The sequence below is a fragment of the Lolium perenne genome, chromosome 3, assembly GCF_019359855.2.
Source record: "Lolium perenne isolate Kyuss_39 chromosome 3, Kyuss_2.0, whole genome shotgun sequence".
NCBI classification, from domain to species: domain Eukaryota; kingdom Viridiplantae; phylum Streptophyta; class Magnoliopsida; order Poales; family Poaceae; genus Lolium; species Lolium perenne.
This window is the reverse complement of record NC_067246.2, coordinates 86,328,817-86,393,399: the sequence shown is the minus strand read 5'-3', so window position 1 is coordinate 86,393,399 and position 64,583 is coordinate 86,328,817. Positions and strand designations below refer to the sequence as shown.

At 45.4% G+C, this 64,583-nt stretch overlaps 1 protein-coding gene and 4 long non-coding RNA genes across 5 annotated transcripts; 4 read left to right on the top strand and 1 right to left on the bottom strand.

Moving 5' to 3' along the window:
• Positions 1 to 30,855: 30,855 nt before the first annotated feature.
• On the top strand, positions 30,856 to 33,045 carry LOC127341723 (uncharacterized). Its single transcript, XR_007875782.1, has 2 exons — positions 30,856 to 32,136; positions 32,470 to 33,045. It is a non-coding gene; the product is annotated as an uncharacterized lncRNA (long non-coding RNA).
• Positions 33,046 to 41,189: 8,144 nt separating this feature from the next.
• Positions 41,190 to 42,594, top strand: LOC139838445 (uncharacterized). Its single transcript, XR_011755064.1, has 3 exons — positions 41,190 to 41,682; positions 42,062 to 42,234; positions 42,339 to 42,594. It is a non-coding gene; the product is annotated as an uncharacterized lncRNA (long non-coding RNA).
• A 63-nt stretch (positions 42,595 to 42,657) lies between these two features.
• On the top strand, positions 42,658 to 44,819 carry LOC127341724 (uncharacterized). Its single transcript, XR_007875783.2, has 3 exons — positions 42,658 to 43,796; positions 43,889 to 44,004; positions 44,366 to 44,819. It is a non-coding gene; the product is annotated as an uncharacterized lncRNA (long non-coding RNA).
• A 2,028-nt stretch (positions 44,820 to 46,847) lies between these two features.
• On the top strand, positions 46,848 to 49,300 carry LOC127341725 (uncharacterized). The gene is made up of 3 exons (XR_011754042.1): positions 46,848 to 47,014; positions 47,680 to 47,855; positions 49,132 to 49,300. It is a non-coding gene; the product is annotated as an uncharacterized lncRNA (long non-coding RNA).
• Positions 49,301 to 51,906: 2,606 nt separating this feature from the next.
• On the bottom strand, positions 51,907 to 55,011 carry LOC127341726 (uncharacterized). Its single transcript, XM_051367656.2, has 3 exons — positions 53,028 to 55,011; positions 52,747 to 52,945; positions 51,907 to 52,536 (listed from the first exon to the last, which is right to left on the bottom strand). The coding sequence occupies exons 1-3, from the start codon at positions 54,927 to 54,929 to the stop codon at positions 52,292 to 52,294; spliced, it is 2,346 nt and encodes a 781-aa protein (XP_051223616.1). The 5' UTR covers positions 54,930 to 55,011; the 3' UTR covers positions 51,907 to 52,291.
• Positions 55,012 to 64,583: the final 9,572 nt, after the last annotated feature.

The following is a 64,583-nucleotide window of genomic DNA, read 5'->3' as shown; positions in this document are numbered from 1 at the left end:
TCCAGAAGACCGAAGAGGATACGAAGTGGGGCCACGAGGTGGCGCCACGCTAAGGCGGCGCGGCCAAGGAGGGGCCCGCGCCGCCCTAGTGTGTTGGCCCCTCGTGACGCCTCCAACCCTACCCTTCCGCCTACTTAAAGCCTTCGTCGCGAAACCCCGATCGAGAGCCACGATACGAAAAACCTTCCAGAGACGCCGCCGCCGCCAATCCCATCTCGGGGGATTCAGGAGATCGCCTCCGGCACCCTGCCGGAGAGGGGAATCATCTCCCGGAGGACTCTTCATCACCATGATCGCCTCCGGATTGATGTGTGAGTAGTTCACCCCTGGACTATAGGTCCATAGCAGTAGCTAGATGGTTGTCTTCTCCTCATTGTGCCATCATGTTAGATCTTGTGATCTGCCTATCATGATCAAGATCATCTATTTGTAATGCTACATGTTGTTTTTGTTGGGATCCGATGAATATGGAATACTATGTTATGTTGATTATCAATCTATCATATATGTGTTGTTTATGATCTTGCATGCTCTCCGTTGCTAGTAGAGGCTCTGGCCAAGTTGATACTTGTAACTCCAAGAGGGAGTATTTATGCTCGATAGTGGGTTCATGCCTCCACTTAATCTGGGACAGCGACAGAAAGTTCTAAGGTTGTGGATGTGCTGTTGCCACTAGGGATAAAACATCAATGCTTTGTCTAAGGATATTTGTGTTGATTACATTACGCACCATACTTAATGCAATTGTCTGTTGTTTGCAACTTAATACTGGAAGGGGTGAGGATGCTAACCTGAAGGTGGACTTTTTAGGCATAGATGCATGCTGGATAGCGGTCTATGTACTTTGTCGTAATGCCCAATTAAATTTCACACTACTCATCATGATATGTATGTGCATTGTTATGCCCTCTTTATTTGTCAATTGCCCAACTGTAATTTGTTCACCCAACATGCTATTTCTTATTGGAGAGACACCACTAGTGAACTGTGGACCCCGGTCCATTCTTTTACATCTGAATACAATCTACTGCAAACATTGTTCTTTACTGTTCTTCTCATACAAACATCATTTTCCACACCATACATTTAATCCTTTGTTACAGCAAGCCGGTGAGATTGACAACCTCGCTGTTAAGTTGGGGCAAAGTATTTGGATTGTGTTGTGCAGGTTCCACGTTGGCGCCGGAATCCCTGGTGTTGCGCCGCACTACACTCCGGCACCAACAACCTTCACGTGCTCCTTGACTCCTACTGGTTCGATAAACCTTGGTTTCTTACTGATGGAAAACTTGCTGTTGTACGCATCACACCTTCCTCTTGGGGTTCCCAACGGGCGTGTGCTTTACGCGTCATCAAGACAGCTTTCTGGCGCCGTTGCCGGGGAGATCAAGACACGCTGTAAGGGGAGTCTCCCACTTCCAATCTCTTTACTTTGTTTTTGTCTTGCTTTATTTTATTTACTGTCTTGTTTGCATTCTCCATATTAAAAACACAAAAAAAAATCATTACTTGCTTTATTTTATTTACTGTCTTGTTTGCATTCTCCATATTAAAAACACAAAAAAATTTAGTTACTTGCTTTTACTTTATTTAGTTTGCTTTATTTACTATTGCTAAAATGAGTAATCCTGAAGTTGAAGTTCGTTCGTTTAAGCAACAAGGGGGAGAATGTTTAAAAGATGCTTGGTATAGGATTAGTGATGCTCATAATAGGTGCACTAAGAAACACTCCACTATTATCCTACTTAGGAATTTTTATGTTGGTATCTCTAGCTGGAATAGGTATGTTCTTGATACTCTTGCGGGAGGTAATTTCCTAGGCACTCCTGCTTTAGAAGCTAGTTGCATTATTGAGAGTCTATTTGGAATACCACCTGTTAATGAAGCTAAAATTAAAATCTCTCTTGAAGATGTCATGAAAAAGTTGGAGACCATAGAGCAAAATCTTCCAAGTATTAATACTAAATTGGAAATATTACTTAATAGCATTGATAAACTTGATAACTCTCTAGGTGGAATTAATGAGAGAATTGCCATCTTAGAAGCTTGTGCTACTCATGATAATCAAACCCATAGGATTAGTGAACTTGAAAAAGCTATGGGAACCTTGGGTTCAACTTTTTCTTCTCTTAGGTTTAAGGAGAAAGTTTATGTGGGTAAGGAGCAAAAGTTCATGTATGTCTCTAAGGTGCCTAAGCCAAAAAACTATTATAGGCCTAAAATTGACAAAGCCCTTAGTACCACTATAGATAATGGAATATATAAGATACCTATTGTGACAAGTTGTGAAAATTATGATGTTGATGCTTCATCTCTTGATAATACTTGATTCACACTTTCTGCGCCTAGCTGAAAGGCGTTAAAGAAAAGCGCTTATGGGAGACAACCCATTATTTTACTACAGTACTTTTGTTTTATATTTGAGTCTTGGAAGTTGTTACTACTGTAGTAACCTCGCCTTATCTTTATTTTATTGCATTGTTGTGTCAAGTAAAGTCTTTGATAGTAAAGATAATACTAGATTTGGATTACTGCGCAGAAATAGATTTCTTGCTATCACGAATTTGAGTAGAATTCTCTGTAGGTAACTCAGAAAAATCTGCCAATTTACGTGCGTGATCCACAGATATGTACGCAACTTTCATTCAATTTGAGCATTTTCATCTGAGCAAGTTAAATGCCCCAGAAAAATTCGTCTTTACGGACTGTTCTGTTTTGACAGATTCTGCCTTTTATTTCACATTGCCTGTTTTGCTATGTTTGATGGATTTCTTTGTTCCATTAACTTTCAGTAGCTTTGTGCAATGTCCAGAAGTGTTACGAATGATTATGTCACCTCTGAACATGTGAATTTTTGATTATGCAGTAACCCTCTAATGAGTTTGTTTTGAGTTTGGTGTGGAGGAAGTTTTCAAGGATCAAGAGAGGAGGATGATACAACATGATCAAGAAGAGTGAAAACTCTAAGCTTGGGGATGCCCCCGTGGTTCATCCCTGCATATTTCAAGAAGACCCAAGCATCTAAGCTTGGGGATGCCCAAGGCATCCCCTTCTTCATCGACAACTTATCAGGTCACCTCTAGTGAAACTATATTTTTATTCTGTCACATCTTATGTGCTTTACTTGGAGCGTCTGTTTGTTTTTATTTTTGTTTTTGTTTGAATAAAACCAGATCCTAGCATTCTTTATGTGGGAGAGAGACATGCTCCGCTGTTGCATATGAACACATATGTTCTTAGCTTTATTCTTAATGTTCATGGCGAAGGTTGAAACTGCTTCGTTCATTGTTATATGGTTGGAAACAGAAAATGCTACATGTGGTAATTGGTATAATGTCTTGAATAATTTGATACTTGGCAATTTTTGTGCTCAAATAGATCATGTTTAAGCTCTTGCATCATGTACTTTGCACCTACTAATGAAGAACTACCGTAGAGCTTGTTAACATTTGGTTTGCATGATTGGTCTATCTAAAGTCTAGATATTTTCTGGTGAGGGTTTGAACAACAAGGAAGACAGTGTAGAGTCTTATAATGCTTGCAATATGTTCATATGTAAGTTTTGATGTACCGGTTCATACTTGTGTTTGCTTCACATAACCTTGCTAGCCTAAGCCTTGTATTGAGAGGGAATACTTCTCGTGCATCCAAAATCCTTGAGCCAAAAACTATGCCATTTGTGTCCACCATACCTACCTACTACATGGTATTTTTCTGCCATTCCAAGTAAATACTTCATGTGCTACCTTTAAACAATTCAAAAGTTACTATCTCTTATTTGTGTCAATGTTTTATAGCTCATGAGGAAGTATGTGGTGTTTTATCTTTCAATCTTGTTGGGCAGCTTTCACCAATGGACTAGTGGCTTCATCCGCTTATCCAATAATTTTGCAAAAAGAGCCGGCAACGGGGTTCCCAGCCCCAATTAATTAACCTTCATTAATAATTCTATTCACATGTTTTGCTCTGATTCATCAGTAAGCAACTTAATTTTGCAAATAGACACTCCTCCATGGTATGTGAAATGTTGGAAGGCACCCGAGGATTCGGTTAGCCATGGCTTGAGAAAGCAAAGGTGGGGAGGAGTGTCATCTCTAAATAAAACTAAAATAAATAGACACTCCTTCATGGTATGTGATTGTTGGAAGGCACCCGAGGATTCGGTTAGCCATGGCTTGTGAAAGCAAAGGTTGGAAGGAGTGTCACCCAAAAATAAAAATAAACTACACTAAAGTACATGTGTAAACAAAAGAGAAGAGGGATGATCTACCTTGCTGGTAGAGATAACGTCCTTCATGGGAGCCGCTCTTTGAAAGTCTGTCTGGCAAGGGGGTTAGAGTGCCCACTACCATTCGTTGACAACAACAAACACCTCTCAAAACTTTACTTTTATGCTCTCTATATGATTTCAAAACTTGAAAAGCTCTAGCACATTATTTTATCCCTGCTTCCCTCTGCGAAGGGCCTTTCTTTTACTTTTATGTTGAGTCAGTTTACCTACTTCTTTCTATCTTAGAAGCAAACACTTGTGTCAACCGTGTGCATTGATTCTTACATACTTGCTTATTTGCATTCATCATATTACTTTGTGTTGAAAATTATCCATGAGATAAACATGTTGAAGTTGAAAGCAACTGCTGAAACTTATATCTTCCTTTCTGTTGCTTCAAAACTTTCTACTAAGAATCTATTGATTTATGAGTTAACTCATATGCAAGTCTTATTGATGCTTGTCTTGAAAGTACTATTCATGAAAAGTCTTTGCTATATGATTCAGTTGTTTAATCATTGTCTTTACCATTGCTTCGAATCACTACATTCATCTCATATGCTTTACAATAGTATTGATCAAGATTATGATAGCATGTCACTTCAGAAATTATCTTTGTTATCGTTTACCTACTCGAGGGCGAGTAGGAACTAAGCTTGGGGATGCTTGATACGTCTCAAACGTATCTATAATTTCTTATGTTCCATGCTACTTTTATGATGATACTCACATGTTTTATACACACTTTATGTCATTATTATGCATTTTCCGGCACTAACCTATTGACAAGATGACGAAGAGCTAGTTGTTGTTTTCTGCTGTTTTTGGTTTCAGAAATCCTACAAAGGAAATATTCTCAGAATTGGACGAAATCAACGCCCAGGGTCTTATTTTTCCACGAAGCTTCCAGAAGACCGAAGAGGATACGAAGTGGGGCCACGAGGTGGCGCCACGCTAAGGCAGCGCGGCCAAGGAGGGGCCCGCGCCGCCCTAGTGTGTTGGCCCCTCGTGACGCCTCCAACCCTACCCTTCCGCCTACTTAAAGCCTTCGTCGCGAAAACCCCAGTACTGAGAGCCACGATACGAAAAACCTTCCAGAGATGCCGCCGCCGCCAATCCCATCTCGGGGGATTCAGGAGATCGCCTCCGGCACCCTGCCGGAGAGGGGAATCATCTCCCGGAGGACTCTTCATCACCATGATCGCCTCCGGATTGATGTGTGAGTAGTTCACCCCTGGACTATGGGTCCATAGCAGTAGCTAGATGGTTGTCTTCTCCTCATTGTGCCATCATGTTAGATCTTGTGATCTGCCTATCATGATCAAGATCATCTATTTGTAATGCTACATGTTGTGTTTGTTGGGATCCGATGAATATGGAATACTATGTTATGTTGATTATCAATCTATCATATATGTGTTGTTTATGATCTTGCATGCTCTCCGTTGCTAGTAGAGGCTCTGGCCAAGTTGATACTTGTAACTCCAAGAGGGAGTATTTATGCTCGATAGTGGGTTCATGCCTCCACTTAATCTGGGACAGCGACAGAAAGTTCTAAGGTTGTGGATGTGCTGTTGCCACTAGGGATAAAACATCAATGCTTTGTCTAAGGATATTTGTGTTGATTACATTACGCACCATACTTAATGCAATTGTCTGTTGTTTGCAACTTAATACTGGAAGGGGTGCGGATGCTAACCTGATGGTGGACTTTTTAGGCATAGATGCATGCTGGATAGCGGTCTATGTACTTTGTCGTAATGCCCAATTGAATTTCACACTACTCATCATGATATGTATGTGCATTGTTATGCCCTCTTTATTTGTCAATTGCCCAACTGTAATTTGTTCACCCAACATGCTATTTCTTATTGGAGAGACACCACTAGTGAACTGTGGACCCCGGTCCATTCTTTTACATCTGAATACAATCTACTGCAAACATTGTTCTTTACTGTTCTTCTCATACAAACATCATTTTCCACACCATACATTTAATCCTTTGTTACAGCAAGCCGGTGAGATTGACAACCTCGCTGTTAAGTTGGGGCAAAGTATTTGAATTGTGTTGTGCAGGTTCCACGTTGGCGCCGGAATCCCTAGTGTTGCGCCGCACTACACTCCGCCACCAACAACCTTCACGTGCTCCTTGACTCTTACTGGTTCGATAAACCTTGGTTTCTTACTGAGGGAAAACTTGCTACTGTACGCATCACACCTTCCTCTTGGGGTTCCCAACGGGCGTGTGCTTTACGCGTCATCAGTAACTGAAAGGATCATATGCCGCACCTAAAGGGGAGGGTTAATAGATGCTAACCAATTTTTTGTTCTTTTTCAATCCTAGACCCTCAGGTCCTTAGCGAAATTTTGGGGGCCGGAAATTTTCAAAATGTCCGGACCAGAATTTCCGGACCCCCTTGAATTTTCGCCCCTTCAACAGAAATGTCCGGGAAATTTTCCGGGGGGGCATCCAGGGGCTCTGGACCTTTAAGTCCTTAGTGAAAATTTGGGGGCCGGAAAAGAATTTCCGGCCCGGAATTTCCGGACTGGAAATTCCAGCCTTCTTTCTTTCTTCCTCCTTTTCATCCATGACTTTTCCCTTTTAATACTCCTCACTTCAAACTAGAAAGTAGATCATATCTGCACACTAAGCCATATTAGATCATCACATATGTCATCAAACACACAAAACATAATTATGAAGAAATTTTCTTTCAATCTCCCCCTTTTTGGTGTTTGATGAAAACACACGGATTTGCAATAAACTTACTAGTACCAGACAACATGTTGACACTAAGATAGAGACACTCCCCCTAGATGTGTGCATATAAGTAGTTTGCATTTGAATACAAATGCACCACACATAGGTTCGAGTGACCTCGACATATAGGCTAGGTAACATGACACAGTAATAAGAGCAAGATACATAATCACATATATATAGTTGAGACTTGAGATAGAGATCATACCCATATGGTGGTATAGAATACCGAATATCATAAATTACACACCATATAATAATGCATAGTCTCAATATATAAAATACTGAAATTCATGTCTCACGCAATGAACCATACTCCAAGCACACATAACATAGTTCAACACAAATGAAAGTCAAATGTTCAACAAATAAAAGGGACACAAGCTCTCAAAGAGTGGTAAAAGGCATATGCTTGTGTCCTCCCATGCAAATCCCGACATATCCTACAAAGAACAACTTCTCCCCCTTTGACATCGAAAAGCCAAAAAGGGAGAAGAGCGATGCTAAGCGCCCCAAGAGAATCACTCCGAGCCCGAGCCTGTCTCATACTCGTCCTCGATGTCGTCGGTGGCCGGTGTAGTGCGAGGGACGCTCCTCCTCCTAATACTCTGCTCGATCTCTGACCAGTGAACCTGAGAAGAGTGCCAGCTGCTGTAGAAGGGGTGGACAGGAGGCTCAGGAGGAGGGCCTTGCTCACCACTGAGCTTATGCAGAATGACCGCCTGAGTATGCTGGATATCGGCACGCTGACGGCTAGCCTGGAAGTTCTCCTTGTGTATCTCGATGTTCATGCAGAGGACATTCCTTTGGAACCAATTCAGCTTCTTGACCTCCTTCTGGAGAAGAGGTGCAACAGCTGAACGAGCAGGCGCGGTGCCACTAGCATGGGCATCTCCCATAAAGGACCTAGCCGAAGGAGCAGGAGGGACGGCAGTCTTTCTCTTATGATAGGTCTTCTTTAACTTATGTTCCTCTCAAGGTACCTGCTCAAATCCTCAGTCGCAACTGTGTCCTATCAATGAGTAGCTGAATATAAGGAGCATATAGCATGGTAGTCTGACTCACAATTGCATCGTGTATCTCATGAAAGATATAATCCATAACATCAACAGTGTAGTCCTTTTCCTCCTCATCTTCAGCACACTCGCCAGCAAGAGCAAGAAGGCTCACCAATGCTGCACGAATGGCATCACGGTTCCATCCACTTGGAGCAATGTTGTCCCGAAAGAAACGAAGTAGCTGATCATACAGTGGAAGGAGATCGGTAATAGTGCCAACTTTACCATGCGCAAAATAGAGGTCACTGAGTGAGTCCTTGTCAGGTGGAGTAGGACCATGGAGACGAATGCCAGCACGGAAGGGATATCCAAGAAGCTTAGCGAACCTGTGAAAGTTGGCTTCACGGGGAGTAGTGCCAGTCATCCACATCATGGTGTGTGCCTCATCCTTTTTGAAGGCAAGAGTGGAGTAAAACTGCTGAATGAGTGGAACGATGTAGTCATGTTGTAGTCGCATCAGCTTATGCAGCCCCATCTGTTCAGTCACCCACACAACATCTACAAAGTGATCCTTCTCACCAAGAGTGTCCAGGGCAAGAGGGTGCATCGGTCTCACTTTGTCCATCTTCTGATAAATGTCTTTGTAGATGAACAGCTGCTCGGTGCACCAGAAACAATTGTCCTCAATATCCAAATCCCTCTCTATGTCCTCATACCAGTTCTTCTTCCAAATAGCTGCATACTCAATGGAGTGCATATCCTTGTAGTTTATATGCATGTCCTTTCCTTTCCGACCCATGGTGGCGGACTTCCTCGGAGCAGACTTTTCTTAGAAAACCCTCATGTACACTTATTCACAGATGGAGGAAATATGAAGTCTTTGGCATTGATAGCATGTGATTGAAGATTAGAGAGGGTTTAGGAGAGAAATATGACGTCCAACGAAGTCTTCCGTGGTCCCAGTGAAAATCTATGTAGGCCTAACCCATGTTACCCACTAGACGAAGGGAGTAAGCTTAATTAATCAGGAAATTAGTAATGAATTAACACTGCATACTACTAATGTTTGTGATTTGAACGATACTACTCCCTCCGATTCATATTACTTCATGCTAATATAGGGAGTATTAGAATTTTGTAGTGAAGAGAAACACACTGGTGGGTTGCACGGACCAGAGTACGAATCATGTAGAAATTGGCCGTTGATGGAACATGGGGCTGCGAACTTTTTGCAGCTGTGCACCGTGTGCATGTAACATGGCCAAGAATTGGACTATAACTCGTGAATAAATTACAATATGAGCCACTGGACGCAACGACTTTTATGTGGCCCCACCGATTGTACCTCCATCCTCAAAACAAATTGATTGTAGCTCCATGTATGAGCCGGCATTAAACAGAAAAATCAATGTGAAATAAAAGTGTTGTGGATCAGATCAAAAGTATGACTCAATTTCACTATGACAAATTGCATGCTCTTTCCTTTAGCGAAAGTGGCGTTGATATTAAAATGTACATCCACCGAAAACTATATGTGCATTATGTTTACGCATGAAAATCTGAGAGCCTCCATAATAGGTCATTCCTTTGTCGCTGTGATAGGATCTCCGTCTCGTACTTTCACGGTTGTCGTGTTTGGATTTGAATCTAGCACGGGGACGGGTTGTGATGTCTGCTTCTGCGCCAGGGTCTACTTCTTCCATTGCACGGCAATCAAACCCATCACACGGCAAAAGAGTCAACTAATATGAAACGGAGGGAGTAACAAAAGTTGCATCTCTCCCATCACCCAGCAAACCCAGTCATATTGAGCACATGTTCTCCTATTTTGTACATGCACATAGCTTATTGAAGGTACAAAAATTAAAGAGGAGTGAGATGTTGATTTACATCTTCCTAAAATATTTTCATTCCACTTCATAATTTAAATTAAAAAAACTCTCATGTACACTTATTTCTGGATGGAGGAAATATGCAGGCTTTGGCATCCTAATTTAATCAGATAGCATGTGATTGGATATTAGAGAGGGCTTAGGAGAGAGTATGGCGTCCAATGAAAGGCTGCCTTGGTCCCAATGAAAATATGTGTAGGCCTAACCCACGAGACGAAGGGAGTAAGCTTAATTAAGCAAGCAATTAATAATTAATTAACACTGCACACTGCTACTGTTTGTGATCTGAACGATACTACTCCCTCTGATTTATATTATTTGATGCCAATATAGATATATCTAGACACATTTTAGTTGTAGATAAATCCATTTTAGTCAAGTAATATGGATCACAGGGAGTATTAGAATTTTGTAGTGATGAGAAACACACTGCTGGGCTGCACCGACCAGAGCACGAATCATGTAGAAGTTGGCCGTTGACGCAACATGGACTGCGATTTTTTTCCAGCTGCGCACAGTATGCATGTAACATGTCCAAGAATTGAACTATTCCTCGTGAATAAATTACAATCTAGGTCGCCGCACGCAATGACTTTTATGCGGCCCAACCGCCTAGCGCTGTAATAATAGATTGTACCTTCATCCTCAAAAAAATTATTGTATCTCCATGTATGAGCCGACATCACACAACAAAAGCAATGTGAAATAAAAGTGTTGTGGATCAGATCAAAAGTATGACTTAATTTTACTATGACAAATTGCATGCTCTTTCCTTCAGCGAAAGTGGCGTTGATGTTAAAATGCACATCCGCCGAAAATTGTATGTGCATTATGTTTACGCACGGAGATCTGAGAGCCTCCATTGTAGGTTATTCATTCGTCGTCGGTCGCCGTGATAGGATCTTCGTCTCGCACTTTCATGATTGGCGTGGTTGGATCTGACTCTAGCACGGGGACGGTTGTGATGCCTGCTCTGTGCCAGGGTCTACTTCTTCCCCAACCTCAGTGTTGTGTGTGGATCCTCTAACTGTAAGCAGCCTCCTGCTTTTGTGGTTGTAGATTATGGTGGTTCAGTGATGTGCAAATGCTTATGGATCTTCTTGTGGTACTTCATTAATGTGCAAATGCTTACGAATGTTTATGTGGTAGTTCATTCATGTGCTAATGCTTAGCTATGTTCGTCTGGTACTTGTCATGTAGGCGATCATACCACTAGGCTCCTCTGATCTTTCTACTCCATCTGTCAATGCTTATGAATCCATGTTTGCACCCGGACGTGCCATGTTTTGGCAACCAAAGATGTCCGAGTTTGTGCCAAACCGCTTGGTTGAGCTTGTAAATGCAGGCATCTGCTTTAACCTAGGATTCAAAGAGGCAGTTATGAAAAATGTAGCTGATGATATTATTACATTCATTGACATACATGTGAGCACTCTTCAGGTCTATAACCACATCAGAAAGTGGAGGACCAAGTAAAACGTCATAAGCAAGATCAAATCCGATCGCAGTCTCCAGTGGAGCGAACATGTTTGTTGCTTCTATCTTAGAGATGAAGAGAGGCTTCAAGAGTACCTGAAGGTAGGAGTTCCTTTCTTGATCTTCCAGTAGCTCATTGTCATCTGCCAGGACACCTGCTCCTTGTGAGTTGCAGTGCTACCCGAGGCATCGTGAGTACGTCAACACCCTGATCACGAACTATGCTTAGATGAAACAATCTTCACACCCCGATTTGTCTGCAAGGAGTAGTTATACAACCTCACTTGCTAGTCAGGGCAGTGCAGACAACAAATAAGAGTATGACGAGTACCGTGCCGACAACAAAGAAGAGTATGCCATCGGAGAGGAGGACCTGGCTGCGCAAGTAGTTTGTTGCTTAGTGCTTCTGCTTCATTCTTCATCATCCTCTCGACGATGGTCATGATCTGCTGAAGAGATCATAAATATTTTAGGAGGTGGTCTCATATCCCTCCATTTGAGTGGCGAGGTTACCCAGTAGTGCTAACTGGATAACAACACATTCAACAACATTTAGTTCATCAGTGCTGGTAATACACAACAAGTAGTTACCCTATTGGGCGATGCATCACGAGTAAAGCAACTATATTTCGTGATGCATCACAGGTTCATCACATAAGGGATTAGTATATACCATCTCGAACAAGTTCATCATTACATACTGGGGATCAGGTTGCTCATGTCTACAATCAAACAAGGTGTGAGTTGTACCACCAGAGAAGAAAGATGTATGTGTAGGCACTTAAATAATGGGGTTGTCTTTCCTCTTCGCTGCAGAAAATGCCTTCACGGACAACCAAACGACTCGGTTGAAATAACCAAGTGGAGACCAGGCTACCAAACATGCCTTAGGTGAAGGATGCATATTCTCAAAGCATGCCGGCTGATAGGATTTGCATGCGTGACGTGTGATATGGAGTAGTTAATTCGAGCTAGGTTCTTTTGAGTAATGCTACACTTACGGGGAATATTTACGGAATACAGACCTACGGGGTGAGGTGGATGCACAGAATTGGTTCAGATTTTTTCCTCCCCTTGTTTTCAGGATCTTAAACCACCCAGCACACCACCACGTTAGCCCGTAGATAACAGCCCGTAAGATGTTTCCGTAGGTGTAGGATTATCGGGTTCTTTTGGTGCCGGTCGTACGGAGCGCCTGCTTCCAATGCAACGGCCTCCAACTGGTCCGATAGGTAGCAACTATCGGCGTCCGATCCGTAGCGTTCCCCGAATGAAAATGTACATAGGCTGGAATGGAAAGGGTAAGCTTAATTATTACTACGAGTTCCATCCTAAAGTTTAAGACTTAAAAGTTAAACTATGTTAAATTTAACTATGATTTGACCAAAAATCGTTAACATGCAAAATATAAAATAAATACTACAAGATAGATAATACAATATATATTCGTATTTTTTTTAAACGAGGCAAAAGCTTTGCCTATCTATTAATTAAGAAGAAAGGTGTCCAGTTAATTAGCGGAAAACCAGGCGAAAACCGATACTCGGGTGAAATCCAAACCAACACGGGCACACAAGGGCCCACGGATATATATTCATATGGTATCTATAAAATATGATATTTGTTGATAGATTATTCTAAAATTTTGGTCATACTTACTTGGTTTGACTTCTAAAAAATATAGACCTTGAGGTAGTGCTACCGTTTGTGATCTGAACAATACTATAAGAATTTTATAATGATAAGAAACACACTGCTGGGCTGCACCGACCAGCAGTCGAATCATATAGAAGTTGGCTGCACCGACCAGCAACCGAATCATCATCTAGAAGTTGGTTGTTGACGCAACATGGGGCTGCGAATTTTTTGCAGCTCTGCACGCTGTGCATGTAACATGGCCAAGAATTGGACTATTCCTCGTAAAATAATAACAATATGGGCTGCTTATTAAATAATATGTGCTTATTTAGCGGGCTTCTGTCATTCTCATTGGTTTCTTAAGTAAGATGTTTGCATAATGTGAAATACAAGTGTTGTGAAACAGATTAAGGGTATGACCCATTTTCTGCATGTTTTTTTTCCTTTGGCCAACGTGGCGTTAATGTTAAAATGCACATACACCGAAGTATGGCAGTGTATGGATGTTTGTATTGAGGCGGCATTGGATATTGAGGGATTCACGGCCGAATACCTCAATTTGAGTTGTTTGGATGTACTATACATTGGGGCCAGATATTCTGACTGAATATTGACCAGGCAGCTTGCTGTGGAGAGAGGTCGATCCCGAAAGACGAGCCCTAGAGGTAGACATCGCTTGGCATTCGAGAACTCTCACACGAGTCTCTTCCCCAACCCGACCGCCCCGACCTAGCGACGGCCTCCCTTTCGAATCGTGCAGCGCCTGCCGGTATATCTCGCCGACCGGCCCTTCCCTCGGCGTCCCCTGGTGACCACCCGCATTCTCCGCCCTTCCCTCGACCTCGCCCTCTGTTTGCCCTGCCTAATTGACCCACCCTCACAGGTCTCTCTGCAGGGCGTGAGTACCAGCGAGCAGGATGGGGAAAGCTCGATCCAAACCATCTGCGTCACGCGCAAGTAAATCTGATCCCCTTCCTGCCCCTATAGCTACCAAGGCCGGCCTTTGAGTCTGCCCTCCCGTCCCCAGTTCTCTGTGAAGTTCCTCTCACTATAGCTGCCAAGGCCGACCTTTGAGTCCGCCCTCCCGTCCTGTAATATCCCAGGTTTAGAGACGATCGAGGGGTAGATTTTAGAAAGGGATGTGCATTGCATTGTAATTTACGGGGAAATTTCGCGCTTTTAAAACAAAACTGCATCGAAGAGGGACAGGTTTCTCTCTCGACACCTTACAGGGTTAGGGTTTCGAGAGTGCGATGAACTTGTTCCTACTTATCTAAATTAGGGTTTTGAGAAGAGAGAAGTGATATTACATTGAAATCTTAAGTTGCATGATTGAATTATAAGTGAAGTTGTTTGAATGAATTCAAACCAAATTTGAATTTGAATTTCAAATTCAAACATCAAATGATTATCAAATAATTCAAACTAGAGATAATTTAACACACAATTATCATTAAGCAAGAACATAAATAATACAACAATTACATTGAGCTCAATAAGGAAAACTTGAGCTTTATTGATCATCACACACATAATACATTGTCTTTACAATATCCAGATTTGAATTATGGAATTACAACAAATTACAAGAATTGAATAAATAGAAAAAGAAAAAGGAAAATTACAAGTTATCTAAATAACCTAAACTACATTGTGAATTTCATGAAATCTTTGATCCTGATGATCTTGAATTCATCCTGATCAACACTTGATCCCTGCAAACAACACAACAACCAGATCATTAAGCCAAGTGGCAAAGCCACTTGGCAGGTTAGCAAACAAATGAAATGGAGGGGATATGATCAAGCTGCCGAGCTGATCTCTTCACCAGCACAAGTCCCAAGCTGGACTTGCACACACACACAACCAGGCAGCACACAAGGCTGTGTGCATGTGTAACACACACACACAGTTAGTCACCATGGAAAGAGGTAGTGCTGTCGACCAACAAGAGCAAGCCAGCAGCATATAAAAGCTTTTCACAGCCAAACCCTAGTCATTTGATTCAATCATCGGCAGAACTGAACTGGTAAGCCACCAAGAACACCAAGAACACCAAGAACAGCTAGAACAGATAGAACAGCCTCACTATTCAATCTATTCCAGCACACCACTGAATTAAATCAAGTTTCATCAAGTCACCAGGAGGAGCAGGGCAAGCAAAGCAACCATAAGACCAACACAGAGGCAAACCTCTACACCAACATCACATTCTAGGAGCTGGAGTGAGGTATACCAAGCATCATGGACAAACCAGATGGTTTTGTTCATATATAAGCATATGCATCAATCGCACATAATCAAAAGGGTGTGATACCCAAGTTGTGTCATCATCTGGCTATTAAGCCATATGGTGCAAGCAAGAGCAGAAAGGCCACTGGTCAATCATCAAAAGGGAACAACAGATATGACAATCATTGCATAACTGAAGAAATCCAGCAAGAGATGAGAGCACAAGTTAGCCTAGTTACACACACTTAGCAGCTACAGCTAGTTGACCATCAGACCTAGACAAAATATTGTCTATTTGATTTCAACATCAAGAGCCACTGGCAATCCAATAAATGGATCACCCAGAAAGCATTTGGTGAGCAACAGCAAGCCAACAAATAGGGGAGCTACCCTAGGGCAGCATATGACTACTGCCAGGGTCACCTCAAACCCTAGAACAGCCAAACCACCAAGCCAAATACAAATATCATCACCCTGGTTGGGTTCAAAGAATTGCTAGGGTTCCCAACCACTGTTGGCATCCATCTAGCCAAGCCAATCACTTGTGATGATCATCACTGTATCACAGCTCACATCAATTATCCACTCAATCAATATAGGCAACACAGATAATTGATATTAACAAGTAAATCATGAAACAGACATTTGCTAATGATCCAGAGGATCACTGCAAGCATCAGCTGATGCTTGAGCAAGCACCAGCACTGATCTGTGCCACACACATACACATAGATAGGTAACCGCAATGCACAGGCAACAGATAAGCAAACCAAGTACCAGCTGTTGATGATCACATGATCATCAGAGCCTGCTATAGCATGCTAGAGCATCACTAAGCAACAGAGCATGGACCAGATAATTAATTGGCCACAGGTAAACAACAACTGCTTCACAGATAACAAATGGATAAACTGTAATTGTATCCAGAAGCACATCAAATACATGATGTACCACTGGATCAAGCCTGACATGAATAGCACACTCATATAATTAAACCATCACCACAACCAGAGCCACTAAGCAATCAAATGGATTTAATTGTAGCAAGACAGTAACCATTAAGCAGTCCCTGAGCATTACAAGATGCTCATGAGCAAGCCTATAGGAACACAATTGAGCATCTGGCGAGCTTAGTAACAATAACAGAGCCATAGAAGGGAATTTAAACAAGAAATGGATAGCACAGAAGGAAGGCAAGCTCTGGCATGGCCATGGCGACCATGATCAAGGCTAGTGAGGCAGAGCCGCATGAACAGCACAGCAGCATAAGCATCAGCGCAGCAGCAAAGCAGCGTACGCACACACAGCGAGTTAGGCGCAGCAGAGCTACTGGAGGAAGAAGAAGAGCAGGCCAGAGTGAGAGAGAGGAGGGGATCGGAAGTGGCGTACCTGGGGCGAGCAGACAACTGCCGCAGCCATGGCGGCCACGGCGGCGCGCGTCGAAAGCACGACGGCACCTGGCCAGGCCAGGCCAGGCTCCGCCTAGCGCCGCAGCGCCCCGCACCACGGCGGCGAAGGGCTCAACGGCGCCATCCCACCAGAGACGCCGAAGAGCACCGCAGCACAGAGAGGGCGACCGCGATGGGGATCGGCGAAGGGAGCGGCTAGGAACAGATCGACGCCGATGATCTGGTGCGCCGTCAAGTGGCGGTGCTGATGCGCCCCATCTCGCCGGCGGCGATGGCCGGAAGCGGCCGGGAAATATCGGAGAAGACGGCGGCGACCACGGCGTCGCCAGAGCTTTAGGGTTAGGGTTCGGACACGAGCGCGAGAGAGAGAGAGAGTGAGCGGGTTGGGCCGGACCAGGTGGGTCGGCCACACCTAACCCGTTGGGCCACCTGACAGGTGGGGCCCAAGGGTAATATGGTCTTTTCACAATTTAATAAAAACCTGAAACTTTGAAATTAAATAAGAAATTGATAAGAGCTCTAAAAAAATAATTAAAAATATGTAATTGGATCAGCATAAAATTCTCTATCTAAATAAAATATCAAAGAGAATTTTTGAAGACAAAATAAGAATAGGTCTTAATTTGATGATTTAAATAATGATTTAAATCACACATATTATTTTCAATAACGAAAATAAGTCCATAAATACAATTAGAGTTTAAAAACACCTTGACAGCATTTCAAGGTTGTATTTTACCCTAAACAGAGTATCCCTAAATTATTCTTAGTATTAACCTCTCACATGAAATAATAACGACATCGGAAGGGGGGAATCAAACCCTAAAACTGGAATCATGCATAATTGCTTCTTTAACCATTGCCCTTATCGGACAATGATGCTATTTTTCAGAACCAGAGGACAAGGGTCAGTCCACACCATCCAACTGCAAAACTTTGCAGTGTTCAGGCAAGTTCATCACTTGCTCATGTCATTTGAGTATTTCTATCAAATTACTTGCAAAGTATTATGGTTATCACTATTGCATAAAAATCAAAACCACTACTTTCATAACTATGAATATGACTATGTGGTGGGCAATGGAACCATGGATTGTGTTGATATGGTGGAGGTTCCATTGCAAGGGTTTATATCCATCTAGGATTAAACAACAAATGTCGCCAGTGATTCTTGTGCCGTAATACCCGTGTTAACCATAAGATCCGGAGTGGGACGGAGTAGTCAAAAGTGTTTCCACCTCTCGTTCATCAACGGATGCGCTTTACCGTAGACACTTGTATCTGTCAGGGCAAGCGGTTGGCTGGGGAAGCCTTAAGTCCCCACGGCATAGTCCGTAGACACTTGTCGCTCGAAGTGCAAGCGGTTGGCTGGAGAAGCCTTAAGTCCCCACGGTATTGCGGTCTATGATGGGTTGCAGCTACCGGCGAAGGAGTTTGGTTAACGAGTCCCAAACTGTTGTCGTGGTCGGGGTCACCCGTGAGTGGGAATAATGCGACCGGCGAGGACCCAGGGTCGGGGCATGCAACAAAGGGTGGGTGTTCGAGGTAGCGGAGGAACATGATTGGCTAGACCTTATACCGGGCCTCACACCGAAGGAAGTGTGGACGGGAAAGCTGCCCGGTTGGCACCAAGGTTAAGATCTCTTATGGGTAAAGCAACACACCTCTGCAGAGTGTAAAGAACTGTGACCTGTCACTCCCTGTTCCGGGATAAGGAACTGCGAACGCGGCCGAAAAGGAGCTCCATGAAGTTCTAGTAAACCGGTGAAGGCTGACGGACATAGCTCTTTGGAATAAAAGCAATCTCTTGAAGAAATGTTTATCAAAACTTGCATTGGTATTAGACTTTCTGGTCTAATATCGTAGCTAGAGCATTAAACACCTCTTATCTATAATGAACTTATTGAGTACGCTCGTACTCATACCACTCTTAAATCCCATGCTTAGATTGTCTGAATCGTCTGGAGGAGGACTACGACAACAATGAAGGAGCCGAGATCATCGGCTATGAAGAACCAGACCTCTCTGGAGGTGTCGAGGGCGTAGACTACCTCATCGTCTACGGAACCGGGGAGGCTTCCGGAGGAGATCAAGCCTGAACATCCAGTAGTAGTAGTAACCGAGCAGCCCGAACTCTTAGTATTTAGCTGCTCGAGAAAATAAACGTATAACTTAATGAGACTCTTATATTGTAAGCTAAGTTGGGTTCGCCTCGAACCCAGGAGTATTCCTCTTAGGACCCAAGAGGAGCTCCGAGACGACATGTGTATGATATTTGTAATAATAAATGAATGAGTTATGGACCTGCTATGTTCTGTTGTACTACTCTGAGGGATGTAATATTTGCGGAATGGTACTTCGTGAATGTTATATCAACGACTGGCATACTACAACATGCAGTGGTATGCAGGGTCACCACAGTTGGTATCAGAGCAAAAGCTTTGACCTTAGGTTGGAACCTAGTAAATGGGACCAAACGTTAGGAGTCAAATAAGGATTAGTAAAGAATTCTCTAAAAATATGGTGTATATTCAATTGAGAATACAACAATCATATCTTTTAGTGCGATAATTCTTTATTATCTCTATTATGATGCATTATTACTAATCTTATAATCTTTCTATTTCTACAGCCAACATGGCAAGTTCACGTCCCGGACAAAACGTGAAAGTGATGGATTCCACACTGAGTGAATACGAAGGAGGACTTGCAGATATTCTACGAGCCATGTTACTTGAATTTGGGTGTGATCCCCAGATCCAAGTAAAGAAATACATGTACTACGATGGTACGGTATTGGCCAAGTGTAGGGTAGGACTGTGACTTCCCGAATCTCTGGGAATGAGCGTAGTCATGCCAGCAGGGGAAGCCCGAACTATCAACACAGCCTACCATATAGCTGTTATGAGAGCCATAACCGACATTCGGGAGCATAAGACGAAAGAGCTTATGGGTTCCGAATTCACCCACATTCCTCATAATCAGGAGGAAGAGGATCCCATGCTTAACCACTACAAATATGCAAAACACAAACCAATAGCAGCTGCAAAATACATGGACAATAGCCGCAACTTTATATCATTGCTCTTTCAGTTGAACCATCATCTGACGGGAGCAATTGATACGATGCTAGAGGAGTTTACTGAACCCAAGGAGGAGATTAGGGGGAAAGAACCTATGGAGAATGTGGTGCACACACCAGTTTACTCAGCTGGTGACTACATTAGTATTGATCCTCTTGAGCGTGAACCTACACCTGTTACACCTGGGAACTACTTGGGTAGTTCCTATGGGGGATATGAGGACGGAGAGGAATCCGGAAACAATCAGCGTTCCGAGACTCCTATAGAAAATTCCACAGGTTGGCGTTGGGGATCTGATACAGGAACTCATAGTACTTCAGTATATTATGACGGGGAGATGAATGATGACGCCACAACCCAGAACCAGAGTTATCCTAGTAATGAAGGAGTTGATGGAGGGTATCCTACACAGGTTGAGTCGGGTACGAGTGTTGGAAACACCTATGGTGAAGCTACAGGGGAGTACACCCGATGGGTGGACTATGACGCACTTAACGATCAGTTTGTGAACACTGACTTCTCCCTAGGATCATCATCTGATTCGGATTACCAGCCGATGGGGAGACCTTATGTTCCAGGGCCTATCAGGAGGACGACACGTTCGACCGGATGGAAGCCTGGGATGTACCGGGAGTGAAGATCGACTAGAGTCCACCAAGGGAGGCGAGGCTATAATACACAAGTACCACGTGTATTATAGTATGTAATATTTGTAGAAATTTGTACATATACTTTAATAAGTGAGTTTGCATACTCACATCGACTTGAGTTTTGTAATAAGACCACTTAAGTATGTATATACATGGTATATGTTTTGTAAGATTTGGATTTGCTTCTTGATTTCCATTGCGTGACTAGTTCTGTGCACAAAGTTGAGCTCAGAAAACTTGCGCATGGAGTAATTATGAGTATCATCTTGTGTTACAGAACTAGGGGGTTATGTCGGGAGCGATAGGTGAGGAGACCGAAGCGCAGCGCATGGAGCGCGAAGCAAAACAAAAGGAAGAGGCTGAGGAAGCAGCCAGAAATCAATTTCCACCACCACCACCACCCATGACGCAGCAGAATTTTGTCCAGTACATGCAATTGGTGGAGGAAAGACAACGTGTAACGTTGGAGCAGCAGAACAAATTCTTCCAAGAATTGCTGCAGCAGAACAGGGTGGAGAGACCCGAGAATCCGAGAGTCACCTTAGCAGACTTCCAGAACACCAAGCCTATATCTTTCGCATACGCGCCCGAGCCAATGGACGCGGAAGATTGGCTTATGGACACTGAGCGAAAGCTCAATACTGTTGGTTGTAATGACCAGGAGAAGGTTCGTTACGCTACACACCTGCTGTGTGGACCTGCCGCATCATGGTGGGACAATATAGTAGCCGTTTATCCGGCTGGAAAGGTTTTTACCTGGGAGGAATTTGCAAGGAAGTTCAGGGAATCCAATGTCCCTGAAAGTATTGTGGAACTGAAGCGTCGAGAATTTGAAAGTCTCGAGCAGAAGGACAAGGCAATCCTGACTTATGTCAGGGAATTCTCAAAGCTGTCCCGGTATGCGGTTGAAGAAGTCAACACCGAGGACAATAAGAAGAAAAGGTTTCTGAGGGGGTTAAGTACCCAGTTCAAGGTTCAGCTCCGTATGATGAGAGCAACGGAGTTTCAAGAGTTGGTGGATGCTGCCATCACTTTGGAAGATGATTTCAAACAACTGCAGGAGGAAAAGAGGAAGAAGGCCAAGTTTGAGCCTAAGAGGTTTGTTAGTAACAAGCCCAATACCAGCTTGAGTTTCAAGCCCAGGTACAGCAACAACAACAACAACAACAACTACTACTACTACAATAGTAGGAGGAACCAAGCTTTTCAGACTGCCAATCCAATGGTTTGTCGAAGCTGTGGACTTCCAGGGCATTTCTCTAGGGATTGCAAGAAGCCAAAGATTATATGGTTTGGTTGTCGTCAGGAGGGGCACATGCTGAAGGACTGCCCCAAGAAAAATAATGGAGGAGGTCAGTCAGGAGGAGGAGGAAATCGTGGAGGAAACACCGGAGGGAACTGGAAGAATAAGAAGCCCTTCGGCAAGCTGAACTGCACTAGTCTGGAGGAGGTGGTCAACTCCGATCAGGCGGTGATAGGTACGCTCCAGATACTCACTCATCCTGGCAAAGTACTTTTTGATGCGGGTGCAACTACATCATTCATTTCTCAATAATTCATCATCAAACATGGGATTAGTTGCACTAAGTTAGATACACCCATAACCATACTTTCTGCGGGGGGAACGATAGTAGTAACCCACACCAAACAAAAACAAGTCACTATGATCAATAAGTGCGCATTTGACGCGGACCTGTTCATTTTACCGATGAAGGACATTGATGTCATTCTTGGTATGAACTGGTTAGAAGCTAATGGAGCATTGATCGACTGTGTGAACAAGACAGTATCCTTGAAAAGCCCCGATGGAAGTAGAATGATCTACCAAGGCGACAAACATACACAGATTGAAGTGGAGCTACAGTTGAACAGCATGAGGGAGGTGAAGTTAGAGGATATACCTGTAGTGAATGAATTCCAGGATGTGTTTCCTGCGGAATTACCTGGTATGCCACCAGATAGGGAGATAGAATTCACTATCGACCTAATTCCAGGAACAGCCCCGATTGCTAAAGCACCATACAAGATGGGGCCCAAGGAGTTGAAAGAACTTAAGGAGCAATTGGATGATTTGGAGCAGAAAGGATTCATACAGGAAAGTGTTTCACCATGGGGATCACCTGTGATCTTCGTGGATAAAAGAGATGGAGGAAGAAGGATGTGCGGAGACTACAGAAATCTGAACAACGTCACAATCAAGAATAAGTATCCACTTCCAAGAATACAAGATCTATTCGATCAAGTTAGAGGCGCGTGAGTCTTTTCCAAAATTGATCTAAGATCCGGTTATCACCAGATAAAGATCAAGAAGGAAGACGTTCCGAAAACTGCTTTTGTCTCAAGGTATGGACATCATGAATACCTTGTAGTGCCTTTTGGATTAACCAATGCCCCAGCAATATTCATGAATCTCATGAATAAGATTTTCATGCCATATCTAGACAAGTTTGTCATCGTATTCATCGATGATATCTTGATCTATTCCAAGAACAAGGCCGAACATGCTGAACATTTGAGGTTAGTGTTGCAAACACTAAGAGAACATCAACTCTATGCCAAATTCAGCAAGTGTGAATTTTGGCTAGATCAAGTGGAATTTCTTGGTCATGTGATTAGTAAAGATGGAATAGCTGTTAACCCGAGCAAGGTAGCAGCAGTTCTAGAATGGGAAGCACCCAAGACTGTCAAGGAAATCCGAGGATTCCTAGGAATGGCAGGATATTATCGGAGATTCATTGAAGGATTTTCCAAGATAGCAGGACCTATGACAAAGCTATTAAGAAAGAACACACCATTCGTGTGGTCAGAGGAGTGTGAGAAGAGTTTTCAAACTCTGAAAGAGAAACTCACCACAGCACCGGTATTAGCAGTTCCTGAAGTTGGCAAGGATTACACCGTGTATTGTGACGCATCCAAGCATGGATTGGGTTGCGTACTCATGCAAGATCGGAAAGTGATATCTTAGGGATCGAGACAACTCAGACCTCATGAAGTAAACTATCCAACACATGACTTACAATTAGCAGCAGTTGTATTTGCACTCAAAACCTGGAGACATTTTCTCTATGGAGCCAAGTGTGAGCTCTATACAGATCATAAGAGTCTCAAATACTTCTTCACTCAGAAGGAACTCAACATGAGGCAGAAAAGATGGCTTGAACTGATCAAGGATTATGATTTGACCATCAATTACACTCCTGGAAAAGCCAATGTGGTAGCAGATGCCTTAAGCAGGAAGAGCACTGGCGGAGTAGAACAAGAAATATCACCGGAGTTGAGGAAGGAAATAAGTCAAGCCCAAATACAACTTTGGGAGAAGGAAGCTCATGAAGGACTATCGACTTTACAAGTAGCCGATGAGCTAAATGTCAACCTGAAGAATGAGATAATGATGGGTCAGCTGGATGATCCATTCATCGTGGAGGAGATGAGAAGGATAGATGAAGGAAGACCATCAGAATTTCACCGAGGAGAATCAGGATCACTATGGTTTCAAAAGAGAATTTGTGTTCCGGATATTGCTGAAATCAAGGAAGTAATACTCCAGGAAGCCCATCAAACACCATACTCCATTCATCCGGGTAGTACAAAGATGTACATGGATCTAAAGGAGTTATTCTGGTGGAACAATATGAAGAGAGAAATAGCACAATATGTGGCGGAATGCCATACCTGCCAAAGAGTGAAGGCTGAACACCAGAGTCCGGCAGGAAAGTTACAACCTTTACCTATTCCAGAGTGGAAATGGGAGGAAATAGGGATGGATTTCATCACCGGACTACCCATGACTAATAAAAAGAAGGACATGATATGGGTAATCGTGGACCGGTTGACGAAGAGTGCACACTTCTTAGCGGTAAATCAGCAGGATAAAGGAGAGAAACTCATCGATCTTTACATCAAAGAGATCGTGAGTAAGCCTGGAGTGCCCAAGAAGATCGTGTCGGATCGAGGATCCGTGTTCACGTCAGCATTCTGGAAGCAACTACACGAAGCTTTAGGATCCAAGTTGGACTTTAGTACCGCTTATCATCCCCAGACAGGTGGACAAACCGAGAGAACTAACCAGATCTTAGAGGATATGCTTAGGGCTTGTGCCCTAGATTTCGGAGGATCATGGGAGGAGCACTTACCACTAGCAGAGTTTTCATACAATAATAGCTATCAAAGCAGCATCAAGATGGCACCGTTCAAAGCTCTGTATGGAAGAAAGTGTAGATCACCGATATGCTGGTATGAAGCCAGAGCAAGCAAAGAGTTCAACCCTGATTATGTCAAGGAAAAGCAACAAATAATTGACATTATCAGAGATCGGCTCAAGATAGCCCAGAGCCGACAGAAGAGTTATGCCGATCAAAAGAGGAGAACATGGGAGCCACGAGTTGGAGACATGGTATACCTTAAGGTGAGCCCGATGAAAGGACTTCAGAGGTTTGGAGTGAAAGGAAAGCTAAGCCCTAGGTACATCGGACCTTTCAAGATTTTGAGTCAAAACCGAGGGTTAGCCTTCGAATTGGAACTACCGGGAAGGTTATCCCAGGTTCACAACGTATTTCATGTGTCGCAACTCAGAAACTGTTTGAAGACCCCAGATGAACCAGTATCACATGAAGAGCTTGAGTTACAACCAGATTTGACATACATCGAGAAGCCAGCGAAGATTCTCGAGGAGAACTGGAAACAACTCAGGAATCGAGCGATAAAGTACTGCAAGATACAATGGAAGCACCATCCCGAGAGGGAAGCCACCTGGGAAAAGGAGGAAGACCTGAGGAAAACATAACCCGAACTCTTCAGGTATTACAACCACAACTTTGGGACGAAGTTTTCTTTAAGGGGGGAAGGCTGTAATATCCCAGGTTTAGAGACGATCGAGGGGTAGATTTTAGAAAGGGATGTGCATTGCATTGTAATTTACGGGGAAATTTCGCGCTTTTAAAACAAAACTGCATCGAAGGGGGGCAGGTTTCTCTCTCGACACCTTACAGGGTTAGGGTTTCGAGAGTGCGATGAACTTGTTCCTACTTATCTAAATTAGGGTTTTGAGAAGAGAGAAGTGATATTACATTGAAATCTTAAGTTGCATGATTGAATTATAAGTGAAGTTGTTTGAATGAATTCAAACCAAATTTGAATTTGAATTTCAAATTCAAACATCAAATGATTATCAAATAATTCAAACTAGAGATAATTTAACACACAATTATCATTAAGCAAGAACATAAATAATACAACAATTACATTGAGCTCAATAAGGAAAACTTGAGCTTTATTGATCATCACACACATAATACATTGTCTTTACAATATCCAGATTTGAATTATGGAATTACAACAAATTACAAGAATTGAATAAATAGAAAAAGAAAAAGGAAAATTACAAGTTATCTAAATAACCTAAACTACATTGTGAATTTCATGAAATCTTTGATCCTGATGATCTTGAATTCATCCTGATCAACACTTGATCCCTGCAAACAGCACAACAACCAGATCATTAAGCCAAGTGGCAAAGCCACTTGGTAGGTTAGCAAACAAATGAAATGGAGGGGATATGATCAAGCTGCCGAGCTGATCTCTTCACCAGCACAAGTCCCAAGCTGGACTTGCACACACACACAACCAGGCAGCACACAAGGCTGTGTGCATGTGTAACACACACACACAGTGAGTCACCATGGAAAGAGGTAGTGCTGTCGACCAACAAGAGCAAGCCAGCAGCATATAAAAGCTTTTCACAGCCAAACCCTAGTCATTTGATTCAATCATCGGCAGAACTGAATTGCTAAGCCACCAAGAACACCAAGAACACCAAGAACAGCTAGAACGGATAGAACAGCCTCACTGTTCAATCTATTCCAGCACACCACTGAATTAAATCAAGTTTCATCAAGTCACTAGGAGGAGCAGGGCAAGCAAAGCAACCATAAGACCAACACAGAGGCAAACCTCTACACCAACATCACATTCTAGGAGCTGGAGTGAGGTATACCAAGCATCATGGACAAACCAGATGGTTTTGTTCATATATAAGCATATGCATCAATCGCACATAATCAAAAGGGTGTGATACCCAAGTTGTGTCATCATCTGGCTATTAAGCCATATGGTGCAAGCAAGAGCAGAAAGGCCACTGGTCAATCATCAAAAGGGAACAAGAGATATGACAATCATTGCATAACTGAAGAAATCCAGCAAGAGATGAGAGCACAAGTTAGCCTAGTTACACACACTTAGCACCTACAGCTAGTTGACCATCAGACCTAGACAAAATATTGTCTATTTGATTTCAACATCAAGAGCCACTGGCAATCCAATAAATGGATCACCCAGAAAGCATTTGGTGAGCAACAACAAGCCAACAAATAGGGGAGCTACCCTAGGGCAGCATATGACTACTGCCAGGGTCACCTCAAACCCTAGAACAGCCAAACCACCAAGCCAAATACAAATATCATCACCCTGGTTGGGTTCAAAGAATTGCTAGGGTTCCCAACCACTGTTGGCATCCATCTAGCCAAGCCAATCACTTGTGATGATCATCACTGTATCACAGCTCACATCAATTATCCACTCAATCAATATAGGCAACACAGATAATTGATATTAACAAGTAAATCATGAAACAGACATTTGCTAATGATCCAGAGGATCACTGCAAGCATCAGCTGATGCTTGAGCAAGCACCAGCACTGATCTGTGCCACACACATACACATAGATAGGTAACCGCAATGCACAGGCAACAGATAAGCAAACCAAGTACCAGCTGTTGATGATCACATGATCATCAGAGCCTGCTATAGCATGCTAGAGCATGCTAGAGCATCACTAAGCAACAGAGCATGGACCAGATAATTAATTGGCCACAGGTAAACAACAACTGCTTCACAGATAACAAATGGATGAACTGTAATTGTATCCAGAAGCACATCAAATACATGATGTACCACTGGATCAAGCCTGACATGAATAGCACACTCATATAATTAAACCATCACCACAACCAGAGCCACTAAGCAATCAAATGGATTTAATTGTAGCAAGACAGTAACCATTAAGCAGTCCCTGAGCATTACAAGATGCTCATGAGCAAGCCTATAGGAACACAATTGAGCATCTGGCGAGCTTAGTAACAATAATAGAGCCATAGAAGGGAATTTAAACAAGAAATGGATAGCACAGAAGGAAGGCAAGCTCTGGCATGGCCATGGCGACCATGATCAAGGCTAGTGAGGCAGAGCCGCATGAACAGCACAGCAGCACAAGCATCAGCGCAGCAGCAAAGCAGCGTACGCACACACAGCGAGTTAGGCGCAGCAGAAGCTCTTTGGAGGAAGAAGAAGAGCAAAGCGAGTGAGAGAGAGGAGGGGATCGGAAGTGGCGTACCTGGGGCGAGCAGACAACTGCCGCAGCCATGGCGGCCACGGCGGCGCGCATCGAAAGCACGACGGCACCTGGCCAGGCCAGGCCAGGCTCCGCCTAGCGCCGCAGCGCCCCGCACCACGGCGGCGAAGGGCTCAACGGCGCCATCCCACCAGAGACGCCGAAGAGCACCGCAGCACAGAGAGGGCGACCGCGATGGGGATCAGCGAAGGGAGCGGCTAGGACCAGATCGACGCCGATGATCTGGTGCGCCGTCAAGTGGCGGTGCTAATGCGCCCCATCTCGCCGGCGGCGATGGCCGGAAGCGGCCGGGAAATATCGGAGAAGACGGCGGCGACCACGGCATCGCTAGAGCTTTAGGGTTAGGGTTCGGACACGAGCGCGAGAGAGAGAGAGAGTGAGCGGGTTGGGCCGGACCAGGTGGGTCGGCCACACCTAACCCGTTGGGCCACCTGACAGGTGGGGCCCAAGGGTAATATGGTCTTTTCACAATTTAATAAAAACCTGAAACTTTGAAATTAAATAAGAAATTGATAAGAGCTCTAAAAACATAATTAAAAATATGTAAATGGATCAGCATAAAATTCTCTATCTAAATAAAATATCAAAGAGAATTTTTGAAGACAAATAAGAATAGGTCTTAATTTGATAATTTAAATAATGATTTAAATCACACATATTATTTTCAATAACGAAAATAAGTCCATAAATACAATTAGAGTTTAAAAACACCTTGACAGCATTTCAAGGTTGTATTTTACCCTAAACAGGGTATCCCTAAATTATTCTTAGTATTAACCTGTCACATGAAATAATAACGACATCGGAAGGGGGGAATCAAACCCTAAAACTGGAATCATGCATAATTGCTTCTTTAACCATTGCCCTTATCGGACAATGATGCTATTTTTCGTAACCGCAGGACAAGGGTCAGTCCACACCATCCAACTGCAAAACTTTGCAGTGTTCAGGCAAGTTCATCACTTGCTCATGTCATTTGAGTATTTCTATCAAATTACTTGCAAAGTATTATGGTTATCACTATTGCATAAAAATCAAAACCACTACTTTCATAACTATGAATATGACTATGTGGTGGGCAATGGAACCATGGATTGTGTTGATATGGTGGAGGTTCCATTGCAAGGGTTTATATCCATCTAGGATTAAACAACAAATGTCGCCAGTGATTCTTGTGCCGTAATACCCGTGTTAACCATAAGATCCGGAGTGGGACGGAGTAGTCAAAAGTGTTTCCACCTCTCGTTCATCAACGGATGCGCTTTACCGTAGACACTTGTATCTGTCAGGGCAAGCGGTTGGCTGGGGAAGCCTTAAGTCCCCACGGCATAGTCCGTAGACACTTGTCGCTCGAAGTGCAAGCGGTTGGCTGGGGAAGCCTTAAGTCCCCACGGTATTGCGGTCTATGATGGGTTGCAGCTACCGGCGAAGGAGTTTGGTTAACGAGTCCCAAACTGTTGTCGTGGTCGGGGTCCACCCGTGAGTGGGAATAATGGGACCGGCGAGGAACCAGGGTCGGGGCATGCAACAAAGGGTGGGTGTTCGAGGTAGCGGAGGAACATGATTGGCTAGATCTTATACCGGGCCTCACACCGAAGGAAGTGTGGACGGGAAAGCTGCCCGGTTGGCACCAAGGTTAAGATCTCTTATGAGTAAAGTAACACACCTCTACAGAGTGTAAAGAACTGTGACCTGTCACTCCCTGTTCCGGGATAAGGAACTGCGAACGCGGCCGGAAAGGTGCTCCATGAAGTTCTAGTAAACCGGTGAAGGCTGACGGACATAGCTCTTTGGAATAAAAGCAATCTCTTGAAGAAATGTTTATCAAAACTTGCATTGGTATTAGACTTTCTGGTCTAATATCGTAGCTAGAGCATTAAACACCTCTTATCTATAATGAACTTGTTGAGTACGCTCGTACTCATACCACTCTTAAATCCCATGCTTAGATTGTCTGAATCGTCTGGAGGAGGACTACGACAACAATGAAGGAGCCGAGATCATCGGCTATGAAGAACTGCACCTCTCTCGGAGGTGTCGAGGGCGTAGACTACCTCATCGTCTACGGAACCGGGAGGCTTCCTGAGGAGATCAAGCTCGAACATCCAAAGAGTAGTAGTAACCGAGCAGCCCGAACTCTTAGTATTTAGCTGCTCGAGAAAATAAATGTATAACTTAATGAGACTCTTATATTGTAAGCTAAGTTGGGTTCGCCTCGAACCCAGGAGTATTCCTCTTAGGACCCAAGAGGAGCTCCGAGACGACATGTGTATGATATTTGTAATAATAAATGAATGAGTTATGGACCTGCTATGTTCTGTTGTACTACTCTGAGGGATGTAATATTTGCGGAATGGTACTTCGTGAATGTTATATCAACGACTGGCATACTACAACATGCAGTGGTACGCAGGGTCACCACACGTCCCCAGTTCTCTGTGAAGTTCCTCTCACTTTCAATCTTATTGACGCAGCGGTCGCGGGCTGTAGGCCGGGAGTAGGAAGAAAAGACGTTTGCAACCTGATCTAAGAAAGTACTTGTTGAATTTAATTCATTCAATTTTCCATGTTTGTTTAAAGTTAAAAGATGATGTGACAATTTATATATATTTTTTGCCTTTTATTAATTGTTATGTCATATAACCATTCCAATATATTCAAGACTTTCACACGAAATCGTTTGCAAACATGTATCAGGATCATACTCTCATACAAATACAATACATCAGTTTGACCATCCGAACAGGTTTTGGCATTCAGATAGGATATCAATTCTAGGTACCAAATATCTAGACATCCAAACAGAAATATCGGTATTGATCTCAATGTTAATATCCCATGATGTTGATATTACACCGAATGCAATGCCAAGCCTGTCAATACAAACATCCAGACAGAACCTATGTGATTGAGGTCTTTTGTGGTACCCTCAAATAAATATTACCCATCCATTTCCATCGATCCAATGGTTCATAAGCTTTTATACTGGTGTCAAAAGTCCGACCAATAGGAATTCAACTGGTGACCCCGCGATCACACGTTTACAAAAGAGGCCTGGCCCAATAGAGCCTATCGTGGCATCATCTCGTTCCTGACTGGTGTGTCGCCATCTGCTCAAAAAAAAAAAAGACTGTTGTTTCGCCAAAAATAAAAAAATAAAAAAAATTTCTTCATTGTATCATATCCACCGCTTGCTCCACTCCCGATCCCCATCCCGCCGCCCCCGTCGCCGGTCGATTCCGGCCGGCTCCGGCGAGACCCCGCGCCGCCGATTACTACCGACCCGAAGCCACCCTCTGCTCCTCCCGCGATTCCAAGACGTGGAGCTAGCCGCCTATCTGCTACCCCACAACGAACCTTAGACCCGTGGATCCCGGCTGGTCGGCGCCGCCTCGGACGCCTTTCGCTTGGCTGCAGCACCACGCTGTGCGGTGGCCGTTGACGCTGCCCCAACGCTGGCGCTTTTCCGCCGGTCCTACTCTTGCTAGGGTTAGGACGGGGGCGTCGCCTCCGCCGGGATGAACACCGCCTCCATGACAACCGAGGCTACAAGGTTCCCCTTCCTTGGAGTCGTGGAATCTGCTCCACATTCCTTGGAGTTTTCTGTTCCATCAAGCTACAGTTTCAGAGTTTTTCCCATTTCCAGAATCATGGTTTCTCATATATGTCTATCTACTTTGAAGCAAAAGCTACTTGCCGTGTGTGTTGCTGTGTTGTACCAGTTTGCTTCTTTGTAGTTCATTTTCTTTTCTATTTCGTTGGTTGGGGCTATATTCCAGTAAGAATGCAGAGAACTGTAGTAACGTTGTTATAATCTGATACTATGATTATGTTCCTTAGGTTTGAGGAAATTCGAGTGACTATGAACAGTAGGAATTTCTTTTGTCCGAATTTTTGGTATGTGCTCATATATCAATATACTCCATCCGTCCCAGTTCACAGGGCTTACGTATATCCCTAGGTTTACCTATTTAACCAACATAATATCAATTGTATAGTACAAAAACTATGTCATTAGAAAGTACAATATCTAAGCTTTCTAATGATATATATTTTATAATATATATTTTGTATTATGTTGATAAAATTTACGACCTAAAAATACGTGCAAGCCCTATGAACTGGGGCGGAGGTAGTATATTTGATGTCGAGCTTCTGTAGTTAGAGTGTTAGTCTATGGATGGCAGTCTTGCTGGTGGAAGGCAGCGTGGGGATCGGAACTGCCAGCCTTGCCCATAGGATCAAAGCCGCCGGCAACCATCCTCCACGCCTGTGGGATCGGCCGCCACTGCTTCTTCTCCACCGACCCATTGGCGTTACTGTGAGAACTAGTCTTATTGGTCTGCACTTTTGTGACATGAACATTTGGAGATATGTGTATACTAGTTCCACCGCAGATTCAGCTGTCAGTCCAGTGTCAACTTCAGTTAACAGGTTATGGTTTAGTTTTAGGTGTCAAATTCAGTTTCGTCGATTAGCAGTTCAACCATCTTCTGAATATGTGGCGAACCATTTGAAATTGTTGGCAGCTATTTGAGTAGGTGTTCTGAGTAGCTGTTTTATACTGACACTTAAACATTTATTTGATGATGCTAACAAGCACACATCTCTGAATTTACATAAAGTACTTACTTTCAAGTTTAAACTGATGTAGGTAGTGAGGTTAAACTTCACAACGCATCGGCATGTCCGGTGAGAGGCACTCCCCCCGTGCAGATCTTCCAGCACAGTGAGCCATTTGGCGTCCAGAGGAGGGGCACATGCTGCTCTCCCGTACCCATTGCACGCGCTGGAGACCAGGTATCGTGGGTGTGCGCTAATGGCGACAGATTGACGGCAATGGTGCTGGCGACGAAATAGAGAGCGGTGACCACCCGTTTAGCTGTCCTGAGATTGGTGGAATGGATGGCAGTCTCAAAGACAGCGCAGTTTGGAGATTCCGTTTTTACTGTGTGACTTGTATTCAGTTATGATTGGATTTACCAAATGGATTTCTGAGATGTTAATTTGTTTCTCTTACTAGTCATAGTTTTCTAGTTCAAAGTAACTATTTCTTAGCATTTGGTCAGATTCCTTCCAACTAAGAAATAATGTACTGTAATGCTGTTAGTTCTAAGTACCAGCTTCAAGTTTCTTATATAATGTACCGTAATGCTGTAAGTTCCAAGTAGCAGCTTCAAGTTTCTTATGAAGCCCAGGAATGTGAATAAGTTGATATTTCTCTCAAGTATGTAACTTTCTTCAGATAATACTTGTACTTGGAGTCCTCCTTCAAGTTCAGACTAGAAGGTGCTTGACATTTATCGTGCTAGTACTTATAAACAGACCAGAAAGTACTGTGATAAAAAAAACTTTATCTACCTGAGGTTAAATGCTCTGGTGCTAAGCGGGTGTACACCAAAAGTTTACATAATAGAACACCAGAAAAAACAGGAACCGAAGAAACGACCTAAACTACCCAAGCGCCAAATAAACAAGGCTCAGAACGTAAGTCTTGGAAGGAAAAGAAGTACTACTACAAACATGATGAACCAGAAAAACTGCCTAAGCTCCTTCACCTTGAAATGACCAGCGCTGGCAGTCTTCCGCTACTGTGCCTCTTTCTATATCTGTTGGACAGATCTGTTTGAAAATTTCTCTCAAGCCAGATGGACCAAGCCGCTAGTATGATGAGCGAGTTCAGATCTCGTCTATTTTCCTTTCGCGTATTCTGCCTTGCTTGCAACCACCATTCACCTAGGGTCTGATTCATCGAAGGAATTACTTGCAGATAATTAAGAAGAAAACAGATCATGAGATAGATATTCTTTGCAACTGGTCTCTGGCTGTAGTGCAGCATTTTTTTTTTTGAACGAGGGCAAAAGCTTTGCCCATTCATTGATTAAGAAGGAGTTTACAAGAAAGTAAAAAGGTTCAAAAAATATTACAATTACTCTCGCGGCATCAATTGACTCAAATTCTTAGCACCGGCTAGAACCCAAAGCTTTGCCTCTTTTGTGATCCTCTCGAAGATGATTTGCGATGTGGCACGCTTATTCTTGAAGACGCTATCATTCCTCTCATTCCAAATCTCCCAAATAATGAGCATGGCAAGCGATGTCATCCCCTTGCGGTTTTGGCCCGATGATATCAAAGTCCACCATTCCGTGAAGGTTAGGCCCACCCAAGCGTTTGTATTAATAGAATGGATATCAAATCTCTCTTTAGCCTTGTCCCAAAGACGTAAGGAGACGCGGCAATGGAGAAGAAGGTGGTCGACGGATTCAAGGCATTGGTTGCAAAGTGGACAAGCTCCACAATTTGGCCAACCCCGCTTGGCCAAACGATCGGAGGTCCAAATTCTATTTTGGTGGACAAGCCAAATGAACAACTTAATCTTGGGAGGAGCCCACATCTTCCACATAGACTTGTATAAGCTTGAGTAGGTGAGTCCCATGAATTGTAAATTGTAGGCGGACTTGGTGGTGTAGTGACCACTCTCGGTGAGCTTCCATGAGATGTCATCATCAACGTTTTCATTGAGGTTGAAGTTTTGAATGAGAGTCCAAAGCTCAATGAATTGGGCAAGGTGCTCAAAAGTAAAGTCTTCCCCAAGCGCAACTTTCTTCACCCAAGCATTGTCATGAAGAGCTTGTGCCACCTTCCATTTTTTCTCTTTGAAGAGGCGAAAATAGCGGTGCGACCTCAATAGGCTTTTCCCCCTCAAGCCAAGGAGCAAACCAAAACGATGTTTTGGACCCATTGCCAACCGTGATTGTGGTGGCGGCGTAGAAGAGCTCCATATCTTGGTCGGAGCATGGGTTACCGGAGCCAATCCAAATTTTGTTGGGGTCTTTCCATTCCAACCAAGGCCACCGAAGACATAGAGCCGTTGCGAATTTTCCGGTATGTAGGATGTCAAGTCCACCAAACTTCTTTGGGCGACAAACAATCTCCCAATTTACTTTGCATTTTGCACCCGTAGTGTGCTCTTTCGCCGACCAAAGGAAGGCTCTTTCAATTTTGTTGATGAAGGAGATAGTTTCCATCGGGATGGATAGAGGTGTCAAGTGGTAGGCTTGGGAGGCGATGACGGATTTGATCAAAGCGGAACGGCCGGCCATATATATGTACTTTCCATTCCAAGTAGGTAGCTTGCCGGCGCACTTATCCTCAAGGTGTTGGACATCCTTCCTCTTAAGGCATTTAACCGTAAGGGGCAACCCAAGGTATCTCATTGGGAAGGACTCTCTCTTGGCCGGGATGTCATCGAGGTTGAGATCTCCGCAACGTATTGGAACAACGGAGCTTTTGTGGAAGTTTGTACAAAGACCGGTAACTTTCCTGAAGTCATGGAGGATATGGGCAAGGTTTTGAACATCTTCTTTTAAAGGCGCAACAAAAATAGCCGCATCATCCGCATATAGTGATGTGCGGAGGATGTGGCCTCTACCCCGGAGTTTGTGAAGAATGTCGTGGCTAGTTGCTTTTTCCAAAATTTGGGCTAAGGTGTCTATGGCAAGGACAAAGAGTAGTGGCGAGAGGGGGTCTCCTTGCCTTAGACCGCGGCCAAGCCTAAAAGGAGGGCCGGCCACCCCATTTAGAAGTACCCTAGAGGTGGCGGTGTTGAGTAGAGCAACAATCCAATTCCGGAAGCGAGCCGGGAAGCCCCTTTTTGCAAGAAGATCAATAAGGTACCCCCATCGGATGGAGTCAAAAGCTTTCCGAATGTCAAGCTTGAAGAGAAGGGCCGGGGTCTTGTTCTTGTGTAGTCTTGTGGCAAGGTTCTTGACACAGAGAAAGTTGTCATGTATGCTTCTTTTCTTGATAAAGGCACTTTGAGCATTGGAAACAAGCTCATCCATCAAAGGCCCCAAACGGTTTGCCATCATCTTCGAGATGATCTTGGCAATGGCATGGATCAAGCTAATAGGTCGATAGTCGGCAATCTCTTCGGCCCCCTCTTTCTTCGGGAGAAGTGCTATGTTTGCGGAGTTTAGCCAATGAAAATTTTCGGCATGTAGGTTCCCAAAAAGATGGATGACGTTCATCACATCCACTCGAATTGTGCTCCAACATCTCTTGAAGAAGTTGGCGTTAAAGCCATCCGGCCCCGGGGCCTTGTCACCGGGCATATGTTTGATAGCCTCCTTGACCTCATCCTCGGTGAAATTTTCCCCAAGAGAGTGAAGGTCCGGAGAAGCGAAATTAAGCTCTTCCCAATTGAAGTCATGGGTACTAGGTTCTCCTCTACCCGCGATGGCCTTGAAATGATCATAGACGATTTTTTCCTTGTTGTCGTGCTCCGTCACCCACCCATTGTTTTTCTTGAGCCGGTGTATGTGATTTTTCCTTCTCCTAGCATTGACCCGTAAATGAAAAAACTTGGTGTTGGCGTCTCCCTCTTTGATGTTTGCCACACGAGCACATTGCTTTTTTAAAGCCCTTTCCACGACGGCAAGCGCGATGACCTTCCTCTTCAACTTGGCGCGGAGATCAACCTCTTCCGGAAAGAGTTGTCGATGATCTTGGGCCACATCAAGTTGGAGGATAACTAGGAGAGCCGCATGCAACATGACCTTAGTGTTGGAATATATGCCCTTCCCCCACTTGTGAAGACATTTCCCGGTTTCCTTCAACTTGTGATAAAGAATTTGACACGGTTCGGTGTGAGAAGTTGTTCTCGTCCAAGCTTCTTTAACCACGTCATCGAAGCCCGGAAGCTTGAGCCAAAAGTTCTAGAATCTAAAAGACTTTGTCCTTTTCGGTGCACTAGCATCCGCAAGAAGGAGTGGACAGTGGTACGAGAGCGAGGAGGAAAGCGCATAGAGGACATGGGTCCCGAAGCGAAGGTCCCATTCCGCATTACAGTAGAAAGCATCAAGCTTACATAGAGTGGGGCTCGCTCTTTAATTTGACCAAGTGAAGCGTCGGTTTTGTAGATGGACCTCAGTTAGCTCACAAGTTTGGAGCGCATCTCGAAAACGCACCAAACGGCTCCTGTCGACATTCCCTTTATTCTTGTCGCGAGCTCTTCTAATTTGGTTGAAATCCCCAAGGACAAGCCAACGGACCCCGGAGATAGGCTTAAGGGCGACTAGCTCGGCGAAGAATTGGTCCTTAAGCGCACGGTCCGTTGGCCCATAGACGGTGGTGAGCTTGAAGGAACCGTTTTGCGCGGCATTGATCAAAGAAACATCCGCGGACAAAGAGAACTCGGAGATGGTGACATTTGTGATCTCCGTCATGGAATCATCCCAAAGGAGAAGGATTCCCCCTCGAGTACCATCCGCCGGTTTGTAGGCGAAACTCTTTAGCCGGTAGCCACCAATGTAAGTGGCGTCGAAAGCCGAGATGGAATGTAACTTCATTTCTTGCAAGCATGCAATATGGCAAGAGGAGTTGGCGATGGTCTCGTGCACAGTGTCTTTGCGGTCCATCAGCGAGTCAGGCGCCAACAAGGCCAGAGCTGAGATGGCGGCGTCCGTGGTCGGCACCCGCGACGAGAGGAGGATGGCCTGCTGGCCCGGCTGAGCAGATGGCAGCAGCAGCGTCTGCCCGCATCTGTCAGGTGTTGGGGAAGAGGGGATGACCGAGGTTGGAGAAGCGGGAGGGTTCGGCATGGTCGGTGGAGTACGGGCCGCCCTGGACCTGCGTCGTGCCGCGCGTGGCAAGGCCGAGCGCCGCCAAGCTCTGCCGTTCCTGCGTGGCCCAGTACCAAGGACGGCGTCAAGCGCGTCCCCGGAAGTGGCACCGTAGCCACAGTCCCTGGGCATCCCAAGCTCAGGCGAAGCAGGCGCAGGGCTGCGCCTGTCCTCCGATGGGAGGGAGGGCGTGGTGACCAGCGCAAGGGCGAGGCTGGGCGCGGCGTCCAGGCCATGCTCGAGGGGCCCGACGGCAGGCTTGATGGGGCTGGCACGCGCGAGCTCACCTGAAGCAGCGCCAGCAGCTTGCAAGGCACCAACAGCGCCCCTGCGCCTCCCCTCGTCGCGATGGTGCGACCGATCGCGGTGGCGCTGACCATCCTGGTCAGCGTCCCGCGCCCTGGAGCTGGCGCCGCGCGAGAGGCTGTGCCTCAGCGCCTGTCCCCAACCACGAGGGCCATCCCGCCCGCGCCTACCTTGAGTGTCGTCGTCGTCGCGGCGGCCTCGCCCATTGGAGCCATTCCCTTCCAGGAGGCGCTCGCTCCTGTCGCGCATAAGGCGCTCACCATCAACAACTCCCCATCGCCAAGAAAACTTCCCTGGCATGGGCGTCTCCTCCGTGGTCAGGTCCTCAATGATGTCAAGGTGGACTATGCAGCGCCGCTGCAACCCCCGGCGTCCTCGCTCCGGCCTGCCGCTGGTCGGCCCCGGCAGTGTGACCCAGCGCACCCGCGGCACCAGGCCTGGGTGACCAACCCAAGCCCAGAGGCAGAGGGCTTTGGTGCAGGTCTTGGTCTTGCACGCGTCCTCCACATAGTCGAGGGAGCAGGCCCTCCCTATGGCTTGCTGAACCGCGACGGCGTCGTTCCACAGGTACATCGGCACATTCTCGACGCAGAGCCGGACGTGCTGCCGGAGCTCCACTTGGTCAGCATTGTCCTCCAACCTCCAAGGCCTGATCTGGATGGTGTGGCCTTCTAAGGGGAAGGAGTGGCGGGCGACAGCAGCAGCACGGTGTTGCGGGAAGATGAAGCGGACGAGGTACGGCTCGGGGAAGTGCTCGGTGATGGTGACGGCCTCGTCCAGCGCGGCGAAGGTGGAGCAGATGGCACGCTTGAGGATGGCCTTGGCGTCGCGAGCCGGCTCGCGGTCGAACCGCGCGTAGGCCGCAGTGGAGAGCAGCAGCGCCGCCTCCGCGTTCATCTCCGGCGACGCGTGGATGACCACGAAGTCATCGGCCGGCCTTGCGATGTCGTCGACGCGCGGCATGGTCGCTGCAGTAGCCTGGATCGAAGCAGAGGCCTGGTCGGTGGCCTTTTCCTGGCGAGCTTGGCCTTGACCGCCCGCAGCAGCACGCGGAGCAGAGGTTTGCCCGCCCACAGCAGCGTGTGCGAGCTGGGAGTTGGGGGCGCGTCGAGCTGGTGCGGGAGAGGCGGTGGTCAGAGAAGGTGTGGGTTCCCAGGGGTGGCGGCAGCCGAGGGCGCGGTGACCAGAGCGGAAGCAGCACCGGCACTTGACTGGTTCTCTGCAGTCGCTTGCTCTGTGGCCGAGGCGCCCTTTGTAAAGGCAGTGGAAGCACCTGCCAAGGAGCCAAGCAGGTGGAGGAGGTCGCTGGCCAGCCAGGAATGCCCCTCCCCTTGAATGCAAAGCCGGGCGGCGCGGCGGATTTGACACCCCTCCATCGCCTAGACGATGGTGTGCGCTGCGGCGACCCTCGAGCCCTGCACGCAATGAAGAGGAGCCATCTCCTGCAGGAGCAGGTGCGGAGTTAATGGCGGCCCTGAGCGCCGGCCACCCACCTGCTTGAATGAAGCATGCAGTTGCGGGGCCCGCCTGGCCCGGCACGTCGGCCCGATGGAGCAGCTCAGGGGGAGTCTCCGGCACGAACTCTCCATCCTCCACCTCCGCCGCACGAATCGCCGGCGGCGTAGGGCCAAGGAGATCTAGATCTGCAGCTGTTGGATCTGCGACGGTGGTGAAAACCAGCGGTTGGAAACCACGCGGAAGACGCGCAGGTGGTGGGGGGAGCCCGCCAGAGCGTGGGAGGGATTGTTGGGGCTGTGCGGTGGTGGGGTTGGTGGTCAACGCGGCCGGCGGAGCGGGCGGCGGCTGGGTCGCGGGAGCGTGGGAGGAGAGGTTCCAGTTATCCATTTCAGTGCAGCATTTGTAAGAAAATCAGTGCCGAGAAAGAAGTTCAATATTGAAAATCCAATTCCCCAGCAATCTAGAATTAACATCATAAATTGTGAAGGTCGTTTCTGTTTATGACAAAATGTGCAAACATATACTATCCTCCTCCGCATGAAAACATGAAGTGAAAGAGAAAGAGAAGTACCCGTTGACTGTAGCCATCAGCACAATATATTTGGGTTATGAGTGTTTTCATACATGCTGCTGTACTAGAAAGAATCATGCTCTGATATTTGCTTCTTCGCAACCTTTTTAGCAACCAATAATGATAGAAAATCTCTTCAGTTTCAAGATCTGAATGAGGAGAAATAAAACATACAGGTTGAGGTGAGTAATTTCATCCCCATAAATGTAGTCTGTTTTGTTTTTGTTAGGGACTGCCACTCACTGGCATTTTATGATCTATTGTGACCTACCATTAAGTTATCAGAGGTGGTAAGAGAATACGAGCTTCAATATTTTGTTGGTGATTCAGTCAAGAGGATTGTTTAGTCTATGTGAGAACTACAAATAACTTCTCATATTAACTCTGGAAGTTGAAATTTAGTCGCTCACAAGTGTGTCATTATTGCTGCTTTTGTTCTAACACAACCTGTAGCTATCAGCTATGCAACAGTACAACTTTAAGATGAGGTACAAAACCGTGCATGCTAACTGTTTCTTCAACGGCCATCGGCGTCCAACTCCGGCGTACCGTGTGGCGTCCGCGTGCAGGGTGGATTTTCCAGAGGAGGCCTGCGGGTTGGGGTCGGCGGCGACGTCCACCTCCGGTGTTCCATCTTCCGTCGCCTCCGTCGGAGTGTAGGGTGGACTGGCGAGTTGGCAGGGGGTTCGGCAGCGGCGACGTCGATGGATGCGCGTACGGGGTGGAGGTGGCAGTGGAGCGGCGGCGGCGGTGCGCGTGCAGGGTGGAGCGTCGGCGGCGGGCGGTGTCTCGTGAACCAGTCCGGTTAACTGTTCGTCAATATCTTTCTCAATGAACTACAACTTCTGGGCCAGAACCTACGTGAGCCGTTAGATGGAATTATACTTATCCCTTACACAGACCAGTAGAAGGTACCGTAAAACTGGCCATGTGCTTTACGTTTACATGTGCAGGCAACTGGTATGACTTTGATGGTGGTCAACCTATGTTCGCCTTGATGGTTTACATCAGAGGCAAGAGCAAGCAACTCGTTTGTTGCTCCCAACCTAACAAGATAACACGAAACCAATCATTTGGTATGTGGAGGGAGGTGAGGAATGGGCGGAACCGGATTAGATATTTGGAGGTTTGTCATGGAACTAGGGCAAGCCGAGCTAGGCCTACTACTATTATAAACTCCTCCTGGAATCACATTCACATCTGAATCTGCCCACACAACATGCTAAAATTAGAATATCAGACAAGCCAAGCCAGGAATTTATCTCCTTTTCAGGTAATGGCAGCCAAAGCCAAGAAAACCACTTCTATTACCCTAAAATCTAGGGGGAAATCTATTACGTGCCAGGACACGCTGGTGTCTTACCCGGTGCCCCCATTTCTCGCATTCCGATCCACGTGGGGCTGTTGGTGGAAGATACCGCGCTGTGGCCCACCACAATCCAGAGCGATCTTATCTCTTCTACTCTTTCGTAGAGATAGTCCTAGCGCGCTGCCGTCGGTTGCCACCTCCGCAAGCGCGTTGCCGCCGGCCAGCACCTCCGCCAGCGCGCCGCCGCCGGTCTCCACCTCCGCGAGCGCGCCGCCGCCAGCGACCACCTCCGCTAGCGCGCCGCCGGTCGCCACCTCCGCCAGCGCCGCCGCCGGTCGCAACCTCCGCGAGCGCGCCGCCGCCGGTCGCCACCTCCGCCAGCGCCTTCGCCCGTCGGGAAGGGAAGGGCCTTCTCCTCGCCGTCGGGCGCGCCGGTGACCCCATTCTCACCTGGCGCCATTGGGAACAGCGAGCCGCTGGACCCTCTCTCCCATGATCCAGCGCGTTGCTAGTCCCTGCCACCACTTCTCTTCCCGTCAATTTCTGCTCCTCCAAGGCTCCTTAGTTCTACATCTAAAAAAATCCAAGGATGTAATAAAAGTATGCTCCCCATTGATCTGGTTGTATTTTTTTTTAATCTGGATTTACTTCTCGATTTTTTTACATCCCAAATGACGACAGTGGTAGATGTATTTTTTCTTCCTTTTCTGCATCCAAGATCTGATTCACCCCTATTTTGGATGTAAGAATAGTAGGTTCATCCCAGGTTTTTTACATCCCGAATGATGGCAGTGTTAGAGAATTCCCAATGTTAGATGTATTTTCTTTCTTTTTTCTACATCCACTGATCCGGAACTATAACTTTTCTGAAGAATTAGATGATGTATTTATTTTAGAGGATCGACCTTGCATTTTTGCTCTCCTGATGAACTTCGAACGTACCACGAAATGAGTCGATTTTGCACATTCCGTGTTTCAGGTGCAGCGGACATTCCAGACGGAAAGAAGAAATGCGTGGGATTAGACTTTCTATTTTTGGAACGTGGGGAATGTCGGACTACTTTATTTCTATTTTTAGGTGGAGCACTCCATAAGACTAACCGGTGCTAGGGCACTCCGTAGCAATGCCCTTCTATTACCACCAAACCACGAGTAAGAAGCTATAACTGCAACAGCACAAAGCACGACAAGGAGAAACTAGCAGGAGTATGATCACTAACAGCTGTACTGATCCATCGTTTTTTTTTTTTTTGAAGGGGCAGGAAGCTTCTCGTTAAAAACAAACGGTGGCGGTACAAGAAGGTACAAAGGACCCCATAAGATCTAAAACTACATATAGGTCCCTAGCAGTTACAGAAAAGACCTCACTGAAAGATATAGAAAAGCAAACAGGTCCTTCTCTTTCGCCTCCGTCGAGCCAGAGAGTTGCTACGCCACCGTCATGCGAGGAGGCGGGGACGAAACCACTTGCCTCTACGCAGCCGTAGTATGCGGCTGCAACCCTCAGGAAGAACCTCACAACGGAGGTTGAAACGCCGGAATCCGTCGCCGGCACTTGGATAGGCCACAGAGTGACCTTGGATCTGCTCAAAAACATCGCTTCCCAGTACACAAACCACCACCTTGCAGCGCCAGCACCATCGCCGCCATCTTCATCTTCCTCCTCGCCGCCACGGCCGGCCAGGTTGATGTAGAGGATGTCAAGGGCGCAGCGGTGCAGGCAGAGGCGCTTATTTCTGCGGGCCTCGGCAAGAAGAACAGACGAGATCCACCGCCACCGTCGGGGCTTGACTCGTCCACTCTTCAGCCGCCCACCGGTGCTGCACCAAAACACCAGGGGGTAGAGGCCCTTGTTCCCCTCTGAATCGCAACTGCCTGATCCAGTTCTTCCCCACCCCTCACCACCTCGGTCGGCCGGCGGGAGAAGAACAGAAGAAAAGGCTGTGCAAAGCAGAGGAAAGGAACAAACCAGGGGCTTATTGATGGAGATTTGTGGGAGGGAGTGGAGCGCCGCCATCTCCGACCGCCGAAGCTCGATGCCGCGCCGCCACCACCGCCGCCCGCACCAGATCTTGCCCGAAAGAGCTGGCAGACTACTCCAATACAACGGCAACTCGCCGAGAACCCTAGATCTACACCTAGCATCTACTCCGGCGCGTCCCCCTCTCCATCTCCGGCCGGCAGAGCCGCTGGAGAAGGATCGGGTTCGGCCCGGCCTTCCTTGGTCAACAGTCAGAAGAGGAGCGGTGGAGAGAGAGGGGTTCGGGGAGGGGCTGCTGTAAAGTTCGGTTCTGATCCATCGTTTCTAAGTTTGTCCACAATGTTACTAGGACAACTCGGCTGAAACTACAGCCTCCTAAGCGGGTTGCATGGAAATATTAATCCATGTACAAATATTCATTCTACTCAATATAGCTTCTTTTTTTCTGAAATTTAGCTACAGTTTAGCACTAAATAGATGAGTGATTCATGAAAAAATATATTTATGCTAGATTGTTTCAGACTCGCACATCAGATAATAGTTTTTGGATATACATACCTTGTTCTTCCATCAGATAATATATTTGTGCTAGATTGTTCAGCCTCTAGCGGTTCTAAAAAAATAGATTTAAGATTATTCTTGTGATTTTTGTACAGAGTTGCTAAAGAGATGGACGAGATCACGGAGCCAAGGAGAGATGTTGCCCACTCACCACACACTTGCTGCTGGAGAGGTGTTATTTGACTTAATCAGTTTTCAGATTTCTTCTTTGCTTTTGTGATATTTTTCATGTTATGGTTACTGATTAAAACAATCATTTTCCAGACAGTGGCAATTTCAAATAGATTTCTTGCCCTTCCCCTCATGCATTGTGCGGCAAATTAGTGCGGCTGATCGGACTGGGTTTCAGCTAGGGGTACGGGAGGCAATTTCTCAACTAGGTAGGCAGCATAACTCATTCACCCCTCCCCTCATGCTTTGTGTGGCCGAATAGATCTTGGTTGCTTGGACCGTCCGAGATTCCTTCCAGCCAGAACATTTGCTTGTTTGCATCCGTGAACAAAATGAAGTGTGACAGATAGAATCCATGAAAATTCTGAATTTCTCATGCTATGTTAAGAATGAATACTAGAGTAACGGGAGAGAAATTTATCCCAGTTTTTCATCCACTATATGTGTTCCATTTTTTGGTGTTGAATGCGAGAGTATGTATCAATGATTTGGATGTAACGTTCTTAAATAGTTCTTCCTTTCAGTTTTCTATTTAAATTTTGATTTTCTATTTCGTGCATGTTTTTCCAGGTGCTCAACTGCTCGTCTTAACAACCATACTCTATGGTAATGAGTGAAGGAGAGGTGGTGCAGGGCCGTGTGAAGCAGCACTGGTGGCTACATGTGGAGAAAGGGAAGAAGAGACATGTCTGTTAGTGAATGCATGTGTGATCAAAATAATTTACATGAGGTGATCAGTGGTTACCTGAGTCTTTTGCCGCCACATAACATGAAGAGCTCTCTCGCGAATGACGAGATCATCTATGTCAGTGATGGTTGGTTCTCCGAAGACTATCTATACATGTAGGTAGTCATGCTGATGTACCTTGGTTTTCCTATCGTACCTGAAAGTTCTTTGTCTTCATAATAGTATATATTTATACATGTAGGTAGTCATACTGATGTACCTTGGTTTTCCTATCGTACCTATTTGACTTTCCGGTGGTTTATAAATATCATAGTTAAAGAATATCTACCCCGAAGACTCGTGTATATGTAATCTTATGTATGACTTTTTGAAGTGTCACTACATTTTCGTACATTCTTTGGCGTTTTTATTTATTGACTGCTTATCATCGATTTGTATAAATGATTAATATTGTGTTTTACAAGTCGTTTACACAGTGTGGTTGTAGTCTCTTTTGTGCTTTCCTTTACTTATCTCTTATGAAGAAATGATCTATCAAGTGTTGGAAATACTGTTTTGTGATGCAGTGCTTTAAGAAATTAACAAGGAAAGGATCAGAAAATGTTTGAAAATCTGTGTAGTGGCTCGAATTTCACGGGAGCGTGCGCCAAGGCGCACATTATAATCTAGTATGAATCTATTTTCAGTTGTGAACTATGGAAAGTTTCTTAGGGAGTTAATTCCATGGGCTGTGTGATGGCAAATTTCAGTAGGTCACTTGGGACCACAGTTGTCTATCACTTTCACAACCTTCTGCAGGGGAGGCTAATGATCTTGTTTTGTATCTGAAAAATTGCTCTCTTTGTTGTCAACGGTTGCTATTGTCTGACATCCATGAAATGAAATGCTAACATGTTCGTACAAAAATTGAATTTTTTTTGTTGTCCAATACTTAACTTTCTAGCAAATAATCTCCATTGGATGCAGTGATGTTTCCAGCTAACGAGGAGCCCTGAGATTACGCAGCTGACGGAATCAACAAGGGTGTAGCATTCGCCTTCTACATTAACTTCTCCCAACACCCGCTTTGTCGTCCCTCTGCCCCCTGCTCTATCCTGCTCTGTCCTTGCTCTATCCTGCTCTGTCCTTGATCTATCCTGCTCTGCGGCCCTCTGCCCCCTTGGTTGCAGGTGAGCCTGATAGGAACTCAACAGGGATTTTGGATCAACGCGATATGCTATTTTGTGTTGAGTAGATGGAAGCTCCAAAGGATAATTTTGGATGCTCTCATACATTCTTATTCTCCTTTAAGGTGCAAGGTAATCTTGGATGCTCATACATGCTTATTCTCCTCTGTATCTCCATGCCCTATGTATATGCACAATGTAGTTTTAGTACTCCCTCCGATCCATATTACTTGATGCTAAAATGAATGTATCTACAACTAAAATGTGTCTACATACATCTATATTAATATCAAGTAATATGGATCGGAGGAGTACATCGATTTCCCTGTATGAATTTGGCATGATATATATTTGGTTTAGAATAGGGTGTACAGTGATGATATGGTAGCTGCTGGTGGTCTAATCAGAGATTATTCTTGCATAGCAGGCGTGGTCAAAAAAATACAAATTTTTCTTTCATGTTCTTCCCATGTTCATTGCAATATGGAAAGCTTTCTTGCAGAACCTCTAATTCTTGGTCTGCTTTTGTTGTTCAGTAATATCATGTGTGCAAGGGATCACATGGACGTTATTCACATTGGGGAGAGTACACATCTCAAAAGAATATAAGAGTCAGATGACGGCGCTCGGTGCCGGAGGTAGAGTTAATAGGAGCATTGCATGTAGTCTTGCACTTGCATAAATTTTCTCATGATTATTCGTTGTTTAGAGGTTGTCTAATCATTGGTATTTTCTCTAGGTGGGCTCGGATGGGAGATGTTTGGCAGGCAGTATACTTAACGGATCAAATCCAAAAATGGAGTCATTTCTCACATTCAAACATATACCTCCTACAGGCTACAACATGCTGCAAAGCGGGAGAAATGCAGGTATGGAAATGTTGCAAAGATATTGCAATTCCATCTGACATGATTCAATATTTTCTAGCACGATGAACTTTATCCTACATGGCTTGATCTTATTATAATTCTTATTATGAACTTAAGCTTTTGTATTTTAATCGTGGTGCTCAACAAAACTTCTTTGTTCATGTTTGGAGGAATAGAGGATGGGCACTTCCATAGTTTACACATCAATTTAAATTATGGGTTTAATATTGTTTCATGTAATACTTAATTGATCATGGCTCCTGCTTTTGATGAAATTTCTTGAGATTTGGACAAGGCTGCTTTAACTATATTTGACCATTCATCATTAATATGCTGATGGTAACAAATTTCATATCATTCAGGCTCAGTTCTCTCAGATGCGCCTGTACCAGTGACACCTTCCATGACTCCTCAACTTCCCATGTACCCTCCCATGGCTCCTCTTGGGCAGCAAGTCTTTTATGGGCAAGCTCCACCTGCTATGATGCCCCCTCAGGTACTGCTATAAGCTCTATTCTTATTTTAATTCTGAACTTAATGTTACCTACATGTTCTCCCCATGTAAGTGTAATGAAGGAGAAGCAATATATCTCCATGGTAAACAAAATAAGTTAGCACTAGGTTGTACAATATGAATTGTACTATTTTATCATACATGTCACAGGATTTTGGCAATGTTGTGTGTGTGTAAATAGAGATATTCTTTGGCAGTAATGGTTTAACAATAGGTTTAACACTTTTATTTGAGGAGAACAATATGAAGTGTTCAGTACCAAATTTATTCTTAATGCCATATGTTCAGTCGGGAGTAATGGTTTATCACTTCGATATGAGTGAAAGAATATCAGTGTTCAGTATCAAATTTATTCTTAATTCCATGTGTGTTCGGTTGGGAAGGTACTCTGGAGTCTCGAGTTAAATTAAATCTGGCAATGTAGTACTCTTCACCTGCCAACATTATTGCATTAGCTCTTCTGGACTGGGATGGTCACATTGAACACCTTTTTGGCTGGTCTTGTTCATTTGACATTTCACTCGAAATTGTAGTCATTCTGTTCATTATGTTATATACATGCTTTCTAGCGGTGCTTAATTTACCTGGATGAACTTGAATGAAAACTATGAGCGCTGGATATTGATCCCATGTGTACTCTCATGTAGCCGGGATACGGTTTCCAGCAACAGCTTGTTCCAGGCATGAGGCCTGGTGGTGCCCATATGCCAAATTACTTTGTTCCAGTTGTCCAACAAGGCCTCAGGGTCCACGCGCAGGTATGAGGCGCTCTGGTGCTGGGTCTGGGCAGGGACAGCAAACTCCTCAGCCATTTCAGCAACAGGTTAGTAAAAATGCATTTCATGACTAACTCCTGCAATTATACCAATTCTAGGATGTTGTTGGGTGATGCTCGTATATAATTGGTAAACAAAAATCAGGTAGCAGACATGGTTTCATGTAGAATTGTAGATTATCCTAAATAGCCAAATCCACTTACCTTCTTGCCAAGAGAAGTATGCTGTGCTACTTTTTCTTATTCTCCAATCAGTAATACAGGATCAACATACCACACAACTCTGACGGTGTCGAGGAGGTGAACAGCTGCAACACCAGTTTGCTGAAGTTTCACCGCTCGGCAGCCCATCAGACGGCAGCCGACGGCATCCCTTTTCACACGAAAAAAAGGAACACATCCTCCTCTCCTGCATCAAGCCATCGACCGTGCATAATAGATTCATCTACAAAATAAAAAAATATTATGTATTAATTACACCGTATTAGATTCATCTGCAGAGAAATACGATTAGGGCAACGAAAAGAGCCTGCTGGTTTGGACTTTTATCTAAAAAAAGAGCCAAAACTCTTTTATATAAAAGGAGCATGCTGGCCTAGATCATACCAATGCCGGCCGGCCGGCCAGGGCTTGCTGCCTTGCTCCAATCCACACGTAAGCAGCTACAAGTCTAGCTCCTCTACAACATAAGCCATCGACCATCAAGGATAGATTCGTCAACTGAACCAAAAATAGATCATGTAGTATTGCAGCCGCATGTGTGAGATGCAAAGGTGCACATCGTGCGTGCATACATGTCTTTGGGCTGTCCGGCTGTGTGCACCATGCGATTCTTAATTCGGTCGATTGATCGATCAATGTCTGCATGATGTCTGCATCAGATGAAAACTTACCCGACGTTCACGGGAATGCATACACGCGGTGGCGGCCGTGAAATTGCCCTCACCTGAGTACGCGCTAGAATGCGCTAGAATACGCCAAAGGGCGGTGGATGATTTCTTTTGGCTGTGATGCGATTCTTAATTCGGTCGATCGGTCGATCAATGCCTGCATGATGTATGCATCAGATTAAAACGTACCCGACGTTCACGTGAGTCCCACTCAGCGGATCACGTACTGTACTAGAGCAGCAGCAAGTGCCAATTCTTGTACATGTTCTCGTTGTAGAAGCTCTATTATCCTATGATGCTATTTTGATTGCTTGTGTTTGTTGCATGAAAGAGCACAGAGGATTCATGATTATTTGAACTTGTGTGTGGTACTACTTGTTGGGAAGTAGAGCGGGTTGAGAGAATATAGGTTTATTTTTCTCATGGTTTTGCAGGATCTTCACCACAACCAGATGAGCCGTCGACTTACCGGACCTACCAAGCAATAATCTTAGTCGAATATAAAATTTGTATTTTTCTTGTACGATTTTTTAAATGTCTAATATAGCTACACGCCATTTTTGAATGTAAATAAAGCGGGGCATTATATTAACATTGCATTCTTATGAGTTGCACTCTGAGTAGCATAATGATTGTTCAATCTCTTTGAGTCCATTGGAGTGACACGTTGGATGAGATGACTATGAAATACATTGTTGGCATAGTTAGTGAGGTGACTACAACAACGCAATGGTGAAAGAGGTGAAGTTGAGGGGCTTGTTGGAAAGGTGAAAAGATGAACATTTTCTTAAAGAGTGACATGATGATATTGATGTGTTCGTTGATGCTCTGGCCTGAAAATAAACTGATTGTAATTCTAATACCACTAATTAAGGTAACTCAATATTATCATCTAACATGTATTATACCTTCACTATGAGTTATTTTCCAGTTTGCATTGTAGATCACCTTCCAGGTTTTGCATCGTTTTTCATGTTCTATCATTGTGAAAGTAAAGAGTACATGGCATGGTATTTGACAATAGTAGATACTCAAACTCTCAAACAATGGTATTTGACAATAGTTTTGAATTTTTATAGTGAGTTGTGAATTATATTTGTGCATTGAGAAATAAAATTTGAGGACCCGTAGCAACGCACGGGCATTTGTACTAGTCTCATGAAAAGTCTGAGAAGACACCGTATTATTCACCAATGTACACTGTTAAAATAATTTATCTATTATTTAGTTGGCTGTAGCGATCTCATGAAAAGTTTAGAGATGTAGAGGTTTGTTCATCAGAATTTTGTGCCCACGTTGGCAGGTCCATGGAATCCACAAACGGGAAAGCAGTCCTGGAGGACCAGCAGGAGGCGCGACGGCTCGGTGATGCTGGAGGAGGTGCGACGGCGTAGAGCTCGTGAGGGGAAGCGGCGGCCGGGCAGCACGAGCTCCACGGCTCCCAACGAGCGTGGATCGAGGAGGGTGAAGCTCTCAGCGAGGCAGAGCTCCTGCTCGAGCGGAGGAGTGCGAGGAGGAGGCGGAGCTCCTCCACCGCGCCCCACAGAAGGAGCTCCTCCTTTGCGCCCCATCGGCGTAGCTCCAGGTCGAGCGAAGGAGACAAGGACGAAGCAGATATCCTCCTCGAGCGGAGGGATCTGCGGATGGCAAGTGATGGCCGAGGCGTGCGGCAGCGGGGGCCGCGGACGGCCGGGAAGGGAATGAAGGACCTGATCAAGAAGAATTGTAATTATAAGGGGGTTTTCGTAAATTTACTCTCGACACTTTCCATGACATTTTCCATGGGACGGAGGGAGTACCTCCATGGCTCCATCCCAAAGTTTAAGGTTTATATTATTTTTAGAAAGTTAAACTATGTAAATTTAATTATTTTTTACTAAAAAATGTTAACATATAAAATATAATATCAATACCACTAGATAAATAATGAAATAAATATTCATATTATTTTTTCTAAACAGGTAAAAAAATTGCCTATCTCAAAATTAAGAAGAAAGGTGCCCAGTAAATTAGCGGAAAACCGGACGAAAACCATACTCGAGCAAAACCTAGACAAACACCGACACACGAAGGGCCCACCAATATATATTCATTTGGTATCTATAAAATATGATATTTGTTGTAGATTCTTCTAAAATTTCGGTCAAACTTACTTAGTTTGACTTCTAAAAAAAATATAGGCCTTGAGGTAGTACTACCATTTGTGATATGAACGGTACTATTAGAATTTTATAGTGGTGAGAAACACACTGCTGGGCTGCACCGACCAGAGTAGAAATCATGTAGAAGTTGGCCGTTGACGCAACATGGGGCGAATTTTGGCGGATCTTTTGCAGCTCCGCACAGTGTGCATGTAACATGGCCAAGAATTGGACTATTACACGTGAATTAATTACAATATGGGCTGCTTATATTGATTAATATGTGCTTGTTTACCAGGCTTCTGTCATTCTCATTGGTTTCTTAAGATGTTTGCATAATCTGAAATACAAGTGTTGTGAAACAGATTAAGAGTATGACCCAATTTCTGCATGCTTTTTTCCTTCGGCGAACGTGGCGTTGATGTAAATGTGCTTTACATGTGCAGGCAACTGGTATGACTTTGATGCTGGTCAACCTATGTTCGCCTTGATGTTTTACATCAGAAACAAGAGCAAGCAACTCGTTTGCTGCAGCCAACCTAACAAGATAACACAAAACCATTTATTTGGTATGTGGAGGGAGGTGAGGAACGGGCGAAACCGGATTAGATATTTGGAGGTTTGACATGGCACTAGGGCTGAGAAACTAGGGCAAGCCGAGCTAGGCCTACTAGCTATCATAAACTACTCGTGGAATCACATTCACATCTGAATCTGCCCACACAACATGCTAAAATTAGGATATCAGACAAGCCAAGCCAGGAATTTAGCTCTTTTCCAACTAATGGCAGCCAAAGCCAAGAAAACCACTTCTATTACCACCAAACCACGAGTAAGAAGCTATAACTGCAACAGCACAAAGCAGGAGTATGATCACTAGCAGCTGTACTGATCCATCGTTTCTAAGTTTGTCCACAATGTTACTAGGACAACTCGGCTGAAACTACAGCCTCCTACTGTATAAGATCTCCTAGATCGAGCAGCCAAATTAAGAGCATCTGGTTAAAGATCAAGGTACAGCCTGCTTCATCATACCCATTTCACAACCATAGCAGCAAGCAACCTAGCTTGATTTACACACAAATTTAACAAGGTCAGCAAACAGAAGGCAGGGACACATGCATACCAGTAGCAGCTAGCTCAAGGAAACAAAACATGCCAGAGTACAAGAATATCACAGTGCAATGTCCGCCACTTCCTGATACTCGCAGAATGTGCATTCATTAGGAAACCATAGCACACAGCATGAATGCATATAAGGTCTCACTTACAGCTGATAACATCACACACTAGCTATAGCCGCGACATATATTATTACACGGCCAAGAGAAGATTCACTTATAGTCTGAACGGCCATGGTGCACATACCTGACATGGGCAGCCCAGCCCAAACTTCCCGGGCCTGGGCCTAAAAACAATCGCCCGATGGCCGGGCCAGGCCAGGGCTAGTTTTTTAGCATCGCGCTTTCCTCGGCCTTGCCCAGCCCGAAGGATGCCGAGGTACCTGTGCTGAGGATGCAGCATGATTCAGATGCTTCGCGAGCTGCACGTCTATCTTGGAACTGAAGTAGACAAGGTCCATCTCTAGCAGGGCATGCACGCGGTCGGTTCCATTTTCCGTGATATCGTGGTAGATGTACTCGGAGCGATCCGGATACACAATCTTCGTTGAGGAATGCACGCCATAGTAGCAGCGGGCTATTCACAAACAAAAACCAACCATGGTTCAGTAAGATAAGAGATAGAAAACACCTTCATAAACCAATCCAAATTTAGGTGCAGTGCATGCAAGCATGAGAAGACGTGGTACAAGCTGCAAGTATGAAGCAGATCGCATGACCCAAAGTACTAATCAAGTGCTATCAGGTACTAATTAGCCATGCGGCGGCCGAAAAGTAGCAGACTTACCCACATACGGGTAGGGTAGAGGGCAGCAGAAGTTTGGCTTTGGCTCACTTGAGGCCCAAAATTCGGCGAAGAATAGTGTCCTCTCAAGCTTCAAATCAGAAGTAGCCGTAAAGTTGACTTGGTAGTGCCTGCCAAATCTGGGGGGGGCTTCCGAGCTTTCCTCCACACAAAAGATAATATCAAGTTTATACTTTGGTCCCTGCAACAAGCAAGAGTTGGTCAAATGAAGGTAAGGCGAATATACGTAGCAGCTAATGGTTGAAAACAACTTTGATACCTACCCAGAAATGCTTCGACGTGTAATCCTTCAGCACCTGTTCAATCTGTGAACGGAACCACTTCCTATTCTCCTCATAGTCTGATCTCTTATTTGCCACCATCTTCAAAGCCTTCGCACAAAGTCTAGGAGCTGGCCCTAGTACCGGTACTGGATGATTGCATGAATACAACACGGCCTCCAGAACAGGTGTCATCTCATCAAGTGGCAACACAGTCTTACAAGTTTGAGCCCTAGTTATACAGGAGAGAAGCTTGTTTCGCTCATAAGGCATAAGCAGCAACTGCCGGTGCAGTTCACCCAGCTGAAGGGGCAGAGGGTGTTCAGCGACCGTGGCAGCTTCATGGAAGGGGTTTGTTTCAAGCCTCTCTGCCGATGTTGATGATAACATCTCAACAATGTTGCATCTTGCAATGCAGAGTGTCTCCAGAGCACACGCCGGCAGTAAGATCTGGGGGTCGGCAAATTTGGCCGGCAGTAAGAACTGGGGGTCGGCAAATTTGGCCAGCTCTGTAAGGCCCTTGAGGGAATAAACTTGTGAGGGAAGCAGCGCCATGGGGTCGAAGATGTCAATGTAGTTTTTCATCTTCCTTTGTTCAGGAAGTGGGAGAAAGGAGCCATGCATGTAGAACCAGATGGAGTTGACGATGATGTTGGAGACAGGGTCCATGGAGCCATAGCAGTGGCCAGCTATGAGGAAGCCACGCATGAGGGAGCCAGAGGGTGTGGGCAGCAGCTTGAGAGCCTTGATGTAGAAGTTGTGAATCATACCATGGAGGTACATGTTGAGAGACTGCCGGTAATCGCAGTCGTCGCCACACGGGGCCTTGAACAAGACTGACTGGCGAACTGCTTCATCCAGGCAATCTTCTAGCTCATGAGACAGTTCAGACTGCACCGACCAGATGGGGCGGCTGTGAAAGCTGTAGGTGGTGCTGATGGTCCCTGCAGTAGGGATAGCTTCCGTTTCAGCCCCCATAACATCAAGGTTATGACCAACATGGAAAGCCAGTTTATCTATGGCATCATGGCTTATGCCGGTAACATAAAGCGGCCTCCTCACAATACGGCTGATTGCTTCAGCATCCTTAGCCATGATAGGAGGAGGAGTACCATCAGCTGAAAATTGCTTCTGTAGGAGGTCAAAGTCGGCATCTTTGAGCCGGATTGTCATGGCCTGAGCCAAAGTGGTGGGCGAAGGGTGGCCTGCCCTGGTGGCCGCCCACTTGAGGGCAGCACACGCCCTTTCAGAGTCAGGGTCCAGTGGTTCTTCAACTTCAGCATACAGATCGTGTTGGATGAGCTTGAGGGCAAGGAGGAGATTGGCGTTGGCCCGGTAGAGGTATCGGATGGCCTGTTCCTCAGTGAGCCATCCGAAGTATGCCATGAGGAAGCCCACGAGACTGTAGTAGGACCTGCCTGCAAGCGATTGCCAGTCGTAGACACCGCTATTGGATTTGGCCAAGGTTTTGCCCACTAGTCTTTTGGACCTCTTACCGGCGGGTGGAGAGGAGGAAGCTGCTGCTGCGGCGGCGTCTTGGGGGAGGAGGGCGAGGGTGTTGAGGATGATGTTGGAGACAGGGTCGAGGAGGCCGAGGCACAAGCCGCCGGTGGTAAGGAGGCCGACGAGGTCCGGCATGGTCTCGCAGGGCAGCCGATGGAAGGCCTCCTCGTAGAAGGGGACGATGAGGTCGCAGATGGCTTGGGGCAAATCGTTGTCGGGAAGAGGAGGCTCGACGGTGGGCGCATCATCGCCGGCGCCTTGGGGCAGGCAAGTTGGGCTGTGTAAGCACGAAATAAGCCCCCTCCTCCGGAGAAGGGGATCAGAGCTGGAAGAAGCGGATCCAGACGCCATCATCAGGGGCGATCCTGACTGCGAGCAGAGCTTGCTTCTTTTGCGTGGCATGGGTCTGGTCTGGGATGGCCGGTGGCCGGTGGCGAGCAGCAAGCAAATCTTGCCCTTGCGGCGGGGGAGAGGAGATTAGGGTTTTGTTTGCCTTTCTTTCTTTCTTTCTTTCTTTCCCTTGCGGGAGAGGGCCAAGGCACGTTTTGACACCCAATCAACTCTACGTATATCAGATATATTGGAGATCCGTAGGTACAAACGCTACGGACCGGCACTGGCCCCTCTCACATCTCTGTTCCACCCATCAACATCCCACGCAAATCCTCCAAAACTTTGCTTACTTCACTTCTGCCTGCCTAAAAGAACAATTTTAGATCAAACATAATTTGTCAGCACGTGGATTTTTCGAATCCAAGAAACATTGTACGTTGATCCGCCAAGGACATATCCACGTACTGTTATTGGAAGACTCGCGAATATAAGTGTAAGGAGCTACTAAAACAGCGATAACTAATAGTATGAAAACTAAATCGAGTACTAGGAGGCAAAGGCGTGGCGGCACGCCGCGCCCGTGAGATGGTAGCGCCGCGTAGTAGCAGTGCTATAATGTTATTGGTAATATCTTCTATATAATTTATTTATATTATGCACAAACACCTATAATACATTTTGATTTGATTATTAAATCATGGGGTTATGTCAGGTAATACCTGCTGCAGGAATGATGGGGGAACGAAATTACTGTGACATTGCCTTTGTTAGGTGGGAGATTTGTTAAGTGCGTCATTTTGATGCTTTCTTTGAAGATGAGCACACAGTGTGTTTGTTGCCTTCACGTTGGTTCCTGTTTGACTGAATGTCGAGTTCTGTCTGAAATTCCGGGGTCCTCGGACCAATGCCAATACAATTCAGATTAAGTTAGCTCACAAGTAGTCTAATCTAAACGAGATACAACAAAAGGTTGATTTCGTCGAGTTTAAATGATACATATCCAGTTGTCCTAGCTAAATAAGCAGGCAAAAAAGTAGGACAATAAGATAAGAGTATTTCTGCTAGTTGGTGCGTCGGAGTTCTCATCGTAGATGGCAAAACCTGGAGCGACGGATTGAAGGCTCACCGTCGTCGTCGAAAGACTCAGCATCGTCGTCGAAGGGAGATGCGGTGGCATGCTTGCTTTCTTCTTTCTTCGTCGTCATCTTGTTTTCTTTGAAGATGCGGAATCAGCAGGAACAAAGGAAGACTCATCAACTACATACAGGCAGAAAAAGAAGGGGTCATCAGAAATTGGAAAATAAGTAAACACCATGTCAAAGAACAGACGAAGCAGTAGCAGGGCGAGCATCCGGTCTAAGAACAACAGGTCTTGAGATAGAAGCAGCAAAACCATCCGATGGACCAACTGACGAAAGAATCGGCAAACTAACACGCTGGCAATCATGAGATCTCGTTGGACAAAACGGTTCCCAAATCCCAACATAAGATAGAGCATGCACAAGAGGCATCCATGAACCATGTTCATACAGATCAAGCATCCACAGAAATTATCCGAGTGGAAGGGATTGCAGTTGTATGGTTGCTTTGGCTGTGTAGAAACGATAAGGTTTTTTTATGACAAAAATAGTTCTATTATGGAGGTTATTTACATGTGTACAACTATGCTTCATTCATGGTCACCGCTTCAACGCTTCGAGAACCGAGACCTATTTATGGAGGTGTCTACACGGTTGAAGAATAAGCCAAGGAGTTTATTACCCAACATAGGTGGCTGCATAATCGTAGGATAGAATCCAATGGAATTGTCGACTAGTTGGCTTTTTTTTTCTTTTATCATTTCTCTACTCTTTTGTTTGGATACTAGATTCATAAATGGTTGTGTGCAACTTAGCTATGCAGAGGCTGTGTGAAATGCTTGATACTTCGAGTAATAAAGTGCCCTCTATCGAAAAACAGATCAAACATCCATAGAAGAAGCAAGACGCCGAAGGACCAAATTTGTTCACACACGACTAAAGCCTAACATCGACAAATCCACCTCCGTTATACCCTAATAAAAGCGAATTAATTAAGAAGAAACAACAGGAAACCACAATGAACCGAAGAAACAGAGTATATGGACCTTAGAGATACCAACGCCGATGGACGCAGGCTGAGATGAAAGTACGGTTCCATCATAAAAGCAAGTCATGAAAAGAGAAAACTCGGCAAAGATAAGAACGAAGCCAACCAGACGCTTGCATAGAGCCATAGACGGACCTCTCGTGGTCTCGCCTGACAGCATTCGTATCGTACACGACAGAAGACAGAGAACCATCCGGAACAACACACGAAGGAAGCATTAGGCAGAGCAAACGAATAAGCGGAAAAACGCAGGAGAGCGGAAATCGCAGCACGGGACGATGCGAGTAAAACATCAGCTGGAACGGGTTGGCGACGCAAGTTCCCGCCTTCCACGCACATCGCTCCGAGACCTACCAACACGGAGAGAGAGGTACTCGCCATTGACATCTTCAAAGGTGGACTTGAAAGCACCGACAGAGAGCGCGAGCAAGAGGGCCGCCTACCACGCCTTCCGTGTGTGTCAGCCGGACAATTGCCATGATTGCCATCAGCGAGAAGCAAAATAGTGCCGAACTGTTGATACATTCATGATAATGGCGCTGCCGCAGCGAGGTGGAGGGATCCGACGATGAACATCAGGACGACGACCACTCATAGGGAGCGAAGCAAAACCCGACGATCTGCGTGGAAAAGAAACAATGCCCTTAAGTAAACAATCTCCACAACCAAAACAACAAATCAACTCAACAGGAGGACATCAATTCGAGAAGGATACCGCCAGGACGCACATAAAGACAGGCATATGTCACAACTCAGAAATAATGATCACACACACCAATGAACCGATCAAAGCGCATATACCCAATCCAAACATAAATCAACGACATGAAACAATAAATCAAAAGAGGAGCACTCAGAAGAGAAGAACTCCTCGGAGACAACCTAGAGAGGGAACAGAACATGGAAAAAGGCAGCGAGCACGCCAATGTTGCAGTAAGAAGATGGACGCGATGCCAGATGGCCGGAGAAAGACCGAAGACCAACATGCCGCTGCCTAGCCAAAAGAGGTCGCCAACGTCCGCTCTTGTTGAAAGGGGCGACAAAGACGATGGAGATTTGAAGGAAGACGAAAGATGAAAGAAGGAGATGGAGGAGATTTGGGTAGGGTCGTGGGGATGCAACTGGCCGGTTTATGTCGCTATGGCCCTAAGTGAAGCCAATGCTAAGCGGTAGATCTCTTGATTGTTCCATATTGAAATCAGGAAGGACACATAAAATTGTTTCTCAATAGAATGATGACACTCGTAGTGGACATGTGGTAGAAATCTAACTAACTAATCTTTGACCGGCTCCAACAAAACAGAAACCGGGAAGATCTCACAAGGCAACCGGTAGCCCGAACGGCAAATTTCAAAGATTAAGCAAACAAGAAAAATGGAAAATCCAAAATAGAAGCTAAAGGATCACTGTAAGTGATGTAAAAAATTATGGATCTACGGTACCCAATTTAGGAGGATTGCCTCAAGTTGTCTAACTTTTATACAGGGTATAGATCCTTTTTTTTTGAACAACCAAATATATTACTATAACTGAGTCAGCAGGCCGCCTCATTAAAAACCTTCCAGTCCCCTTAGGTACCCTGGAAGGAAAAGAGTGCGTCAAGTACCTGCTGCTCCTTAACAAGATTACATGAGAGAATGGTTACATCATCCACCAGCTGTGGATAGAGAAAGAGGGGAGGATCATCTATCCAAAAACTATACTCAGAATCAACTACTGATCTAGCTATAGCATCTGCTGCTTTGTTCACCTCCCTAGCACAATGGTTTAGACGTGTCGAAGCAAACCCTGCCACGATCTCCCGACACTCGTCCAGATACGGCATTCCTGCAATTCTATACTGATCTGGCTCCTTTATCGCATCCACCACCTCCTGAGAATCAGTCTCAATATACAAATGATTGCACCCAATTCTCTCCGCTAGGCGCAGCCCATCACGTAATGCTTGGGCTTCCGCCGTCACCACATCCAAGACCCCTTCAATCTGAGCTCTACAGGCCGCTAAAAATTGACCAGAGGAATCCCTAATTATGCACCCTGTAGACGCTACTCTTGAATCAAGATCCACCGCTGCATCTGTATTTACCTTTACATAACCTGCCGGCGGTTTAGTCCATCCCTGCTTCATAGTCCCATGTCTATTAATCTTTGTTCTGGCACAGTTAGCCACCATGGCTTTTATTGAGAGCGCCGATCTGCTAGCTAGCAGTACAGTACCCCCAAATTTCTTTTCCCTCCGTCTCCACCAAATAAACCACCCCGCAGTTGCTATTATTTCATGTACTGGTAGGGTTCCTAGACTCGGCACTTGATGTTTCCTCGTCAGAATATGTTCCAACACTGTCGACCCCGATCGATCAACTCGAGCCGCCTCACGTACTACATGCTCCAACCCCAGTGCTTGCCAGACTTCTCGAGCTTTATCACATGTGAAAAGCATATGCTTTATGTCTTCTGCCGCAATCTCACACAATGGGCACTGTCCCGATGATTCAATATGTCTATTAGCCAAAATGCACATACAGGGAATGATCCCATGTAGCGCCCTCCACGTGAATATCTTCACTTTTGCCGGCACATTTAGCTTCCAGACTTTCCCCCACACAGGATTTATTATAGAGCTACTTTGTTGATCATTCCTCCTTGACCGACTCCCATATTGATGTTGCCACTCCACATGATAGGCTGACTTTACTGTAAACATGCCGTTCTTGTTATAGTGCCAAGCCACCATATCCTCTGACTCCCAATTCGACAATGGGATCGCCACTATTCTTCTTACATCACTGATGATAAAATTGTCTTCCAATAATTGCACATCCCATGCACCCGTAATAGGGTTTATCAGGTCCTCCACCTTTGTCAATAGCACACCTCCCCTTGGAGTAAAAATCCTCCTTGTTGGACTATTTGGTAACCAGGGATCAGACCAAATATTGATATTAGATCCATTCCCTACCCGCCAAATAAATCCCCTCTTAAAAGTCTCCATACCCGCCATTAAACTTTGCCATGTAAATGAGGCTCCCTTCTTCCTCGTGGCCTGCATCACATCGCCACTAGGATAATATTTTGCACTCAAAACCTGTGCACAAAGAGAGGTTGGATCATTAGCTAATCTCCAAATTTGCTTTGACAACATTGCAAGATTGAAGCAGTGCAGGTCCCTAAATCCCATGCCACCCTCCTTTTTTGGAGTGCACATCTTCCACCATGAGTACCAGTGCATACTCTTCTTTCCATCCTTTTCACCCCACCAGAACCTAGCAATGGCTGCCGAGATCGCCTTGATGATTCCTTTTGGAATTTTGAACACTGACATTGCATAGGTTGGTATAGCTTGAGCAATTGCCTTCAGAAGAATTTCCTTACCTCCTACAGAGAGATTCTTTTCATTCCACCCACTAATAATTTTACATATGCGGTCTACTAGGTATTCGAAGCAATCGGATCTTTCCAACCCCACATGAGATGGTAATCCCAAATATTTTTCCGTGAGAGCTTCAGAATCAATATTCATAGCTGTACAAACAGCCTCCTTATTCTGTACTGATGTATTTGGGCTAAAAAATATGCTTGACTTCGGATCACTCACCAACTGTCCCGAACTAGCACAGTAGGTATTCAACACATTTCGAAGAGCGGTTGCATTAGCCATGTCAGCCTTCATCAAGATCAGAGAATCATCGGCAAAGAGTAAGTGAGATACCGACGGTGCCCCCCGGCACACTCTGACGCCCTGTAAGCGACCAGCCTCTTCTTCATATGTCAACAGACTTGAGAGTCCCTCAGCACAAAGCAAAAAAAGATACGGCGAGAGCGGATCCCCTTGCCACAAGCCCCTTGTCGGTGTAAACCTTTCTGTTTCATCCGAGTTAAACCACACTCGGTAATTGACTGTCGAAACACATGACATGATCAGATCCACCCATTGACTAGCAAAACCCAGCCTCATCATCATATCTCTCAAAAAACCCCACTCAACTCTATCGTAAGCCTTGTGCATGTCAAGCTTGACTGCACACAAACCTGTTTTGCCTTGCTTTCTTCCTTTTATAGCATGAACACATTCATAAGCAACCAACACGTTGTCTGTAATCATCCTTCCTGGCACAAAAGCACTTTGCTCAATACTGATTATTTCTGGTAGAATAACTTTCAATCTATTGGCCAAGACCTTTGAGATGATCTTATAGAGGACATTGCACAAACTGATAGGCCTAAATTGGGTTATCAGTTCTGGTTCATTCACCTTCGGAATCAAAACAATAGCCGTTTCGTTCCAACTGACTGGTACCGTTCCTGCATTCAGCGCCGCCAAGACCTCGGTTGTCACTGAATTGCCAATTACAGCCCAGAACTTTTTAAAAAAGATCGCGTGCATCCCATCCGTACCCGGGGCCTTGAAATCCCCGATCGCAAATAAAGCTTTTTTAACTTCTTCCTCAGTAAAGGGAGCCGTCAGACGATCATTCATCTCCATTGTTACCCGTGGCTTCACCTTCTGTAACAAGTTTACATCGGTTGCATCTACTTCTGATGAAAAAAGACCGGAGAAATAATTAGCAATAATTTCTTTCAGTTGATTATTTTCCTCCCTCAGGACTCCCTGTGGATCCTTAAGCTTCATAATCAGATTACGCTTCTTCCTTGCACGAGCATAGTTGTGGAAGTAGGTCGTATTTCGATCGCCATTGGCCATCCAATTAACCCTGCTCCTTTGCATCTTATAAATCTCCTCCTGCTCTAAAACTTTCTCAATCTCCTCAGTTAATTCTTCCTGGCGTCTCACATTTTCTTCCGACATCTCTCTGCGCAACACCTCTTCTAATTGTCTTGCCAGAGTTCGTAATTTCACTCTTGGCTTTTTGAGAATGGTTTGGTCCCACGTATGGAGAGCGTTCTGAACATTTTCTATCGCTGCAGCCACTCCCCCCTCACCATTAAGCAACCCCGTCTCCCAAGCCGATTGCACTACATCACTGACACCATCCTCTTTCAGCCATTTGCCTTCAAAACGTTTTCTTTTTATTCTTCCCGAATTTGCAGCATTACGATAAAAATCCGTGTCCATCAGGATCGGTCTATGGTCCGACCGTAACATGTCGAGATTTTCAAGGCTCGCATAGGGATGCAACTGAGCCCATGCTTCATTCGCACACGCTCTATCCAGTCTTTCCCTTATACCAGGACCCTGCCTGGTTCTTTTCCTTCTCCACGTGAAAATATCTCCTGTATACCCCAAGTCTTCAAGAGCACAATCCGTGAGGGCTTCTCGGAACGCTTGCATGAACTGAAGCGGGCGAGGATTCCCCCCCTCCTTCTCATGACTGTACAGAATCTCATTCCAATCCCCAATCACCATCCATCTCGAGTTTATCTGACCATGGAGCTCTCTAAGGCGCTCCCATGTTTTGTACTTTTCACTCCAAGATGGTTCACCATAAATTCCAGTCAGTCTCCAGTTTGTTGCTGCATCATTACCATTAATCATCACATCAATATAGTTTGGTCTAATCGCTCTTAACTGAACATCTATTTCCCTTTTCCAAAACATTATCAGGCCTCCACTTCTCCCATCACTCTCCGCAACCAACGCCCCAAACATCCTCATTTGGACTCTCAATTTCTCCGCTCCCACCTTGTCGAGATGAGTTTCAGAGAGGAAAACAATATCGGGATCACACCGCCCCTGGACCTCCAGGAGCGCACGAACTGCCGGGCCACACCTTGCACCCCGGCAGTTGTATGCTAATGTTTTCATTGCGTCTGGCGGCACCCCTCGAGGGAGCCCGCCAATATCTCGTTTGGGTTTACCTCACCATTATTGGTTTTCTTTGCTCTTTTGTTACCTTGACTATCGACAGATGTCGTATCACTCTCCTCCTCTTCCATTATCCCCAGAGAACTACCATCCGTCAGCCTCAGCAGCCCATCTTTGCCTAATTCTTGGCCATCCATATTAAGCCTCTTCCGTACTCCTATCTCTCCTACCTTATCAAGCACCATGTCTGCTACCTTGTTAGGGCTCGTCCCTGTATCCTTCAAGTCTTCACTCTCCTCGTCTGATCGCCCATTACCTCGGTAGAATACCGAGTCCCTGCTCCTACCAGACCCCCTACCTCTGTTCCCCCGTCCACCACGAGCAGCACCACGAGCAGCACCAAAGTCACCTCTCCCTGACGGCCGTGGTGGATCAGCATAGAGCCACTCTCTGAACTTGTGATCTTTCTCCTCATAAACCCCACGCCCACACTCCTTAAACTCATGACCAAGCAATCCACAAACTGAGCAGAAACCAGCCAGCTTCTCATATCTGAGGGCAAAAACTTGACGTTTTCCGTCCCTAATAAACGACACAAACCTAAGCAATGGTTTGCGCACATCATATCGGATCCTTACACGCACATAATTACCCCAGTTCCCAGTGATCTTTACTTCCATAGCCTTCTCCCCCGCCTTCTCTATTAATTGCCTCACCACCTTTTCCTTACAGTAAGCCTCTGGCAGTTCATGTATTTGTGCCCAGATAGGCATAAAAAACAGCTCAATATCTTCAGCTCTCGAAAATCCATCATATGGTTCTAGTATCACAGCTTGATTTCGAAATATCCAGGGTCCTCGCTCCATTATCCTCTCCCAATCACCTAAACATTGCACTTGAACAACAAACATATTTTGCCCAATCGCCCTAAACCTGACCTCCTGTGCCAGATTCCACGCCGCTCTCATCTCGCCATAAAACGCCGCCTGGCTAAAACCTCGCTCCGTTTTCACTCTTGCGAGAGCAAGCCATTGGGTACTCTCCTTGATCTCATCCTCGACTTCATCCAGACAAACATCATTGAAATCCTCCTCCTGCAAGTCAAGCTGCCCCAGCATCTCATCAATCGTCGTTGCTCCCTTCCCCTTTGGTCCTCCACTCGTCCTAGATTGAGTATCGGAAGTCGCCGCCATTACCGATCCGAAACAGCAAACCTCGCTTCCGCGAAACCCTAAACTTCCCCCACGCCCCTGAGACTCCAACCAAGGCCGGGCAGGAGACCAGGTCTCCCCCTTATTCAGCCCGAGAAGGAACCCAAGGTGCGGCGGAGTTGGGTGATAGATCGGAATCAGACTCGCCGCCGGGAACGCCAGCGGGAGGACAAAACCCTAGACGTCTAGGGGAAAACGCCAACGTACACACAGGGTATAGATCCTTGTAGCAGAGAAGGGCGGATGAGAGATCCCCTCCCATCGCCGTGTTTTAAGGACGACTACTTTTGGGCTTCTTGGTCGGCCCGTAGATCGTAGAATTATCCAGCTTTAAGTGGAGCTTTTTTCATCGAGAAGCCACTTCGTACTGTAATTGTACAAACTGTTTTCTAGGACCATCTCGAGCCGCGTCACCCCAAGCGTTTCTAAATGTATTTGGGGCGCATCGGATAATTTTTCATTCCGAGTCACGTGCCCTAAAACCTCCTTCCGTCAGGCGCGGTCCAATACGGTGTCTGGCGCCTTGAGCCTGTCCCCGGGCCACAGGGGATGCATCGGGTGCGCCGGACACAACGAGAAACGAGGCAGGGAGTGGCGGGCCCGACGAGTCAGCGGCACATA

Excerpts from the sequence above, each read along its gene's own strand:
- LOC127341726 (XM_051367656.2), bottom strand. The coding sequence starts at position 54,929 with ATGCCACGCAAAAGAAGCAAGCTCTGCTCGCAGTCAGGATCGCCCCTG. Across the intron at positions 52,946-53,027 it reads ACACGTCGAAGCATTTCTGG|GGACCAAAGTATAAACTTGA; the intron begins GTAGGTATCAAA and ends TGCTTGTTGCAG. Across the intron at positions 52,537-52,746 it reads TCTACCCTACCCGTATGTGG|CCCGCTGCTACTATGGCGTG; the intron begins GTAAGTCTGCTA and ends GTTTGTGAATAG.